This window comes from Choloepus didactylus, chromosome 26 (genome assembly GCF_015220235.1).
Source record: "Choloepus didactylus isolate mChoDid1 chromosome 26, mChoDid1.pri, whole genome shotgun sequence".
In the NCBI taxonomy this organism is placed as follows: domain Eukaryota; kingdom Metazoa; phylum Chordata; class Mammalia; order Pilosa; family Megalonychidae; genus Choloepus; species Choloepus didactylus.
The window spans coordinates 10,887,627-10,959,715 of NC_051332.1; the positions used below are offsets into that span (position 1 = coordinate 10,887,627).

The 72,089-nt window shown below is 37.0% G+C and overlaps 1 protein-coding gene and 1 pseudogene across 1 annotated transcript; both read right to left on the minus strand.

Annotated features, from left to right (window-relative positions):
• Positions 1-14,884: 14,884 nt before the first annotated feature.
• LOC119520756 (akirin-1-like) lies at positions 14,885-32,160 on the minus strand. Its single transcript, XM_037818707.1, has 3 exons — positions 32,142-32,160; positions 18,171-18,597; positions 14,885-15,172 (listed from the first exon to the last, which is right to left on the minus strand). Exons 1-3 carry the CDS (start codon positions 32,158-32,160, stop codon positions 15,028-15,030), a joined length of 591 nt encoding a protein of 196 aa, XP_037674635.1. The 3' UTR covers positions 14,885-15,027.
• A 33,739-nt stretch (positions 32,161-65,899) lies between these two features.
• On the minus strand, positions 65,900-67,940 carry LOC119520757 (annotated as a pseudogene).
• Between the last annotated feature and the right edge of the window lie 4,149 nt (positions 67,941-72,089).

Here is a 72,089-nt window from a genome sequence, read left to right on the forward strand (position 1 = left end):
TAAAAAAGGAAATTTGAAGAAGACTTCCCTGACTGGTCTGATCCCAAATGTGCTGATTCCTCAGAGAGCAGCTCCAGGAGGCACTGAGCTTGACCATTCTTCTCAAATAGAGTGAAGGCAGTTCAGTGTAAGTTCACCCTGATCTGACCATTTGTCTTGATGAGGAGGGCAACCACCTGATCTGAAGCTGATTTGTTTTATTTTATTTTTTTCACCAAGTTAACATTTGCATTCTTTTCTTTTTATAATAACCCTATTTCTTCAACCATTAGAAATTAATGTATAAAAATTTGCTATCTATAAATAGTCTTGAAACATATCATCTAAGGACAAAGACATTTGCTTATGTATTCAGAGAAAGATTACCAGAATCAGAAAATTCACCCTGGTGTGGTACTTGAATTTCACCTATGGGTCTTATCCTTATCTAACCGATTACCCCAATAATGTCCTTTGTAGCAAGCAAAACACAAATAAATATAATAAGGTTAGAAATGAAGAAAGAAAAACAGAAAACATAACAAGGCCCAGTCTCACATCGCACATTGCATTATGTTACTGGGTATATTTATTCTCCTTAATCTGAATATATGCCTTTCTTTCCTTAATCTTGACATATTTGAAGAATGCTGAATATTTTATAGAATGTTCCATGGTTTGCATTTATTCCCTGTTTCTTAATGATTAGGTTAAGATTATGAATTTTGGGCAGAGATGTCAGAAAGATTTTGTGCCCTGAGTGTGATTATTTTTTAGATATCTTTTTTACTTCTAATAATTTTATTTTATTTCATTTTTTAACTTGAAATTGAAAATTATAAACAACACCTGAATAACAAAAAAAGAAAAGAAAAAACACTTTACAAACAAATCCAAGCAAAGGATCAGGGAGTCCACTGATGAAACTGATGAGGAAGTCCACCTGGTGTTTCAGCACAGAATCTTCCTGTTAGAGTAAAAAGCTCACCATCCGTCAGGTGCTCAGCTGATCCTGTGGGCAGCAGAAGCATCCATAAATAGCTACTTCAGCTTGTATATACAGGATTCTTCCACCACTCACCTGCCCACTTTGAGTCCATTTAAATTTTCAGAACACAGGAGGAGCCATTGTGTTTGAGGCCTGATGCTTAGCAACCCAGTGCTAATTTTGAGGTGGGAGGTTGGCTACAAAACATGCACATGCACATTCCAAGGAACTGCCTGAAATCTAGACTGCCTTTGGAACCTGGGCTGAATCCATCCTCTCCATAGATTCCAGCTGAAATGAGGTTTCTTTCCAGAGGTTTCTTTGTGCCAGGATTTCCTGCTGTATATTGGGCACATATTCATACAGGGATTCCTATTTGGAGTCATTGAAAATATTCAGTAATTGTTGGGGTTGTCAGTACCAGATTCTGCACGTAATGTTTAGCAGAGAAGTCTATAGTTGAAAGTGGGTAGGAGGGATATGAAGTAGTTTATATGTAACTAGGAGAAAAATGAGGGAAATAAGAAACATAGGACAGCACAAGAACACACTTGACCCACAAGGATATACATGGCCTGAATTTAGAGTACAGGTTATAATACTTGAAATGTTCTTTCATCATCTGCATTGAAGATACCACATTACTGCAAGAGAGGAACATGATGGAAGCAAAGTAGTCATTTTAGGTTATTTATTTTTCTTAATTGTTTACTTTGTGTTGTTTGCAGGGTGGTGGTGTTTTTGTTACTTGTGAGTTGCTTTTAATTTTTGAAAAAGTTAAAAAATGAAATAAAATAAAATGAAAGGAAGTAAATATAAAAGACAACATTTTAAAAATAATCACAGTGATGGCACAATACTTTTATGCCATTTTTGCCCAAAATTCATAAATTCAACATAATCCTGAAGAAACATTGAATAAACACAAATTGAGCAACAGTCTATAAAATGACTGTTCAACAATCTTCAAATATATCAAGTTGAAGGAAAGAATAGGTACATATTGAGATGAAGGAGACTAAATATACCTGACAACCAAATGCAATGTATGATATGAGCCTGGATCCTGTTATGTTTTTCTTTTACTTTTTTCATTTCTCTCATTATTATTAATGTTCTGCTTGCTATGCAGGACATTATTTTGGTAATTTTTGAGATATACATAAGGTCTATAGATGAGATTCTAGTATTACAGCAAGGTGAATTTCCTGATTGTTATAATCTTTCCATGAATACATGAGCAAATTTAATTTTCTTAGATTAAATGCTACAAGAATATTTAAAGATAGAGACATTTTTATACATTAATTTCCAATGGCTGAGAAGAAAGAGATATTATAAAAAGAAAATAAAGCAAATGTTATCTCTGTGAAAAAAATTAAAAAAATAAATTTCTGATGAGGTGGTTTCACTCTTCATGAAGGCAGATGATCAGATTAGTACAAACTTACATTAATCTTCCTTTCAATGGGTTTGAGAAGAATGATTAAAATCAGTGCCACCTGGAGCTACTCTCTTGGGAATCAGCACATTCTGAATCAGACCTGATTGAGAAGTCTTCTTGGAAATTCCTTTGCTAATAAGATTGATTTCAGAGGCTAAAAAACCAATGTGCCATGTCTGGGATCCTGTCTCCCAAGGTCCAGACCATGCCTAAAGGGAATGGGAGTGGTTTTCAGTTTCCAGGGGAACACACTCAGTGCCATGCCAGGGAATGCTGTCTCCCAGAGCAAGTATATACTTTTGGGCTATGGAATTTCTTGGACACAGAACCAAACAGTATTCACTGGACATCATCATTCCTGCCCTCTGGGAGTCCACTTTCATGTCCCAAATTATGTCTCCTACCCAGTCAACTCTAACACTACTACAGGTTGTCACAATATGGGCACTACATCAGTGGACTCCCTTGGCAGCCACTCATCATTTGGACACAGAGTGACACCTGTGGTGGCACAAATTGGAGGAGCAAATCCAAGTTCTGAGACAGCCCAGGAAACAAACACCACTATATCTTGTTCCTGTGGACAGGGCCATCCCAGGTGCCCAAAGCTTCCTTTGGCAGGTACTTGGACTGTGCATGCACAAGCCTCATCATGAGCCCTGGTCAGAGTGAGCACCAGGAGTGCTAAGCAACCAGCCTCAAATCCATTGGTAACTACTGTGACATTAAAATACATAGGTAGGCCAGTACTCATCCAGGGCCACTTATCTTAAAGCCCCAAATAGGCAACACCTACCAGGAGGTCCCTCTGGGTGTTTTGGCACAGAATCTTCCTGGTAGAGTCAAAAGCTCACCGTCCATCAGGTGCACAGCAGATACTTTGGGCTGCAGAAGCAACCCCATATTTCTACTTCAGCCTGCACTTGCATGAATTCCTCATTATCACCTGCCCACTTGGAGTACCCTTTAAATTTTCAGGCCCCAGAAGGTGCCATTTTATTTGAGGCCTGTTGCTTAAAAACCCAGTGCTCAATGTGAGGCATTCATCTGGTGGCTGAACTTGCACCTGTGCATTCCAAGGGACCATCTGAAACCTATACCAAGATATATTCTGATCAGATTGTCAAATGCTGAAGAGAAAGAGCAAGATATGAAAGCAGCAAGAGAAAAGCAATTCACCACTTACAAGGGAAACAACATAAAACTAAGCAGTGTCTACCCAGTGGCCAGCATGGAGGTGAGAGAGCAGTGGCTTGACATATCTAAACTTCTGAAAGAGAAATATCACCAACCAAGAATTCTTTATCCAGAAAATCTATCCTTCAAATTTGAATAAAAGCTTAAATTTTCACAGACAAGCAAATGCTGAATTTACTATGAGGTCTGTCCTACTTGAGATACTAAAGGGAGCCCTACCAACAGAGAAACAAAGAAAGGAGAGGTGTGGAGAAAGGTTCAGAACTGAAACGATTCAGTATGGATGTTAAAGGACATTAAAAGCAAGAGGGAAAAATATATCTGACAAACATAAGCCAAAGGATAGGATGACTTGTAAGTTTATACCTTTCACCGGGCCATAACTTAATTTTCCTTAGTGTGGTTTGTAGTTAGCTGTTGTCTAGGCATCTGGTTTCCTTGGTTACCCCAATCAGGTTTTCCCAAACCAGAACTGGCTCAGGTCCTGGGAGGAGGGAGTAGTATCTGGATTCCCTGAGGTTGTCTTAGAAGATTGGTACACCCTATGAGGCCTCAAGTCATTATGCTTTTCTGCCCAACAGTTGGTGTGGGTCAGCCTGTAGCTCTAGACTGGTGTAAGGTGTGGCCCATGGCTGTTTTCCCCCAGGCTCTGGGATCTGGTTCTGAATAGAAGGCAGATAGTAGAGCTGGGACCCACCTCTTTCCTCTTAGGGAAGATACCCCCATATGGAAAGGTCATTAGCAATTGAATAGTTTATCTGCCTGTGCTATCTCCACCCTTGTCTGGGTCAGAGTGCTGGGAACTGAAAATGGCTGAGGCTTACTCCACTGAGCCAAACAAAGCACAGAAAGCCCCCTTCAGGGCCAGTTCATTGCCACCCTCTTGGTCTCCAAGGTCAGTCATCACCAAAAGCCTCTGTCTGCTTGTTGGGGATTCACAACTTGTACTGAGCAGTCCACACTTGTTAATTAAAACCAGAGTTGGAGATCAGCTGAGCTATATTTGCTTGCTGGGAGAATGCTTCTCTCTTGCAGTGGGAGGCTTTGCAGTTCAGGCCATGTGAGAGGGGGCTCCCAGCTTGGATCTGCATTTTTTACTTATAGATTTTATGCTGCAATCTCAGGCATTACTCCCAGTTCAGCTTTGTGTATGATGAGTGGACTGTCATGTTTGTCTCCCTGCTGTTATTCCAGATTACTTACTAGTTGTCCCTGGATTTTCATAGTTGTTGTGTCCAGGGGAAGAAACTAGCTTCCACTCTTCTCTATGCTGCCATTTTCCTCCATTTCAAAATGTGGTATCTTAATTGCAGTTGATGAAAGGACATTTCTAATATTATAAAATGCACTGTTTATTCAGGCCATGTACTTTCTTATGGGTCATATGTGTTGCTGCATAGTCCTATCTTTCTTATTTTCCTCTTTTTTCTTCTAGTTTCATTAACACTACTTCACATCCCTCTTAGTCCCTTTGAAATATATACTTCCCTGCTGAACATTATGTGCAGAATCTGCTACAGACAACACTAATTGTTACTGAATCTTTTCATCACTCCAATAAAGCCCAATATCCAGCATGAAATCCTGGCACAAAGAAACCTTAGGAAGAAACCTCATTGCACTAGAACCTGTGGAAATAATCAACTCAGGCCAGATTCCCAAGGTAGCCTAGATTTCAGGTGGTTCCTTGGAAAGCACATGAGCAACTTATGGGGACACCCACCTGCCCCACAATGGGCACCATGTTGGTAAGTGACAGATCTCAAATATATGGCTCCTTCTAGGGTTGTGATATATAAAGGCACTCCAAGTGGGCAGGCAATGTCAGTTGTAATTGGTGCCAGTGCAGGTCCTGTGGTAGCTATATGGGGATGCTTCCTCAGACCACAGGATCAACTGTGCACCTGGTGAACAGTGAGCTTTTGACTTTAGCAGGAATATTCTGTGCCAGAAACCCCAGGGGAACTTCCTGGTTGTTTTTGGCTGCTAGGGACTTTAAGACAACTGCCCCTGGCTGAGTGCTAGCCTGTGTATATTTTTTAATGGTGCATAAGTTACCAATGTATTTGAGGCATGTCACTTAGCACCCCTCATGTTCACTGTTACTGGGGCCTGTGATGGGCCTACACATGCCCATTCTAAGAGCTCACCTGAACTCAATGAAGCTTTGGACACCTGGGATGAGTCCACCCAGTCCACATGTCCTAGCTGAAATGAGGTTTCCCAGGCTGTCTTAGTGCCTGGATTTGTTGCTGTATTTTGTGTCCACCACAGGTCTCACTCTGGGTCCAAATACTGAGCGACTGTCAAAGGAGTCCATTGATAAACTGCCCAAATAGTGACAAGCTTTGTGATTGAGATGACTGGGTTGGAGACATAAATGGAGACATGAAAGGGGACTCACTGAGGGCAGGCATGATGGAGTCCACTGAGTATTATTTGATTCTGGGTCCAGGAAATCACATAACCCTAAGGGACATCCCATTCTAGGAGCCAGCCTCCCCTAGCTTGTCACTATGTTCCCATAGGAACTGTGAAAGCACACCCTGGTTGCCCTTGTACATGCTGTTGGCCTTTGGAGACACTTTCCCCAGATATGGCATATTTGTTTTTCAGCTTCTGAAATCAATGTTATTATCTAAGGAAATTCCAAGAAGACTTCCCTGACAGGTCTGATCCTGAATGTGCTGATTCCCAAGAGAGTAGCTCTAGGTGGCACTGACACTGGACATTCCACTGTAATCCAGAGAAAGACAGATCAGTGTAAGTTTGCCCTGCTCTGACCATCTGCCTTGATGAGGAGGACAGCCACCTCATCTGAAGTAGATTTATTTTATTTTATTTTTTTCACCAAGTTAACATTTGCTTTATTTTCTTTTTATAATAATATGTTTTTTTTCTACCATGGGAAATCTGTATAAAAAGTCTCTATCTTTAAATATTTTTGTAGCATTTCATCTAACAAATACATTCACTTACATATTCACAGAAAGATTATCACAGTCAGAAAATTTACCTTGCTGTCAGTACTGGAATCTCATCTATAGACCTTATCCAAATCTCACAAATTACCCCAAAAATGTCCTTTATAGCAAGCCAAACAATAATAATGATAGAAATGAAGTAAGAAAAAGAGGAAAAACATAACAGAGTCCAGTTTCATATCATATATTGCCTTTTGTTGTCAGATATGTTTAGTCTATTTTATCTGAATATATATCTTGACTTTTGTTCCCTTCATATGTCAAATTTGAAGAATGCTGAACAATCATTTTATAGAATGCTCCTCAATTTGTGTTTATTCAATTTTTCTTCATGAGTAGGTTTAGTTTATGAATTTTGGGCAGGAATTGCAGAAAAGTATTGTTGTCTCAGTGTGAAATTTTTTTAAATGTTATCATTTATATTTACTTCTTTTCATTTTATTTTATTTCATTTTTAACTTTATCAAAAAATTAAAAACAACACACAAATAACAAAAAATAAATACACCACCTTACAAACCAAACAAAGCAAAGGATTTAGGAAAACAAATAATCTAAAATAACTACTTTGCTTCCATGATGTTCCTAGCTGGCAATGTCAATGAAAGAACTTTTCTAATATTAAAAAAAAACACCACCTTACAAAAACAAAAAAAAAAACAAACAGATTTAGAAAAATAACATAACATAACTGTTTGCTTCCATGATATGCCTAGCTGACAATTCAGTTAATGAAAGAACATTTCTAATATTATAAATGGTACTGTTAATTCAGGTCATGTATTTTCTTATGGGTCATGTGTGTTGCTGCAGAGTCCTTTGTTCCTTATTTTCCTCTCTTTTCTTCTAGTTACATATACACTACTTCATGTCCCTCTTGCCCACTTGTGAATATAGACTTCCTTGCTTTAAATTCTGTGCAGAATATGTTACAGAGAACACAACAGTTACTGAATATTTTCTGTCACCCCCTATAGGAATCCATGTGCCAAAAGGTGCTCAATATACAGCAGGAAATCCCAGCACCAGAAATCTCAGGAAAGATACCTCATTTCAGCTAGAATCTGTGGAGAGGATGGATTCAGCCCAGGTTCCCATGATGACATAGATTTCAGGTGGTCCCTTGGAATGCACAGGCACAAGTTTGGCTGCCAGATGAATGTCTTACATTGAGCACTGGGTTTCTAAGCAAAAGGCCTCAAATACAATGGCTTCTTCTGGGGTCTGAAAATTTAAAGGACACTCCAAGTGGGTAGGTGATACAAGGAGGAATTGGTGCTGGCAAAGGCTGAAGCAGAAATATGGAGATGCTTCTGCAGCTCACATTATCTGCTGTGCACCTGAAGGATGGTGAGCTTTATACTCTTCCAGGAAGATTCTGTGCCAAAACCTCCAAGGGGACTTCCTGGTAGGATTTAACTTCTTGGGGTTATAAGATAAGTGCCACTGGTTGAGTACTGGCCTGCTGATATATTTCAATGGCATGGAAGTTACCAATGGACTTGAGGTGTGTTACTTAGCACTCCTGGTGCTCACCTTGACCAGTACTTGCGATGGCACATGCAAGTGTACAGTCCAAGTACCTGCTTTAGGCACCTGGGATGGCCCTGTCCACAGGTTCTATCTGTAATGTTGTTTGTTTCCCAGGCTACCTCAGCAATGGGATTTGCTGCTCTATTTTGTGCCCACCACAGGTTTCAATCTGGGTCCAAATGCTGAGTGGCTGTCAAGGGAGTCCACTGATGCAGTGCCCACATGGTGACAACCTGTTGTGGTGTTTGAGTTGACTGGGTGGGAGACATAATTTGGGACATGACAGTGGACTCCCAGAAAGCAGACATGATGTGTCCACTGAAAAGTGTTTTGTTCTGGGTCCAGGAATTCCTATAGCCCTAAGGGAATCCCCTGCTCTGGGAGCCAGCCTTCCCTGCCTTGACATTGAGAGTGTTCCTTTGGAAACTAAAACTACACTCCATTCCCCTTATGCATGATCTTGGCCTTGGGAGGCAGTATTCCCAGATGTTGCACATTTGTTTTTCAGCCTCTGAATTTTTTATCTAAGAAAATTCCTAGAAGATTCCCTGACAGGTCTGATCCTTAATATGCTGATTCCCAAGAGAGTAGCTCCAGGTGGCAATGACACTGACAATTCCTCTGAAATCCAGTGAAAGACAGGTCAGTGTACGATTGCCCTGTTCTGACCATCTGCCTTGATGAGGGCAATCACCTCATTTGAAGTTGATTTATTTTATTTTATTTTTTTCACTGAGTTAAAATTTACTTTATTTTCTTTTCATAATAACGTTTTTAACAACAATGGTAAATCAATGTACAAAAAATCTCTATCTTTAAATATTCTTGTAGCATTTCATCTAAAAACAAATGTATTCACTTATGTATTTACAGAAAAATCATCACAGTCAGAAAATTCACCTTAGTGTGGTACTAGAATCTCATCTATAGGCCTTATCCATATCTCACAAATTACCCCAAAAATGTCCTTTATAGTAAGCCAAACATTAATAATAAAAATAGTGATAGAAATTTTGTAAGGAAAGGAAAAATGTAACAGGGTCCTGTCTCAGCATAGATTGCATTTTTGTTGGGTATATTTAGTCTCCTTAATCTGAAGGTATACTTCCTTTCCTTAAGCTTGATGTATTTGAAGAATGCTGAACAATCATTTTATAGAATGTTCCAAAATGTGCATTTATTCATTGTTTCTTAATGACCAGTTTGAATTTATGAATTTTGGGCAGGAATGGCAGAAAGGTGTGATTATCTTTTGAATGTTATCTTTTATTTTTACTTCCCTTCATTTCATTTTATTTCACTTATTAACTTGAAATTGAAAAATTGAAAGCAACACACAACCAAAAAAAATACCAGTTTACAAACAAATCCAAGCAAAGGATTAAGAAAAACTAATACCATGAAATAACTCCTTTGCTTCTGTCATGTTTCTTGCTGGCAATAAAGTAGTATCTTCAATGCAGTTAATGAAAGAGCATTTCTAATGTTATAAACAGTATTGTTAATTCAGGCCATGTATTTTCTTATGGGTCATATGTGCTGCTGCACAATCCTATGTTAATTATTTTATTCTCTTTTCTTCTAGTAACATATGCACTCCTTCATGTCCCTCTTACCCACTTGCAAATGTAGACTTCTCTGCTGAATATTATTTGCAGAATCTGCTACAGACAACACCAACAGTTACTGCATCTTTTTGATTACTCCAAATAGGAATCTCTGTACCATAGGTGTACAATATAAAGCAGGAAATCCTGGCACAAAGATACCTCAGGAAAGAAACATCATTTCAGCTAGAAACTGTGTAGAAGACAGATTCATCCCAGGTTCCCAATGTGACCTAGAGTTGAGGCCATCCCTTGGAATGTGCGTGTGCAAGTTCTGGGGCCACCTGCCCCCCCCTCACAGTGAGCACCAGGTTGCTAACCAACAGGCCTCAAATACAGTGGCTTCTCTTGGGTTCTGGAAATTTTATGGTTGCTCCAAGTAGGCAGCCAATGGGAGGAGTATTTGGTGCCCATGTACTGTGAAATAGCTAAATGGGGATACTTCTGCAGTCAACAGGATCAGCTGCACACCTGATGGATGTTGAGCTATTGACTCCACCAGGAAGATACTGTGCCAAAACCCCCATGGAGACTTCCTGTTGGGTTTTGGCTGCTTGGAGTTTTAAGATAAGTGCCCGTGGTCTAGGACTGGTCTGTCTATATTTTTCAAGGGCATAGAAGTTACCAATGTATTTGAGGTATGTTGATTAGCACCCCTTGTGTCCTCTGTTACCTGGGCCTGTGATGGAGCTCATGCATGTTCAGTCCAAGGACCCATCTGAATTCAAGGAATATTTGAGCTCCTGGGATGAGTCTGCTCTGTCCACAGGTACTAGCTTTAATGAGGTTTGTTTCCAGTCTGTTTTAGCACCAGGATTTGCTGCTATATTTTGTGCATGCCACAGGTCTCACACTGGGTCCAAATGCTGAGTCAATTGACTGTCAAGGGATTCCTTTGATTTAGTGCCCAAACAGTGAAAACTTCTGTTATTAGAGTTGACTGGATTGGAGGCATTATTGGGGACAAGAAAGGTGACTCCCTTAGGGGAGGCATTTTTGTGTCCACTGAGTATTGTTTGGTTATGAGTCCAGGAAATACCATAGTCTTAAGGGCTACCCCTTCTCTGGGAGGCAGCTTCCCCTGGCATGACACTGAGAGTGTTCCACTGGATACTGTGAAAGCCCACCCCATTCCCTTTATACATAGTGTTGGCCTTGGGTGACAGTAACCCCAGATATGGCACATCGGTTGTTCAGCCTCTGAAATCCATGTTATCAGCAAAGGAAATTCAGAAGACTTCCATGACTGTTCTGATCCCAAATGTGTTGATCCCCAGGGGGGTAGCCCCAGGTGGCACTGACTCTGGCCATTCTTCTCAAATCCAGTGAAAGGCAGATCAATGTAATTTTCCCCTGATGTGACTGTCTGCCTTGATGAGGAGAGCAACCACCTCATCCGAAGTTGATTTATTTTATTTTTTCACCAAGTTATTTGCATTATTTTCTTTTTATAATAACTCTTTCTCTCAACCATTGGAAATTAATACATAAAAATGTCTCTATCTTTAAGCATTCCTGTAGCATTTCATTTAAGAACAAATACAGGAGAAGACTACAGGATGGCAGCATAGAGAGGAGTGGAAGCTAAGTTGTCCCCCTGGAACAACTACAAAAAACCAGAAACAACTAGTAAATAATCCAGAATAAGTGCAGGGGTACAAATGAGACCATCCACTCATCATATACGAACCTGAATTGGGAGGAATGCCTGAGAACACAGCATAAAATCTGTAAGTAAAACCTGCAGATCCAAGTCGTGAAACCCCCCACCCCCAAAGCCCGAGCTGCAAAGCCTCATGGTGCCAGAGAGAAGCTCTCTCCCAGCAAGCAAATATAGCTCAGCTGAGCTCCAACTGGGGTTTTAAGTAGCTAGTATGAACTGCTCACTACAGGTATGCATCCCCAAAAAACAGACAGAGGCTATGGGTGATGACTGACCTGGGAGAGCCAGAGGGTCGCCTTGGACTGGGTTAGAAGGGGACTATCTGTTTCTTTTTTGGCTCAGTGAAGAAAGCCCCAGTCATTTTCAGTTTCCAGGGCTGTGAAGCAGAGAAGGGTAGAGATAGCACAAGCAGAGAGTGAGACCATTGAAATGCTAATGACCTCCACCTGGGGGCTCTGTCTTCTCTAGGAGGAAAGGGGTGGGACCCTTTCCATTCAGAACCAGACCCCAGAGCCTGGGGGAACACGGCCATACTTCCTCACACCAGTCAAGAATTATAGGCTAACAGGCATCACCTACTGGGCAGAAAAGCACAGTGACCTGAGGCATCAAAGGGTGGAGCAATTTTCTAAGACACACCCTCAGGGAAACCAGATATTGAATAGTTCTTCCCTCTGGGACCTGAGCCTGTTCTGGTCTGGGAAAACCTGAGTTGGATAACCAAGGAAACCATGCCTAGACAACAGAAAATTACGACCTACACTAAGAAAAACAAAGTTATGGCCCAGTCAAAGGAACAAAAGAACACTTCAACTGAGATACAGGAATTTAAGCAACTAATGCTAAATCAATTCAAAAAATTAAGAGAAGATATTGCAAAAGAGATAGATGCTGTAAAGGAAGCACTGGACATGTATAAGGCAGAAATCAAAAGTTCAAAAAAACAACTAGTAGAATCTATGGAAATGAAAGGCACGACACAAGAGATGAAAGACACAATGGAAACATACAACAGCAGATCTCAAGAGGCAGAAGAAAACACTCAGGAACTGGAGAACAAAACACCTGAAAGCCTACATGCAAAGGAGCAGATGGAGAAAAGAATGAAAAAATATGAGCAACGTCTCTGGGAAATCAAGGATGAAACAAAGTACAATAATGTATGTATCATTGGTGTCCCAGAAGGAGAAGAGAAGGGAAAGGGGGCAGAAGCAATAATAGAGGAAATAATTAATGAAAATTTCCCATCTCTTATGAAAGACATAAAATTAAAGATCCAAGAAGCGCAGCGCAGCGTACTCCAAACAGAAGAGATATGAATAGACCTACGCCAAGACACTTAATAATCAGATTATCAAATGTCAAAGACAAAGAGAGAATCCTGAAAGCAGCAAGAGAAAAGCGATCCATTACATACAAAGGAAGCTTAGTAAGACTATGTGTGGATCTCTCAGCAGAAACCATGGAGGCAAGAAGGAAGTGGTGTGATATATTTAAGATACTGAAAGAGAAAAACTGCCAACCAAGAATCCTGTATCCAGCAAAGCTGTCCTTCAAATATGAGGGAGAGCTCAAAATATTTTCTGACAAACAATGAGAGACTTTGTGAAGAAGACACCTGCCCTACAGGAAATACTAAAGGGAACACTACACGGTGAAAGAAGACAGGAGTGTGTGGTTTGAAACACAATTTGGGGAAATGGTAGCACAACAATGTAAGTACACTGAACAAAGGTAACTATGAATACGGTTGAGAGAGGAAGATGGGGAGCATGTGAGACACCACAAGAAAGGAGGAAAGATAGAGACTGGGACTGTGTAACTTGGTGAAATCTAGAGTATCCAACAATTGTGATAAAATGTACAAGTATGTTGTTTTATGAGGGAAAACAAGCAAATGTCAACCTTGCAAGGTGTTAAAAATGGGGAGGCATTGGGGGAGGGATGCAGTCAGCATAAACTAGAGACTGTAACTAATAGAATCATTGTATTATGCTTCCTTTAATGTAACAAAGGTGATATACCAAGGTGAATGCAGATAAGAGGGAGGATAGGGGAGGCATGTAAGACACTTGACATTGGTGGTATTGTCTGATTCTTTATTCTACTTTGATTTAAGGTTATTTTTCCTTTTGCTGCTTCCTAGCTGTCTTTTTTTTTTTAGCTTAAGTATTTTATTTGTTTGCAACTAAGCTTCTTAACACTATATAATGAAAATTTACAAAGAATAATGTTGCAGTTTTTGGTTAGATTTATGTCAAAGACATTCATTAATAAGGAATCTTTGAATGTGAATATTCCAGAAATTTCTCTAAGCCATCTGATCTGAACAACTGTCTGTGAATATTACCTTACTTTGGAAGGTTTTGGCATACATTTGAATTAAATTCAGAATTTTTCAAAATAAGCCCTAATTAAAAAAAACTATTCTATGTTAAACTAAAACAATTTTAATAGAACTTTCATTTCCAGAAACAATAATGAAACAAGGCATTTTGTAAAATGTGGTCCTGAACAAGTCACAGTAAAAAATAAATGTATACTCAACTTCCACCTCCTCAAAACAGAGGCTACTTTCTGTTCCTCAGCCTTGGAAACCAAGTGAAGAACAGCCCATAAGCAAACTCAGGCAGGAGGTTACCAAAACAAAACTCAAGCAGTTGAACATGGATGCCTCTTAAAAGAATTTGGGAAAACCCAACTAAAGGATCCAAATTCTGCCCAAGTGGCAGTGCCACTGGGGCTGGCCCAGCCCCATGCTCACCTATGCTATGCTATGGAACAAACCCTGATGTTCCTGCTCTAGGAGAGATCTTTTCCCTGGAGAGGTTTAGTGTCCAGGGAGCTCTCTGATTGTGTGAATGAGGTGAGCACAGACTGCATGTGGGTATTTTAAGGCTTGGAGTCAAAGTATTTTTGTAACACTGCTAGGCAGAGTCCATGTGTTGAATGGCCTATCCTCCAATTTGTTCTAATTCCTCACCATGCATTTGCAGGCCTAGACTGCAGACCTTTGCTATGTCATCATAATCATATCTAATGTCCATCCTAACTTATGATTCATATTCTGTGCCTGGAAACAGTCCTTGTATTTAACAATAATACCTACACATAAAATAATCCACTGTGACAACTTATATGGTCACAAAACATTAATGATCTTCTGTAGACCAAGCAAATATTTTTAACCATAATTGTCATGCATCAAATTCACAGCCAGAATTCCCAAGATCAAAAAATTTGCACAATACAAATAATAACTTAAAATGCACATACACACATATACATACACTCTCACACACACACTTCTTACAGAACTGTGCTTGGGGAAACGCCATTTGTTGAGTGCCACTGAAGGCATATTTTGCTAAACTGCTGCTCCAGGTTTTTTGTTTGGAAAATATATCACAGTAGGGCACAGCTGTTTATTCGATGAGCAGGAAAGAAAGATATGCTTGTGGCAACCAGAAAGTTTCAACATCTTTCCAGTTGTATAAAACGGACCTGCAGAAACAATTAAGTGTTCTCAGAATGCAAAGTTGGAGCTGAAATGTGATATCAAACCAGTTGCAAAAAGTGTACAGCAGCCATCTCTTGAGGTCAAACCTGGTACTCAGATATGCAAGAAACCTTCAGGACACGTAGCTTGTTGGCCTTGTCCCATAACGTCGCATAATCTGATCATGTGTGAATTTCACAAAAGATTCATATTGTTCTGCTAGTTTGGTATTGAGGATTTGCTCATACTCCTCCTGAATTTTATCTTCATAGTCTTTTTTTTTCATTTTTATTGAGATTGTTCAGATACCATACAATTATCCAAAGATCCAAACTGTACAATCACTTGCCCCTGGGTACCCTCATACAGTTGTGCATCCATCACACTTAATTTTTGTTCAATTTTTAGAAACTTTTCATTACTCCAGACAAGAAATAAAGTGAAAGATGAAAAAAGAAAAAAAAAAGAAAAGGAAACTCTAAACCTATCCCTAACCAACCCCCCTCAATTGTTGACTCATAGTATTGATATAGTACGTTTGTTACTGTTTATGAAAAAATGTTGAAATACTACTAACTGTAGTATATAGTTTGTAATAGGTATATAGTTCTTCCCTATATGCCCCTCTATTATTAACTTCTAATTGTATTGTCATACATTTGTTCTGGTTCATGAAGTGATTTCTAATATTTGTACAGTTGATCATGGACATTGCCCACCATAGGATTCAGTTTTATACATTTCCATCTTTTGACCTCCAACTTTCCTTCTGGTGACATATATGACTCTGAGCTTCCCCTTTCCACCTCACTCACACACCATTCTGTGCTGTTAGTTATTCTCACATCTTGCTACCAACACCCCTGTTCATTTCCAAACATTTAAGTTCATCCTAATTGAACATTCTGCTCATACTAAGCAAGAGCATCTACATTTCTTCCACAAGGCAGGAGGGAGAGTCAAAGAAGGTAGAGAGGCAAAAGAAAGAGGAAACAAAAAAATGACAGCTAGGAATCAGCAAAAGGGAAAATAACCTTAAATCAAAGTAGAATAAAGAATCAGACAATACCACCAATGGCAAGTGTCTAACATGCCTCCCCTATCCCCCCTCTTATCTGCATTCACCTTGGTATATCACCTTTGTTACATTAAAGGAAGCATAATACAATGATTCTATTAGTTACAGTCTCTAACTAATGATTGCATCCCTCCCCCAATGACTCCCCATTTTTAACACCTTGCAAGGTTGACATTTGCTTGTTCTCCCTCGTAAAAGAACATATTTGTACATTTTATCACAATTGTTGAATACTCTAGATTTCACCAAGTTACACAGTCCCAGTCATTATCTTTCCTCCTTTCTTGTGTCTCACATGCTCCCCATCTTCCTCTCTCAACCGTATTCTTAGTTACCTTTGTTCAGTGTACTTACATTGTTGTGCTACCATTTCCCCAAATTGTGTTCCAAACCACACACTCCTGTCTTCTATCACCGTGTAGTGCTCCCTTTAGTATTTCCTGTAGGGCAGGTGTCTTGTTCACAAAGTCTCTCATTGTCTGTTTGTCAGAAAATATTTTGAGTTCTCCCTCATATTTGAAGGATAGCTTTGCTGGATACAGGATTCTTGGTTGGTGGTTTTTCTCTTTCAGTATCTTACATATATCACACCACTTCCTTCTTGCCTCCATGGTTTCTGCTGAGAGATCCGCACATAGTCTTGTTAAGCTTCCTTTGTATGTAATGGATCGCTTTTCTCTTGCTGCTTTCAGGATTCTCTCTTTGTCTTTGACATTTGATAATCTGATTATTAAGTGTCTTGGTGTAGGCCTATTCATATCTCTTCTGTTTGGAGTACGCTGCACTTCTTGGATCTTTAATTTTATGTCTGTCATAAGAGATGGGAAATTTTCATTAATTATTTCCTCTATTATTGCTTCTTCCCCCTTTCCCTTCTTTTCTCCTTCTGGGACACCAATGATACATACATTATTGTACTTTGTTTCATCCTTGATTTCCCGGAGACGTTGCTCATATTTTTTCATTCTTTTCTCCATCTGCTCCTTTGCGTGTAGGCTTTCAGGTGTTTTGTTCTCCAGTTCCTGAGTGTTTTCTTCTGCCTCTTGAGATCTGCTGTTGTTTGTTTCCATTGTGTCTTTCATCTCTTGTGTCGTACCTTTCATTTTCATAGATTCTACTAGTAGGTTTTTTGAACTTTTGATTTCTGCCGTATACATGTCCAGTGCTTCCTTTACAGCCTCTATCTCTTTTGCAATATCTTCTCTTAATTTTTTGAATTGATTTAGCATTAGTTGCTTAAATTCCTGTATCTCAGCTGAAATGTACGTTTGTTCCTTTGACTGGGCCATAACTTTGTTTTTCTTAGTGTAGTTTGTAATTTTCTGTTGTCTAGGCATGGTTTCCTTGGTTATCCAACTCAGGTTTTCCCAGACCAGAACAGGCTCAGGTCCCAGAGGGAAGAAATATTCAGTATCTGGTTTCCCTGTGGGTGTGTCTTAGAAAATTGCTCCACCCTTTGATGCCTCAGGTCTCTGTGCTTTTCTGCCCAGCAGGTGATGCCTGTTAGCCTATAATTCTTGACTGGTGTGAGGAGGTATGGCCATGTTCCCCCAGGCTCTGGGGTCTGGTTCTGAATGGAATGGGCCCCACCCCTTTCCTCCTAGAGAAGACAGACCCCTCAGGTGGAGGTCATTAGCATTTCAATGGTCTTGCTCTCTGCTTGTGGTGTCTCCACCCTTCCCAGAGTCACAGCCCTGGAAACTGAAAATGACCGGGGCTTTCTCCACTGAGCCAAAAATGAAACAGATAGTCCCCTTCAGACCCAGTCCAAGGCAACCCGCCGGCTCTCCCAGGTCAGCTGTCACCCAAAGCCTCTGTCTGTTTTTTGGGGATGCATACCTGTAGTGAGCAGTTCACACTCACTACTTAAAACCCCAGCTGGAGCTCAGCTGAGCTATATTCGCTTGCTGGGAGAGAGCTTCTCTCTGGCACCATGAGGCTCTGCAGCTCGGGCTATGGGGGAGGGGGTCTCCCGACCTGGTTCCGCAGGTTTTACTTACAGATATTATGCTGTGTTCTCGGGCATTCCTCCCAATTCAGGTTGGTGTATGATGAATGGATGGTCTCGTTTGTCCCCCTGCAGTTATTCTGGATTATTTACTAGTTGTTTCTGGTTTTTTGTAGTTGTTCCAGGGGGACTACTTAGCTTCCACTCCTCTCTATGCTGCCATCTTGCCCGAGTCCCTTCATAGTCTTTTAAGAGACGCTCACATATTATTCCAACTTGATGGAGGGTAAAGGTGGGCTGGTCCTTCTTCATCCAGGAGTAACCTGGAGAACTAGGTGCTGTGAATGCTGAGGGGTGAGGATGACTTTCCAAAGTGCAAGCTTCACTCTGATTAAGAACAATTTCTAAATGTCTCCACTTCTGGTAAGGGCTATATTCTTGTTTTATATTCTGAAAAATTTGCTCCGGAGTTGGAAGGCATCGCTCGCTACCGGGCGAGGTATGTTGTTGCAGAGCCGGCGGTGGGATCTGTGTCTGAAGTGGCGGCAGCTCGGCCTCCGGGGTCCTAAGGACAGGAGCCAGGCTGGGCAGAGGGGCACAGCGCCGCCGCTTCGGGGAGCCGGGACTCAGCAGCGCCGCCTCAAACTCCATGGGCCTCTTCAACGTACGCCATACTGCTGAGGGGCCAGGAAACAGGTGTGGATGCGGCGGTAAATGTGGCCTGATCTCCAGCTCCTCAGTGGGACCCACAAGCCAAGCCGACTCCAATGGCGCCTCCAACACCTAGCTGTCTTTTTTTTCCTCTTTCTTTTGCCTCTCTACCTTCTTTGACTCTCCCTCCTGCCTTGTGGAAGAAATGTAGATGCTCTTATATAGATAATGGTGAAGGTGATGAACACGTAAATGTATGACCATGCAGAAAACCATTGATTATTTGCTTGGGATGGAATGTATGGTGAGTGAACAAAACCATATTAAAAAAAAATAGGTTGATGACAAAATCTCGAGGGCACTATACTGAGTGAAATAAGCCAGACACATTAGCACAATTATTGCAGGGTCTCACTGATAGGAACTAATTATAATATGTAAACTCATAGACATGAAATATAAGGTACCAAGATAGAGGACGAGGCTTAAGAATGGGGAGTGTTTGCTTAGTATGAGCAGAATGTTCAATTAGGATGAACTTAAATGTTTAGAAATGAACAGGGGTTTTGGTAGCAAGATGTGAGAATAACTAACAGCACCGAATGGTGTGTGAATGAGGAGGAAAGCGGAAGCTCAGAGTCATATGTCACCAGAAGGAAAGTTGGAGGTTAAAAGATGGGAATGTATAAAACTGAATCCTATGGTGGGCAATGTCCATGATCAACTGTACAAATACTAGAAATTGCTTCCATGAACCAGAACAAATGTATGACAATACAATTAGAAGTTAATAATAGAGGGGCATATAGGGAAGAACTATATACCTATTACAAACTATATACTACAGTTAGTAGTATTTCAACATTTTTTCATAAACAGTAACAAATATACTATATCAATACTAGGAGTCAACAATTGAGGGGGGTTGGTTAGGGATGGGGAGGATTAAAGTTTCCTTTTCTTTTTTTTTCTTTTTTCATCTTTCACTTTATTTCTTGTCTGGAGTAATGAAAAGTTTCTAAAATTTGAACAAAAATTAAGTGTGATGGATGCACAGCTGTATGAGGGTACCAGGGGCAAGTGATTGTACAGTTTGGATCTTTGGATAATTGTATGGTATCTGAGCAATCTCAATAAAAATGAAAAAAAAATTTTACTAAAAACAAAACAAAACAAAACAAAACAAAGAACAAATACATTCACTTTTGTATACATGAAAAGATTATCACAAATAGGAAATTAACCTTGGTGCAGTGCTAGTATCTCAATAGGCCTGATCCATATCTCACCAATTACACCAATAATGTCCTTTATAGCAAGCAAAATATTAATATAAATAATGATATAAATGAGGTAAAAAACATAGTGTGGTCCAGTCTCAAAGCATATATTGCATTTAGTTGTCAGGTATATTTAATATCCTTAATCTGACTATATATCTTTTTATTTTCCTTCATCCTGACATATTTGATGAATGCTCATCAATGATTTTATAGAATGTTCTTAAGTTTGCATTCATTCAATATTTCTTTGTGCTTAGATTGAGTTTGTGAATTTTTGTCAGGAATGGCAGAAAGGTATTGTGCTTCACTTGTATTATTTTTATGTGTTAATTTTTACTTATCTTTTATTTTATTTCATTTTTTAACTTTATTGAAAAATTTAAAACAAACAAATCACATTACAAATAAATAATAAAGAAAAGCAAATAACCTAACTGCTCTTTTCCATCATGTTCCTAGCTTGCATTAATGAGGTATCATCAATGCAGTTGATTAAAAAAACATTTCTAATATTATAAACTTTACTGTTAATTCAGGCCATGTATTTTCTTACAGGTCATGTGTGTTGATACACAATCCTATGTTTCTTATTTTCCTCTCTTCTAGATACATATACATTACTTCATGTGCCTCTTACCCACTTTCAAATATAGACTTCTCTGCTGAACATCATTTTCAGGATCTGATACAGACAACACCAACAGTTACTGAATTTTTCCATTACTCCAAATAGGAATCCCTGTACCAACAGGTGCCCAACATACAGCAGGAAATCCCAGCATTACAAAATGTCATGAAAGAAACCTCATTTCAGCTAGAACCTGTGGAGAGGACTGACTAAGCTGAAGTTCCCAAAGCAGCCTTGATTTCAGGCAGTTCCTTGGAATGCACATGTACTGTTTCAGCTGTCACTAGCATGCCCCACAATGAATACAGGGCTGCTAAACATCAGGCCTCAAATTCAAAGGCTCCTTCTTGGGTCTGAAAGTTTAAAGGGCACAAGTGGGCAGGTGATGGGAGGAGAAATTGTGGCCCATGCTGGCTGAAGTAGCTATATGAGGATGCTTCTGCAGCCCATAGGATCAGCTGTACACCTGATGGTTGATGAGCTTTGGACTCTCCCAGGAATATTCTGTGCCAAAATCTGCAGGGGGCTTCCTGATAGGTTTTGGCTGTGGGGGCTTTAATATGAGTGCCCCTGTCCAAGTATTGGCTTGCCTATCTTTTTCAGTGGTCCAGAAATTACTGATGGATTTGAGGCAGGTCTTATAGCATCGCTGTTGTTCACTGTGACCAGGGCACTCAATGGTGCATGTGCATGCACAGTCCAAGAACTTGCTTGAAATCAAGGAAACCTTGGGCACCTGTGATGAGTCTGCCCTGTCCTCAGGTTCTATCTGAAATGAAATTTGTTTCCTGGTCTATCTTAGCACCAGGATTTGCTGTGGTATTTTATGCCTGCCAGAGAGCTGTCTCTGGGTCCAAATGCTGAGTGACTCAAGGGAGTCCTCTGATGCAGTGCCCAAATTGTGATGGCCTTTTCTGGTGTTACAGTTGAGTGGGTTAGAGGCATAACTGGGGACAGGTAAGGGGACTTCCAGAGGCATTCACTGAATATTGTTTGGTTCTGTGCCCAGAAATCTCATAGCCCTAATGGATATCCCTGCTCTGGGAGCCATCCTCCCCCGACTTGTCCCTGAGAGTGTTCTCCAAGAAACTGTGAAAGCCCACCTCCCATCCCCCTTTTTCATGGTGTTGGCCTTGGGTGACAGTATCCCCAAACATGGAACATTTTTTGTTCAGCCTCTGAAATTAGTGTTATTAATGAAGGAAATTCTAAGAAGGCTTCACCAATTGGTCTGATCCCCAATGTGCTGATGCCCAAGAGAGTGGCTCCAGGTGGCAGTGACTCTGACCATTCTTCTCAAATCAAATGAAAGGTAGGTCTGTGTACATTTTCCCTGATCTGACCCTCTGCCTTCAGGAGGAAGGCAACCAACTCCTCTGCTTTGATTTACTTTAATTTTTTCACTAAGTTAAACTTTGATTTGTATTCTTTTTATAATAACTTTTTCTAAAGCACTGGAAATTTATGTATAAACAAAATGTCTATATCTTTATTCTTGTAGTATTTCATCTAAGAGCAAAGACATTCTCTTATGTATTCACAGAAAAATTATCTCAATCAGAAATTAAACTTTGTGTAATGTTATTATCTCAGTACAAATATCTACTCCTTGTGCTCTAGTTTGTATGTTTTCTATTTACTGATATTCAGCTCATTATCCTTATCTTCTGCTCTGTCACGAGTTTAGAAATTATATTGTGCATTTCTATGATTAAATTTTCATTATTTCTTTATATTTCAATGAACTTTTAAAATCTTTTCACCAATTTTGACCATCTTTTCCTTAAGTTTTTATAATAGCTGCTTTATAGTCCTTTGCTTATCTCAGCATCTGAATAATCACTGGATCTTCTTTTATCTGATTTTTGCTACAGTCATCAGTTCTATCTCCTCCCTTGTTATCTGTCTCAATTTTTTTCCAAATTTTATTACAGATATTGTGTATGAAAGAGTTTTATTAACTGAAGTTGATATTTTCCCCTAGAATTTTCATGTTTTCTTCTGTAAGGCAAATAGGATGAAAGGATGATCACATCAGTCTAGTTGTCAGTTGAGTTCTGCATGGGCAAGACTTCAATTTAAAAGACTAAATCTTCATTTATTTTTTTCAACCTTATTGAGGCATATTTATATTTCATTAAATTCATTAATTTCAACTGTCCCATTTAATGAATGAATATAAAGATTTATTTCTGGACCTTCAATTTTATTCTTCTGGTCTGTATCTCTATCGTTTTTTTACAGTACCATACTAACTAGATATACTGTAGCTTTACAATAAACTTTGAAATCAGGAAATTTTGTTCTATTTTGTTCTCTTTCAAAATTATTTTGGATATTCTAGGTATTTTGCATCTACATATACATTTCATAATTTGCTTTTCAGTCAGGTAGAGCCTGCTGGTAATTTGATATGAATTGCCTACAGATCAGTTTGGGGAGAAATGCCATCTTAGTAACATTGAGCTTTCCTGTACACAAGTGTGGAATGTCTCTCAATTTATTAAGTTCTTTAATTTCACTCAACAATGTTTTGTAATTTTCAGTGTGTATGGCACTTTTTTCTTTGAATTCTTTTGATGCTGTTCTTAAAGGAATCATATCCTTAATTTTTTACTTGAATTGAACATTTTTCATCTGTAGAAAGGTTGGATTATTAGATTGAGATCTATGCTTATATTCTTATGTATGGATTAAACTATAAATTTTGTTTAAGCACTGATTTAGCTGCATCCCATCAGTTTTAAAAGCTGTGTTTTAATTTTCATTTATTTCAAGATGCTTTCTAATTTCCTCTTATATGTCCTCTTTGACCCATGGATTATTCAGAAATATGTAGTTTAATTTACAGATGTTTGTATAATGCCCACAATTCTGTCTGTTGTTAATCTGTAATTTGATCAATTGTGGTTACAGAAGATACATTATAAAATTTAAATCTTTTCACATTTTTAAGGTTTGTTTTATGGCCTGGCATATAGTCTTTCTTGGAGATTTTTCCATGTTTGTTTAAAAATAATGCATAATCTGCTGTTTCTGAGTGAAGAGTTCTGTTGGGTAAAGTTGGTTGACAGTTCTGCTCAAGTCCCCTATGCCCTTTCTGATTTCTTATCTAGTGGTAATATCTGTTATTGAGTGTGGTGTATTGATGTCTACAGCAATTATTGTCAGTTTCTTCATGTATTTTGTGACAGTTTATTGGGTGAATACATGTTCATAATTACAATATCATCCTACCAATTTGACAGTTTTATCATTACAAAATGTACCTTTTACTCTATAATATTTTTTGTCTTAAAATCTATTTTTTTCTGATATTACAAAAGGCTACTTAAACCATACTCTTTGACAACTATTTGCATGGTATGTATTTCTCCATGCTTCTACTCCCTATACATCTATATCATTGAATCTAATGTGTGTCTTTTGTTAACAGCATGCAGATGAATCTTGTAATTTCTTTTGTTTTGTCTAACAATTTTTGTCTTGATTACAGTACTTAATCCACTTTTATTTAATGTAATTATTTATATGGTAGGAATTATATACATCATTATACTTTCATTATCACTATATTATGTGTGTTTTTGGTTACTGTCTTCCTCCCTTAGTGCTTTCTTTTGCATTAACTGAATAGTTCACTTAATAGTATAATTGATACATAGTGTATTTCACTTAATATGTAGTATTTTAATTCTTTTAATGATTTGTCATTATACAGTTTTTAGCTATTAGTTGTTGATCTATGGTTTACCATATACATATTAGCTTATCAGAATCTACTTGAGATTTGTATAATTTAATTCCAGTGAGATATAGAAATGTTACTCCTGCATAGCTCTATTTTTTCTTCCCCCTTGTGCTACTATTATTTTGCATATTAGATTTGTATATGTTATACAACCATACATTTTATATGTTGTTACAATTAATACTTTATATCAATTTTAATTTTTATTAAATTATATTATTTAATATTAAATTATATTTAAACAATATTCATATATGTTGCAGTATATAATCTTTTAAAGAAGCTGAGTGTAGGAAGGAGAGAAATTATGTTTATATGGTTTGTTATATTAATATTATCTACCATTTTTGTTTCTCTTAATTTCTTACTGTGAATTCTAGTTAGCATCTGGTGTCATTTACTTACTTGAATATAGCTTTGCTTCCTCTCACCTTGTTTGTGATTTTTTTTGTCAAAATATTACATTTCTGTATGTTATACACCCTACAATGCAACTATATAAATGTTTTATATAATTGATTTTAAATAACTTGAGAAGGAAGGTCAATATACAGTTAAATTGTCTTTTGTAATTACATAATTATTTTTACTGGTGCTTTGTGTGTATTTAGGTATGAGTGTGTCTTCTGCTTTCACCCTGAAGAATTTCCTTTAGTATCTGTTCTAAGTTTAGTCTGCTAGCTGAAGATGCTCAGATTTTATTTGTGAATGTTTTTATTGTGCCTTCACTTTTGAAAGTGGATAGAATATTCTCATAGGACAGATTTTTCTTTCAGGGCTTTGAATATGTAAACCCGCTCTTTGTGACTTCTATTGTCTCTGATGTGCATTCAGCTCTTAATCTTATTTATATTCCATTGTATTTGAAAAGTCATCTTTTATTCTGTGACTTTAAAGATTTTCTTAATTTTAGGTTACAGGTGTAAGTGAGACCTTATCATTTCTTTTCCAAATAAGGAAGCATATATCTAGTGACTGAATCTTTTTGATTGAGTGGTTTCTGCCTTTGAAGAGTTTAGCAGTCTTAAGACATAGCTGCAAATTCTTTAAAACTCCTTACCTCATGGCTCCTGCTCTTGAATTTGTTTGGCCTTGTGGATGTACCAAGCAATGGAAATGGTTAGAAGGACACTATGTGACTTCTGAAAGGGAGGGCTTTACTGGAACATTCAGTCATGTAGCCCAAATTCCCAATAAGGAGTCTGTCTATCCTAAACCACCATTCTTTTAGGAAACCCAAGCCACACAAGGCATCTGGTGAACAGTCCCAGTTGCATTCAGCTTTCAAGTCCTCCCAGCCCAGAACCAGACCTACCTTTGAAGAAGCTCCTGGATTAATACAGCCTGCAGCTTTTCAAGTCACTCCTTACCTCTTGAATTTACCACCTGAAGACCTAGATATTTTGGAGCAGCAATTAGCCACTCCCACTGTGCCCTGTCTTAATTTCTGAGCCACAGAATTTGTAAGCCTAAATTGGTTGCTGTTTATGCCTCTAAATTTGAGGTGGGTTGTTATGCAGCAATATCAAACTGGAAAAAAATTTTTTTTTTAATTATCTGATTGGCTCCAGAAAAGTTGTGGTAAGACTCAGATTACTAAATTAGGATCATTTCTGGTGCTTCTTCTGTGAGATAATGCCAGGTAACCTGGATTAGAATTGGGGCTTTTCCAAAATTATCTAATTAATTTTATAGATAATCTTCTGCTCTACTTGAAAAGATCACAAATAGTATCAATTTCATAGGTGATATAAAGTTTTTCTTTCATTTTTTTGTGTACTTAAGCTATACCTTTTTCTGACTCAGATTCCCAAAAGCCAGAAGAATCAAAAGGAGATGATAATTATCTGGAAAAATTTTCAACTCAAGGAATTGCTTCTGAAAACCAACAACAGTAAAGACAAAACTTGTACCTTATATGACCAGTCTGCTTTATTTTAGATTTTATCTCTGTGATATCTTTTTGAAAAGCATTTACACATTTTTTGCAGTTTATTTCATATAACATAAAATGCATCTATTTAAAAGGTAAAAGTCAGTGATTCATAGAATTGTGCAACCATCATGAATCTTCATTTTTAGAAATTTTTGAGCTAAGAACACTCCTTACATATCAGCTGTACTTCCCCATTCTTGAAATTCCCCGTTCATCTCTACCCTCCACCACCCCATGCCCAGACATTGATAATCTACTTTATGTTTCTGAGGATTCAGATTATAGGCATTTCATGTAAATGGAATCATGTAATATGTGATTTTTTGCAACTGACTTCTTTCACTTACCATGTTTTCAATGTTCAGCAATGTTGTAGCATGCATCAGTGTTTCATTCTTTTATTGTCACATAATATTTAATTATATGGACATACCACATTTTGATTATCCATTCATCAGCCAGAAATAGTGACTCTAGTATCCATTTTGCCTTAAATTGTAGTTTGTATGATGTTAATATAGTCACTCCATTTTTCTTTTGGTTATCCTTGTATAGTGTATCTTTTTCTATCCTTTTTCTTTCCACTTATTAGTGACGTTGATTCTAATGTATGTCTGTTGAAAACAGCATATATGTAGATCATGGTTTTTATACATTCTTCTAAACTCTGTCTTGTGATCAGAGTTTTTAACCTACTTATATTGATATAAATTACATAAAGCAAGATTATATCTACCATTTTTCTATTTGTTTTTGATATGTCCAAGTCTGTTTTTATTCCTTGATTACTCTTCTCTTTTTTCTTAAATAGATATTTTCTAGTGTGTCTTTCAAATTCCCTCATTGTTTCTTTAACTATTTTTTTTAAATTTATTCTTAGTTATTGCCCTGGGGATTATATTTACCATCTTAGTTTACATAAATCATATTCTGATTAATAATACTTAATTTAAAATTTACACTGAAACTGCTCCATGAAACCTCAATTCCTTCCCTTCTTTTCTACCATTATTTTTATATATCTATATCTATATATCTATATCCATATCTAAATCTATATCTATATATTTTTTAGATTGTTCACATACCATACAACTATCCAAAGATCCAAAGTGTACAATCAATTGCCCCAGATACCATCATACAGCTGTGCATCCATCACCAAAATTAATATTTTTTTCAAATTTTAGAACATTTTCAGTACTTCAGAAAAGTAATAAAAAAAAACAAAAGGAAACCCAAATCCTCCCATACACTTAACCATCCCCCTCTATTATTGATTCATAGTTTGGGTGTAGTACATCTATTACTGTTGAAAGAATGTTAAAATACCACTAAGTATAGTACATAGTTTGCAATAGGTATATATATTTCCTATATGCCTCTATATTATTGACTTCTAGTTATAATGTCATGCATTTGTTCTAGTTTGTGAGAGAGATTTCTAACATTCCTATAGTTAATAACAGACTTTGTCTACCACAAGAATCACTGTTTATACTTTCCCATCTTTAAACCTCCAACTTTCCTTCTGGTGATATATGTGACTCTGAGCTTACCCTTTCCACCAACTTCGCCCCTTTTAACACTGTTAGTTATTCTCGCAACATGCTATCATCATCCCTGTCCATTTGCAAATGTTTAAGTTCACCCTAGTTGAACATTCTGCTCATAATAAGCAAACATTCCCCATTCTTTAGCCTCATTCTGTATCCTGGTAATATATTTTATGTCTGTGAGTTTACATATTTTAACCAGTTCATATCAGTGAGACCCTGCAATATTTTCCTTTATGTGTCTGTCTTATTTCACTCAATATAGTGACCTCATGGTTTCTTCATTAACCCTTTTCTTTCAATATGGTTTTGTTCACACACCATATATTCCATCCTAAGTAAGCAATCATTGTTCCCTCTATAGTTACATATTTATGTATTCAGTACCATCACCACTATCTATTTAAGGATATCTCCATTTCTTCCACAAAGGAGGAAGAGTCAAAGAAGACAGAGAAAAGAAAGAAAAAGAGGGGGAGAAAAAAAACAACAAAAACAAAAGACCATGACAGCTGGAAAGCAACAAAAGGAAAGTTTGCATTAACCTAAAGTAGAATAAACAGACAACATCACCAAAGCTTGGAGTCCCATATCCTTCCCCCATCTCCCCATAAGCATTTAGCTTTGGTCTATTGCCTCTGTTATATTAAAGGAAGCATAATACAATGTTTCCATTATAGTCTTAGTTTGCATTGATTGTGTTTTCCCCCAATCCCACCCTTTTTTAACACCTTGCAATGTTGACATTCATTTGTTCTACCTCATGTAAAAATATATTTACACCTTTTATTACAATCATTGAGCACTCTAGGTTTCCTTGAGTTACTCAGTCCAGTCTTTATCCTTCATCTTTTGTTCTGGTGTCCCACATGTTCCCAACCTTCCTCTTTCAACCATATTCACACTCATCTTTGTTCAGTGTACATACATTGCTGTGCTGTCTCCTAAAATTGTTTTCCAAACCTCTCACTCCTGTTTTTCCCTTTCTGTCTACAGTGTTTCCTTTACTGTTTCCTGTAGAACAGGTATCTTGTCCACAAACTCTGTCATTGTTTGAGAATATTTTAAACTCTCCCACATTTTTGAAGGATAGTATTGTCAGATATAGGATTCTTGGGTGGTGGCTTTTCTCTTTCAGTATGTTAAATATATCAACCCACATTCTTCTTGCCTCCATGGTTTCTATTGAGAAATCTGCAATAGTCTTATCAAGCTTTCTTTGTATGTGATGGATTGCTTTTCTCTAGCTACTTTCAGGATTCTCTCTTTATCTTTGATGTTTGATAATCTGATGATTAACTGCCTTTGCATAGGCCTATTCATATTTATTTTTTTGGGGGTATGCTGCATTTCCTGGATCCAAAATTTTATGTCTTTCTTAAGAGATGGGATATTTTCATTGATTATTTCCTTTATTATTGCTTCTGCCCCTTTTCCCTTGTCTTCTCCTTCTGGGACACCAATGAGAAGAACATTCCTGATTTTCATTTTGTCCTTAAGTTCTCAGAGATGTTGCTCATATTTTTCATTCTTTTCTCTATCTGTTCTTTTCTGTTTAGGCTTTCAGATGCCTTCTTCTCCAGTTCCTGAGTGTTTTCTTTTGCCCCTTGAGATCTGTTGTTTTGTGTTTCCATTGTATCTTTCATCTCTTGTGTTGTGCCTTTCATTTCTGTAGATTCTGCCAGATGTTTTTTCAAAATTTCAATTTCTACCTTATGTATTCCCAGTGTTTCCCTTGTATGGGACAAGTCTTTTGCAATATTTTCCCTAAACTTTTTGAATTGACTTCTTAATAGTTGTTTAAATTCCTGTATCTTGGCTGAAGTGTAGGTTTGTTCCTTTGACTGAGCCATAACTTCATTTTTCTTAGTGTAGGTTGTAGTTTTCTGTTGTCTAGGCATGGAATCCTTGGTTACCCCATTCAGGTTTTCCCAGACCAAAATGGCCTCTGTTCCTAAAGGAAGAAATATTCAGTATCTAGTTTCCCTGTGGGTGTATCTTAGAAAGTTGGTACACCCCATGAGGCCTCAGATCACTGTGCTTTTCTGCCCAGCAGGTGGTACCTGTCAGCCTGCAACTCCAAATTGGTGTAAGGAGGTGTGGTCCATGGCTGTTTTCCCCCAGGCTCTGGGGTCTGTTTCTGAATGGAAGGTGGATAGTAGAGCTGGGTCCCACACCTTTCTTCTTAGGGAAGATAGACCCCCTAGGGAGAGGTCATTAACATTTCAATAGTCAGTCTCTGCCTGTGCTATCTCCACCCTTGTCTGGGTCAGAGTGCTAGGAACAGAAAATGGCTGAGGCTTTCTCCACTGAGCCAAAAAAGGGACAGAAATCCCCCTTCAGGGCCAGTCTATGGTCACCATCCAGCACTCTAAGATCAGTCTTCACTGAAAGCATCTGTCTGCTTGTTGGGGATTTGTAACAAGCAGTCCAAGCTTGTTAATTAAAACCCCATTTGGAGTTCAGCTGAGCTGTATTTGCTTGCTTGGTGAGAGCTTCTCTCTAGCACCATGAGACTTTGCAGCTCAGGACATGGGAGGTGTGTACTCCTGGCTTGGATCTGCAGCTTTTACTTACAGATATTATGCTGCCATCTCAGGCATTCTTCCCAATTCATGTTGGTGTATGATAAGCGGATGGTCATGATCATCCCCCCAGAGATATTCCAGATTATTTACTAGTTGTTCCTGGTTGTTTGTTAGTTGTTCCAGAGTGACTAATTAGCTTCCACTCCTCTCTTTGTAGCCATCTTAGATCTCCCTCTACCATTATTTTTAAACAAACTACATCTATATATATTATAAGCCTGTCAACACAGTTTAGAGTTATTTTTTTGTGTAGTTGTCTTTTAAAAATGATAGGAAACAATTGTTACAAACAGAAACACATTTATAGCTTTTTTATAATACCTATGTAGTTATCTTTCCCCGTTATCTTTATTTTCTCAGGTAACTCCAAGTAATCATCTAGTTTCCATTCATTTGAGTCTGAAAGACTTCTTTCAGTATTTCTTGTAAGTCAAGCCCATAGTAACAAATTCGGTTTTTGTTTATTGGGAAATGTCTCCAATTCTCATTTCTTGTTGAATGATGGTTTAGAAGATATAAAGTTTCTACTTGAAGTCTTTTGCTTTCAATATTATGAAGATTCCATCCATTATCTTCCTGCATCCAAGTTTTAAAGTGATAATCAGCTGTTAACTTATTGAGGAGCCTTTGTGAATGATAATTATAGAGAATCTTTTTTATTTTTCTGATGCTTTTTTAAGAAATTTATTTCATATTCAGTTTTATTGAGATATATTCACATACAATACAATCATCCATGATGTACAATCAAATGTTCACAGTACCACCATATAGTGGTGCACTCATCACCCCAAATTAAACATTTTCCTTATACCAGAAATAACCAGAATAAGAATAAAAAACACCCAAGTCATCCCTGCATCCTACCCTATTTTTCATTTAGTGTTTGTCCCCATTTATCTACTCATCCATCCATACATTGGATAAAGGGGGTGCCATTAACAAGGTTTTCACAATAACACTGTCACACCTTGTAATCTACATTGTTATACAGTCATCTTCAAGAGTCAAGGCTACTAGGTTGGACTTTGGTAGTTTCAGGTATTTACTTCTTGTCAGATTCCAGAAAAAGAATCTAGCATACAGAAGGAATTTATGACCTAGGGACCCCACAGCTTATCTCAAAAAACAGATGCACCAGAAACTAAAGGATAAAGGCTGTTCAAAGCTGTTCTGGCCATGGTGGTGCCTTGATCCCCAGGGGGAGATAAGTCAAGATCAGATATGCCCAAAAGATGAAGAACCAGAAAGTCCTGCTCTCCCTAGATAGATAACACAGCTACATTTCAAAGAAGAATTATGTATCAGAACCCTAGCAACCAATCAGCCCAGAAATAGATAGGCACTCACCCAATCAAGGCACAGGACACACTCAGCAGGAACCCTTCCCCCCAACACCCTCCCATCCCAATATTAGTTTTTCCTTTAAAAAATGCTGCTCTCAGATAGAGAGCTGGAGCCATTTTCTTTCTTTCTTTTCACTGGCTCCCACCTGCTTTCTTCCTCTAATAAACCTTAAATTCTCTACTTAAAGTATGACTCACTGTGTTGTGTGGATTCCTGAATGACTCCAACCTAACATTGGTGTTGAAAACCTGGAATGGAGGTTTGACTGAAGCTTGAGTCTCCAGCCCCTTAGGGGCAATGGGACAGCCTCTCAGTCAATCCCATTGAGAGGACCAACTGAGGTTTGGGTTTCCTGGCCCCTCAGGGCAGTGAGGCAGCCTTCCAGTCAACTCCATTCACCAAACTACAGCCATTCAGGTTTCCATGCATTCAATGGCTTAAGCCCATCAACTCAGTCCACCTTCACATGACACTGGCTTACCTGCATGGCTCTCAAACATCTACAACTAATTCAGCCCTAGGTAAGTGATGTCTTTCTGCCCAGATCCTCCCCTCGAGAGTTTTGTTCAGTGTCCTGTGGACACCCCAGCCCACTTCAGGGTAGTGCCTTGGCCTGCTTTAATATGGTGTCTGGCTTCATAAGCCTAGGAAAACCTGAGTGCTCAGTCAAAACTCTCTGATGCTCTGGGAGCATCTTTCCCCATTGCAGCAGTCAAAGTAACTAAGGGGATGTCTTCAGGGAAAGACTGCATGCAATTTCCTGACCCCCAACAACAAACTCAGATGCCTGCTTTGTTGTTGCAATGGGTCATGCATATCTTGACTGTTAGTCTCACTTGACCAATGTTTTGGGTGGCCTCTGTAAGCCTCTAAAGGAGCAGGCGAGCTGTGGACTTCTCACAGGTGATCTCCTTAAGCCTCTGAGAAGCACGGTCCCAATTCATGTCAGCCTCATCCAGGGAGACTGTAAGCCTCTAAAGGAGCAGGAGACCACGGTTCTCTCATGAGCAATCTCCGTAAGCCTCTGATGAGAAAATTTCCCTAACAAACCACAAGTCTCTCAAATTTCTTAAATAATCATGAGTAATATACAGTCACTTTTCAGTGGCTCCAAAACTGGATTTCCTCCTAAATCTACCGACCTCAGATGTTTACTCCACAATCTTAATCAACTTCAATTTAAAGGGGAAGTAGAACCAATACAATTTGTCTGCAATATCCTTTACAGCAACAAAAAATGTTAGCCGGAAAATGGCACTTTCAATTGGCATATTCTCGCTGAACATAATAATTTTATTCAGTGCAATGACAAGTGGTCTGAAGCTCCTAATCTCAAGCTTTCTAAACTGTTTGGTCCTGGGTATCTCTATGCCACTCTTTCACCTCCTACCAAATCCTCCTCCTTCACAAAAAAAACCTTCTAGGTCTTCCACTTTCCTCTCTACAAGTTAACCCTGAAAAGCCTTTAAGCAGCTTCTGCTTCTTTAACCCTGCAAACCATCCCCCTCATAACTATACTCCCCCTCCCCATTCTTCTCCAACCTCTTCTGCTCCCTCTCATCCTCAACCCCTTCCTTTCCCAAACCTACCCACATCCCTAGCAATGTTTACCTTCTGATTTACAAACACTAAATTTACATCCCAGTAAGCTGCTTCAATATGTAGATGACCTCATACTGTGCAGTCCTTCTGAAGTCTTATCACAAAAACAATCACTCTCAGTAACTACCTCCAACAGAAAGGATATAAAGTGTCCAAAGATAAAAAAAAAATTTTCTAGGTCACAACTCACTCACTTAGAAATTTCCCTCTCCCCTAACAAAGAGAAAACTTATTTCTCTATTTGTTGCAAGATTAGGTGGCCCTAACTATTTAAAACTGTGTTTTCAAACAGTAACAATTAGCAACCACAAAGGGACACTTGCTGCCTTTACTGCAGCCCTGATCAATGTCTCATCAGCTGTGGGGCTCCCCTGGACACTCAGCTCTGTGCCTACCAGCTGCCCAGAAATTTTTCCTAGAGTACCAGGACTGGGAAGTCCAGGTGGAAGCACCACAAACAAACACCAAATGCATCTGAGTTAAGGTAACTTTGCAATTGAGACTTTCCTTGTGCTGGGTAAGTGTGTAATCTTTTGTTTGTTGTGCTCACTTTGCTTCCTTTTGTTTCAGTTTCTCAAAATTTAATAAAAATAACAGATAAGCTGTATCTGCATTCAGCTAGCCTTTATGTGTGGTATGGCTAACTATAGCAAACTATCTCAAGAAAGGCAAAAATTCTGTAAGTTAAAGGAAAAGTTACAGTTTAAAAAATATGTAGACTTCCACCTCTGCTTTAATATCAAGGCTTCCAAAGCTAAACAGTTAAAAGCAGTAACTATTTTCAAAAAAAAAAAAACAAACAAAAGATTGTGTATTACTGCTTCAAACTGCATTAAAGTGTTTTAAATATTTAACATTATTCTAACAAGTTTAATTTTAATGGTAATACCATGTTGTATAGAAGGTATAAACAATGTTTTCCTAATTAAGGGAAAAGGAAAGTGTCTTTGTCCTAAATGACTGATTGTTTGGGAATGTGAAATGAGGCCTAGATTGATACAGAAAGTTGCAGAAAGTTTATGGAGTAGGAAATTTATTTGTTGTCAAAGTTAAAAATAGATACAGAAAGCTATAAATGTTTGTAGAAAAATTTATTTCTGTAGTCAAAGTTAAAAAATGGTAAATAACATTAAATATTGTAACCACCACCCAAAGCAGTAATTAATATTCAATGTTGTGAGTATGTGTCTAATAATTCACAAAATGTAAACATTTCTCACTGTACTGCAAGCTCCTCACATTACTGTCTCCTGCTGTTTTATATCAACCTAGCCACTCTCTTCCTGCTCCTCCTATCTACTTTTCAGAATGGTAATTATATGTTGTAAAATGTTTGCTTAAAAACAATTTCAAAAATCATTTTAATAACTTTTAAAATGAAATATAAAAAAAATGTGTTCTTTTGTTAAAAAAGATTCCTTAAATTACTAAGGTGCAATTTCTTAATAAAAGGTTGTAGAAGTGTTTTTCTACATAATCAGTATAGGAAGCAAAAAGTCTGTTTTATCAAAATAACTTCTTGTACTTCATGTTAACTTTATTATGTACTTGATTGTTTAAAAAATAGTCTTCTCATTTTTAAAAGTGTGTATTTTTTCAAACCTGAAAAATTTTAACATTTTGCTTTCTTAAGGTCAAGCCCTAAAAAAATCTCTTTCTTCCCAAATTACAAAAAATTTGTTCATTCACCTTGAGAAAATGAAGTGCTAAAAATGATTAAATTTATGTAATATGTTATAAGTTGCAGAAGAAATGTTTAAACAGTGTTATAAAAATTAAAAACTTCTTTTGGTTACTGATGTGCATAACATCAAACAACAATGTAGTATTACTAGTTGTAATTTCAGTTATTTTTAAGTGTTATCTGTCACAAAAACAGACAAGTTTCCTTGTAAGTTACATTGTTTTACTCTGATACTTCTCTAAAAGTGCTTGCAGTTAGCTACAAGTCAAAGCTTCATCTTCAACAACAACAAAGAAACACTTTTAAAAAGAAGCAAGGTAAGTATATAAATTATGTTCTACCCATTATCTAACATAACCCTAGTAAAAATGTAAAAAACTTAGACCTCTATTTTAATTGAAGTGCTTGTATGTTTAAACCAAACTCCTATTACTGTGCCTGCATGCTCTCTCCCCATTTGAGTTATTGGTAAAACCCATTTCTGTAGTCAGTAAAACTATAAACGTTTCAACCACATCACATGGACATGCTCCAGAAGTAGATGGGAACCTGCTGTTACTGCAAACACCTTTTACTATGGACACCTTTGCCTCTGCCTGCCAAAAAAGACTCAATCACTTTATCTTTTCAATGAACATTGCCTCCAGGCTGGCTTTGCTTCATAGTGCCAGAGGGTGCTGTAAAACAGTCCAACAGAACTTTGGGGACCACCATCCTGTTTCCCAGAGGACCAATGATGCTATGCTACAACTGTACAAAGAAGATACCTCCCAAAGCTATAAGTGCCAGTGTGATGTGATTGAAACCTAAAAACATAATGAACACTAAGTCCTACTCCCATGAGGGGACAACATGTATGGTATTGTAAGCTTATAACCCAATGCAACTCAGGAAAAACTTGAGCATTCATTAGCATTCAGTGCTATACATATATACCAAATAAATATAACAATGTCTCTTGAATATTAAATCATATGCAAAATAATAATCATATTAAAATTATAGTAAACTGAATGTGTTTTCTAAGTGGTTAATGAATTTATCATGAAATAGAAAATAGCCCTTATTATCATGATTTTTATTCTGCTTGTCATTTGTCTTGTTGCCTGTATTGTATCTGTAAGTTTATGTCCAGAGCATCTTCCAGATTAACATAAAAACTTCTTCACCCTTGCTCAACAAAAGCAGTTACAAAGAAAAGACACCACTTCCCCCTTTCCCTTTTATGGAAGATGCTCACAAGATACCACTTCTTAAAAATATGAAAATTTCTCATAAAAAGGAGGGATTTAATTGCTGAGTAAGCCTAACTAAGAAATATTCAATAAAACTTTCTCTCAAATTTTCTTTCATTCTTTTCTATGCAATATTCAACAAAACCTTATCTCAAATTTTCTTTCATTCTTTTCTATGCCTCTACAAGCTATTCTACTCCCCCTATGGGGCCAGTAATTATCCTTATATTAATTTTTCTTTTTGTTCCTTGCCTCTTACAATGTCTAATTAAATTTATCAATAGGTCAATAGCAGCCATGACTCACCAGCAAAATTCCAAAAACATGCTCCTGTCACAACAAAAATTTAAGAATTTGCTCCTGCCACAGCAAAGGCATCACTATCAGCTGGTTCCAGCAAAAAATATCCAAACATCAATCTAATGCTAAAACTTAGTTCAAAGCAACTCTTCCCCAACTCTGTGCACACCCTGCTGTAAGTAGCTAAGAGAAGAGTGTGGCACCCCTATTCCCTACAAAAGTTGCTTCAAGCTCACTTAAAGCATTAACCCAAAAATTCAACCCAAACCCATACCAATTATTTTATTAAAAATAAAAGGCAGGAATATCAGATTCCAGAAAAATAATCCAGTATACAGAAGGAATTTATGACCTAGGGATCCCACAGATTATCTCAGAAAAGCCAGGTGTGCCATAAGCTAAAGTATAAAGTCTGTTCAAGGCTGTTCGAGCCATGGTGGTGCCTTGAACCCCAGGGTCAGATAAGGCAAAATTAGATATGCCCATAAGATGAACAACCAGAAAGTCCTGCTCTCCCTAGATAGATAACACAGCTACATTTCAAAGAATAATTATGTGTCAGAACCCTAGCATCCATTCAGCCCAGAAATTGATAGGCACTCACCCAATTGAGGCACAGGAACACTCAGCAGACACCCTTCCCCCAACACTCTCCAATCCTAATGTGAGTTTTTCCTTTAAAAAATGCTTCTCTCAGAGAGAGAGCTGGAGCCATTTTCTTTCCTTCTTTTCATTGTCTCCTACCTGCTTTCTTCCTCTAATAAACCTTAAATTCTCTGCTTAAACTATGACTCACTGAATTGTGTGGATTCCTGAATGACCCCAACCTAACACTTCTAGCTATTACAATACAATAAAACCTAAAAAGTTTTATCTATATACTGTTTAAGAATGTCCACCAGAGTAACCTGTTGACACTATTTGAAATCTCTCAGCCACTGAATCTTTATTTTGTTTCATTTCATATCTCCCCTTTGCTCAAGAAGATGTTCTCAATCCCATGATGCTGGTCCAGATTCATCCCCAGGAGTCATATCCTGAATTTCCAGGGAGATTTACACACCTGGGAGTCAGGTCACATGGAGAGGGGAGGGCAGTAAGATCACCTGCCAAGGTGGCTTAGCTAGAAAGGGCCACATCTGAGTAACAAAGAGGCACTCGGGGGATACTCTTAAGCACAATTAAAAGTAGGTTTAGGAGAACCTAAAATGGCCACTAGCTGAGACAAGGCAAAAAAAAAACCCACCTCCATGAAAAATACTAGATAGAAACCAGAAAGTGACCCAAAACACCACTTCCAGCATAGCACAAGCCAGACAAGGTCTGCTAAAACCACAGGGAGCATGCATTTGGTGAAACCAGGAGTCTGCATTCTGAAATGAGTAAGTAAGCCAGCTGAAAGTCCAGCAGCTCTGCTGCAGTGTGGGGAAGTGGTGGGCTGACATTTGGAAACAGACTAGTTCTTTAAAAAAGAAAAGCCCTGGAGCAGCTGCAGATATGATGGGGAGAGCCATGCATTGAAGCATGGTGGGAGTGGGCTAGGCTAATGCCTCAGTGTCTCACATGGAGGATACCCCTTCCCACACCTGCTGCTGATTCTCTCAAGACCAGGGGAGCAGAGGGGAGCCAAAAGGAGAAAAAACTGCATTCCTTGCAGGCATCACCCCAGCAGGTAAGGGACACTCTGGCCTGGGCTGGAACCACAGCCTAGAGTCATGCCAAGAAACTCAGTGTGATGGGGAGTCTTTCCCACAGCACTGCACACATGTCACAATATTGGCTATGTACAGTGGCCTTAATGAAACCACAGCTGATTGTCCCAGAGCTGGGAGAGTGGAGCTGTGTGCAAAGGGGGAAGTTAATGCATCCCATTCAACCATCTTTGAAGTGGGCTAGAAATGTCCCTGCATGGCTTGGTGACCCAGGGCTTCCCTGGAGGCCAGTGTGCACTTATGATGTGGCATAGACCTCCTTCAGCAGAGGCCCTGTAAGAACACAGTTGGGCAGAGACAATCTGTGGAAAGATTGAAATGAAGGCTTAGGTTCCTGCAACAGCCTTAAATCTCTGGGGACACCTGAGAGGTTTGCTTATTAAAGCTGCCCTGTCTCTCTAACCACCCAGCAACATGCCCCACATTCAGGGCAGACACACTCAAATGTTCACCAATTGGACCCTACAAGAATCAGACCCCCACACACCACAAAGACAAAGTTGGGGAGAACTGACTTGAGGGGAATAGGTGACTCACAGATGCCATCTGCTGGTTAGTTAAAGTGTATGCCACAAAGCTGAAGTTCTGATAAATTAGGAATCAAGTAAAGCAAATGCTGAGAGGCCAAAAACAGAAAATTTTAAAGTATATGATAAAACCAGATGATATGGAGAACCCAAACCCAAACACCCGAATTAAAAGATCAGAAGACACACAGTATTTGGCACAATTAATCAAAGAACTACAGAGGGGCAAAAAGATCATGGCACAGGATATAAAGGACATGAAGAAGAGCATGGCACAGGATATAAAGGGCATAAAGAAGACCCTAGAAGAGCACAAAGAAGAAATTGCAAGAGTAAATAAAAAAAATGGAAGATCTTATGGAAATAAAAGAAACTGTAGGCCAAATTAAAAAGACCTTGGATACTCATAATACAAGATTAGAGGAAGTTGAACAACTCAGCTTCCTCAAGGACCACAGAACAGAAAAGGAAAGAACAAAAGAAAGAATGGGGAAAAAATTGAAAATATCAAAATGGATTTCAGGGATATGATAGATAAAATAAAACATCCAAATTTAAGACTCATTGGTGTCTCAGAAGGGGAAGAGAAGGTTTAAGTTCTAGAAAGGGTATTCAAAGAAATTGTTGGGGAAAACTTCCCAAACCTTCTACACAATATAAATACACAAAGCATAAATGCCCAGTGAACTCCAAATAGAATAAATCCAAATAAACCCACTCCAAGACATATTCTGGTGAGAGTGTCAAATACTGAAGAAAAGGAGCAAGTTCTGAAAGCAGCAAGAGAAAAACAATTCCCCACATACAAAGGAAACAACATAAGACTAAGCAGTGACTACTCAGTGACCACCATGGAGGTCAGAAGGCAGTGGCATGACATATTTAAAATTTTGAGAGAGAAAAATTTCCAGTCAATAATACTTTATCCAGCAAAACTCTCCTTCAAATTTGAGGGAGAGCTTAAATTTTTCACAGACAAACAAATGCTGATAGATTTTGCTAATAAAAGACCTGTCCTACTGGAGATACTAAAGGGAGCCCTACAGACAGGGGAACAAAGAAAGGAGAGAGAGAGATAGAGAATTTTAACAGACATATGTAGAACAATACATCCCAGGTCACTGGGACACACATTCTTCTCTAGTGATCACAGATCTTTCTCCAGAATGGACCATATTCTGGGACATAAAAACAAGCCTCAATAAATTAAAAAAAAAAGCAAATTATTTCAAAGTACATTCTCTGACCACAATGGAATACAAATAGAAGTCAATAACCATCAGAGACTTGGATAAATCACAAATACCTGGAGGGTAAAAATGAGGGGGAGATGAAAACATTCAGAGATAATCAAAAGCTGAGGGACTTCACCACCAGTAGATCAGTCATATAGGGAAAGCTAAAGGGAGTTGAGCAGACTGAAAGGAAGGGACACTAAACAATTGACTGAAACTAAATGAAGAAATAAAGAATACCAGTAAAGATCACATGGTAAATATACATACCAATACTGTGGTATTTTTGATTTGTAACTCCACTATTTATTTCCTACAGAATCTAAAATACATAAACTGTAATGATTTATCAGTGGATTTGGACTCAATGTAAAATATGTAATTTTTGACAAGAACTACATAATGGTGTGGGAATGAGAGAGTAAAGGAACATGGTTTATGTGTCATGTTGAAGTTAAGTTGGTATCAAAGAAAAACAAGATTGTTATAGATTTAAGATGTTCAATTTAAGCCCCATGGTAAACACAAAGAAAGTATCAGAGAATATGACCATAGAGATGAAAAGTAGAGTAGGGGTTCCAAGAAGTGGGGGAAGGGGCAATGGGGAATTAAAAAATGAGTGTAGGGTTTCTGTTTGGGGTGAAGGGAAACTTCTAGAAATGGATGGTGGGAATGTGATAACACTGCAACATTCTAAATGTGTTTAATCCCACTAACAGAATGCAAGGGAGGGGGTGGAATGGCAAGATTTAGGCTATGTGTGTGTTTCCACAATTGAAAAAAAAGAAAAAAATATACAAATATATACATATATAGTAGATTAAAATGGAACAATAAAAATATATATTAGTCCAAAAGAAGTTAAGAAAATAAAGAAATATATATATATTATATATAAGAAATAACATAATATATAATACATAATAAATAACAGAAGCATTAATGGACTAGTCTATTAAATTTCTATGATTAGAATAGATGGGAATATCAAACTCTATCATTTGCTTCAAACAAGAGACATAAATATAAAGAAACAGAATTTTAGTCTATATTGATATAAAAAGTGGGCTCGAAGCCAAATTGAGCATGTCATAACAATAATAGATGTCAACCCATAAAAAAAGGGAGCATAGTTCTAAATCTGTATGGGCCTGATAATTTATCTTCAAAATATGTCAAGGAAAATTGACAGAGCTAAAAAGAGAACAAGAATATTCACATCTACAATCAAAATGCAAGAAAATATTCTATTAATAATATGACCAAATAAGCAGATAACCAATCAGTAAGAATAGACAAGGTCAGTACTACAGTGAAAAAAATAGATTTAAATGACACATGTGGAACACTGTAACCAATAAGGACAAATGACATGTAAAATTGACCATATGTAGGCCCTGAAAGCATACCTCAGCAAATTCTAAAGGGTAAAATACTTGAGTACACTATCTGACAAAAATTGAATTTAGCAAGAAATTAGAGAAATGCAACCAATTTTTTTTTAAAATTACCCACTGGAAATTTAGCAAGATATTGTTAAATAGTCATTAGGCCAAAAAAATTAGGAATTTTTTTCTTTATTTGAGTAAGACAGGTGCAGGACATCTAACTTGGGAGATAACAATGAAAGCTAGAAAAAGAATAGCAAACCAAATGTAAAGAATGGTGAATTATGTACATAAGAAAGAGTGAATCTATTATTTAAAGGAGGAAAACATCTGGCCAATTCTTTCATGCATTTTCCCAAATGTTAAGGAAGAAAAAATACTAATCTTGCATACAAACAGGCAGGCAAAATAGAAAGTGGAAAAATCTTCATTTTTAAATTGGTCAATAAAAACTTGATATTAGATTTAACAAGGTTATTTAAGCAAAATTATATCCCTATATCCAAGGGCATACAAGAAAAACTGAATTTCCATTCCTCAGCAAAATATTATAGTGAAATCTTCCCAGTATAATAAAAAGTATCTTCAAAAATATAACAGCAAATATATATATAATGGTGAAATACTTCAGCATTTCTCCAGAATTTGAAAAAGAAACAAGCATACCCATGATCTCTGTTTCTATGCAATACCATGCTGGAGATTAAAATATAGTAAAGCAAGAATGAAATTGAAGGGCTAAAGATGAAAAAGAATGAAAAAATCATAATTCTTTATAAGCGACATAATTCTTAGGTAGAAATTCTAAAGGATTCCACAGAACTCTGAGAATTGTCAGTAAATTTAGCAAGGATGTTGTCTACAAATAAAATAAATTATATTTCTATGTGTAAAGAAAAATAAAAAAGAAAATAAATTTAGATAAAAATGATACCATTTATAGATGCATCAATTAGTCAAATTCCTGTAAGAAATCCAACAAATGATATGTAAAAAACCTCTATAATTAAAACTTCAAATATAATTGAGAGAAATTTAAGAATGCCTTGGTAAATAAAGAACTGCACCATGTTTATGGAATAAATGATTTAATATTTCTAAGATCACAATTGTCCATGTATAAATTATCTGTGTATTCAATCCAATCCCAACCAAAATTCTAGGAATTTATTTTAATTGAGAAGCTTATTTTCAAAGGAAATCAAAGATCTGTGAGTAGTTAAGGCAATTTTGAAGGGCTAAGCTTGTGGACATTGTGAATCAAATATTCAGTTCTCTTATAAACTCATAGTGATTAAGACAATTTGGCATTTGTTGCTATATGGACAAATTAAGCAATGGAACAGATCAGAGTCCAGAATATAGAAGCAGAAAAAAAAATACACACACACACACACACACACACACACACACACACACACACACATATATGCTGATGAGTTGAAGCTGTCCTTTCAGGATGGCTAAGTCATTTGTATTTAAAAATGGGAAAAAAATAAACTTGACTCTTAGTTCACGGTATGCACAAAGTTAAATTACAGATGGATGCAAATCTAAATGTGAAAGTTAAAAGTTTTCAGAGAAAACATAGGAGGTTGTCTGCATGACCTTACTGAAATGGATACACATGTCATTAACTGTAAAGAAAAAAATGAATTATTTCAAGGTTAATAATTTTTATTCATCAGCAAGCATTATTAAGAGAGTGCAAAGACATTCCAAAGGGTTTGAAGATATTTGGAATATAAAAATCCAACAATAAATGCATTTCCACAATATATAATAAATTCCTACTAATCAAAAATATAAGAGACAGTCATTCCAATAAAAACATGGACAAAATCCTTGAATATGTACATCACAGAGCTATCCAAATAGTCAATATTAAAAGTTACTTAACTTTGTTAGGACTCATGAAAATGCAAATTACCTTTGTATATGGTAATAACATCTCATACCACACAGACTATCTAATGGAAATAATTATGATTTGTGGAGCAAAGGAATTCTCATTAATTCTGGTCAGAATGTAAATGACTATGAGTAATATAGGGAGGGTTTCTCTGCATCTCAAAACTGAGTGATGATAAAGGAAAATATCAATTTATTTGATTACATAAAAATAAAGTAATCTGCATGAAAAACACCCTGATGAAGGGAAAACATTCAAATTGTAATTTTTATTATTTTATTTTTACACCAGTTTTGTTATAATAAAAGGAAACCTTAAAAACTTACTTTTTATTATTTTTAATTAACTTCTATTCATAACCCTAACAAAAACAATATAGAAACAAGAATAAAAATTCCAATAAATCAGTAAAAAAATAGGAGAAGGAAGCAGAGGGAGATTATCAAAAAATAGAGAAAATGTGTCTCAAACCTCTGAAAAATATGCTCAATATCATTCATAGTAAAAATGTGCTCATTGAAAATGCTGTGAGATTTGCAATAGTGCAACATTTTGTAAAATGTTCTGATCATAATTTTGTCAGCAAGCAAGGCTGAGGAGAGTACAAAACTGTATAGCTCTATGGAGAGTATATTTTTTCATATACAGGAAAATGTGAAAATTATAAATGCATTTCCAATTTTTCAGTTACAGCTCTAGAATTTTACACTTCAGATATGCCTGCTCATACCCAATTGATGTACACACAAGTCTACTGAATGCAAAATAAATAAAGGACTGATTAAAACCAAGGAGAAAACATGGTATGAAGCAAAAATAAAAATTAGGTAGATAGGAGTTATAGAATATATTAACTTCCATTTAAGAATAGGAGGTTAAATATAAACATTTTATCTGCTTATAGCCATTTGCTTAGATATAATTAAGTATTAGAAAACGTGGAATTATATTTGAACAATATCTGGGAAACATTGAAATTAAGGCTAATACATAACACATGACACCAAATATTAACTTAATATAAGGCAATATCAATTAAATAAAAATATTACGGCTATAGAAAATTTCAGTCAAAACAATTGTAGAGTTTGCCAAACTTCAATATATGAAAATTGCCTGTCTTACAAATAAAGCATTTTTAAAAAAATAAGGGATGGTGTGATATTTAAATCTTGGCACATATGCTCCCACTCCACTTTCCTGAGGCCACTACAAATTACAGTGTTCTATCTGTCTGTCCTGGTGAGTCATAAATTTCCTTAGGGTCCTGAGAAATATACCACCAAATAACTTCTGTTACATATGAGCCATATATTTTCCATGAAACTCATAATATTTAAGGGAGAAGAAAACAGGATTTGTAGTTTGGATTCATTTCAAAATAAATTACATTCAAACCCAGGATTTTAATGTAGAAATTAAGGCCATAAAAGAAATAAAATATAAAAATGTTGATAGTTATAAAACAGCAGATGTAGGGAAGATTTTTTAAATGTCATCTATTGATATTAAAACTTGAACTATCATAATTAATATTTTTATTAATAATGGAGCTAGATAAGAAAAGAAAAGATTGGAGTTTCTTCTTGGAGAAAACTGGATAAAGCAGCATAGGAATGCACCCAAGGAACACAGAGATAAAACTGAAAGGATTTGAATAGCTTTTATTGTTAATAATTTTTGCATTGATGACATTGTTTTCAGTGAGTGAACAGACCACTGTTAACCAAGTTCAGTCCTTCAGGCTTGTGCTTTGCTAAGGAATTGAAAATATACATTTTTTGTCCTTTTAAGAATTTCTACCCAAACAATATGTTCTCATTAATGATATTGGATAATGATATGATTGTCTTTTGACCAATCAGAGTCAAGTTTGCAGAATACAGCATTTTATTAGGGACACCAAAGTTATGCTGCAGGAAAGGAGGACAAATCACTTGCAAGGGTTATAGGGATGCAAAAGGATATTTATAGATATAAAAAATAATTTAGCTTGATTTCTCCTGATTAGACAAGGGTTTGTCTTCATTAAGGTTGGGATTAGGACAGATGGGCTTTATTTTGTATTGAGTCAAACAAAATGACCATGAGCTTGATTGGTTATCTGGGTCAGCTGCTTGGTGGGGATTTCAAATTTCAAAAGCTCTCAAGAGGGAGTCAAAGAGGAAGCAGGGTGCAGGATTTGGGGCCATGAGGGGTGGTCCAAGGCTTTCTCTATATAATCTTATCAGTATCTATATTCCACATCTTTTCTTTGTTTCTTCTCCATTTTGAATCTCTAATGTGTGAACACATTATATCTTCACTAAAATGCTTGAGAATGTATTTTCCATGAGATTAATAATTTCCTGATGGTAGTCAAATATGATTCCTTCACTCATTGGAAAGTGTGAAGACAATTCTGCTTGAGGCCATGGTGACTATGTGGTTACCTGAGATTATATAATTTATTGAACCATCAGGTTTTCAGCAATTTGCTTACTCTTGTCACTTTTCCACTGGTACCTGGGCTCTTCCCCACATTCATGTGCACTCAGCCAGGACTGCAATGGTGTTTTCTGGGGTTCCAGTTGGATTCATCCTCAGCAGGAATAGGCCTATAGAGGAAAATACCCCAATCAACAGATTCTGCCCAGTATCACTGACCATATTCTGTTAAATTTATATTCCAGAATATCTTATCCTGAATTTATATCAAAATGTGTTAGGTGATAAAGGGCCTTTGGCCTCTGTATCTCTTTTCATAATGGCTATTTTTACATTGATGCTTCTTACTACTGTTTACCAATGTAGCATCTTTATGTAATGTCTTAAAGCAGGTAGAGAAAAGCAAACAGTGTGGTTAGCAGAAACAATATCACATCTTATAAGTAACAAATGGATTGGAATATGTTATGGAAAGCAGATTACAGAACTGCATTTGCTGATATACATTTAAAAGAAGAAAAAAGTAAGATGTGAAATAACAGTTCACAACACAGAAACACTATGCACTAAAGCTATGTAAATAGAGAATGGTTTCCCTTCTGATTTTGACTGTGTAAATGTGAAGAAAACACTTTTGAAAGAAAAATATAGGGACAAAATTGAAGACGGGAACAACAACAACAAACAGTGGAAATGCAGAAACCTCTAGATGAAGATTTCAATATCCTCAAAGGAAATTTTTTTTGTGATTGTGATGTTTAAAAGCTTATGTGTGATAAATATAACAAATGGAGACTAATTGTATAAGAATAAAGCATATCTAGGGAAGTTCTATGTCCACCAGGTGCTGTACCTAACTTTAAAGTCAACAAAATCTTAAAAGAGAAAAAAGGAATTTTACAGTAGCAAACAAATATTTTTATGGGTTTGCATTCATCCTGTATAATGTTCCTTTGTTCTTGCAGATCTCATTCCCATGTGTGGATTGGAAGCTTCCCCAGTTGTTAACCACTCGAATAGACTCATCTAAATACTTTCTTGTCCAAAATTTTCATTTATCACATATAACATTTTATCATGTGCACTGATTGGCCATTTTTTAAATCCCTGCTCTATTATGATCCAATTAGTAATCAGTCATTTATTTTAGCCTACCATCTAGTAACCAGGCTTTTTTGGTTTGCTTATTTTGGGTTAATGGGTAAAAGAGGATACGCAATGGGGCAGTGGAATATGAACCACTGAATTAGATTATAAAACCAAAAAAGATTTTCTAGTGGTGGTTAGATCAATATATATTAATATCTTTTCTCATGAAACCTCTATTGATGGGGGAACACCATTGTATTCTGTTGTATTTCAGTAAGGTAACTTATGGTTCAAATAAGAAAAAGCAACAATGACAACAAAGAACTTTGGTTTGAGAACAAAGAAAAAACATCATAATTAACCAATGCTTTGATTTCAGAGTGATTGCTTTCTTCTGATCAGAAAGGTCCCACAGAGACATTCCATTGAGATGGTAGGAGTTTGGTTTTCCTAAATTAAGAATCCCTTGGCCTCCCAGTGAGAGTTTTTAAATTAAAATACGTGCAAATTAAAAGTCTAGGGTCTAGACTCAGGCAAGATGGTGGTATAGAGAGGAGTGGAAGCTAAGTAGTCCCCCTGGAACAACTACAAAAAACCAGAAACAACTAGTAAATAATCCAGAGTAACTGCGGGGGGACAAATGAGACCATCCACTCATCATACACCAACCTGAATTGGGAGGAATGCTCGAGAGCACAGCATAAAATCTGTAAGTAAAACCTGCGGAACCAAGCTGTGAGACCCCCTTCCCCATAGCCTGAGCTGCAAAGCCTCATGGTGCCAGAGAGAAGCTCTCTCCCAGCAAGTGAATACAGCTCAGCTGAGCTCCAACTGGGGTTTTAAGTAGTGAGTGTGAACTGCTCACTACAGGTATGCATCCCCAAAAAACAGACAGAGGCTTTGGGTGATGACTGACCTGGGAGAGCTGGAGGGTCACCTTGGACTGGGTCTGAAGGGGACTATCTGTTTGTTCTTTGGTTCAGTGGAGAAAGCCCCAGTCATTTTCAGTTTCCAGGGCTGTGACTCCGGGAAGGGTGGAGACAGCACAAGCAGAGAGCAAGACCATTGAAATGCTAATGACCTCCACCTGAGGGGTCTGTCTTCTCTAGGAGGAAAGGGATGGGGCCCTTTCCATTCAGAACCAGACCCCAGAGTGTGGGGGAACATGGCCATACCTCCTCACACCAGTCAAGAATTATAGGCTAACAGGCATCACCTACTGGGCAGAAAAGCACAGTGACCTGAGGCATCAAAGGGTGGAGCAATTTTCTAAGACACACCCTCAGGGAAACCAGATATCGAATAGTTCTTCCCTCTGGGACCTGAGCCTATTCTGGTCTGGGAAAACCTGAGTTGGAAACCAAGGAAACCATGCCTAGACAACAGAAAATTATGACCTACACTAAGAAAAACAAAGTTATGGCCCAGTCAAAGGACCAAACGTACACTTCAACTGAGATACAGGAATTTAAACAACTAATGCTAAATCAATTCAAAAAGTTTAGAGAGGATATTGCAAAAGAGATAGAGGCTGAAGAGGAAGCACTTGGCATGTATATGGCAGAAATCAAAAGTTCAAAAAAACAACTAGTAGAATCTATGGAAATGAAAGGCAAAACACAAGAGATGAAAGACACAATGGAAACATACAACAGCAGATCTCAAGAGGCAGAAGAAAACACTCAGGAACTGGAGAACAAAACACCTGAAAGCCTACACACAAAGGAGCAGATGGAGAAAAGAATGAAAAAATATGAGCAACATCTCCGGGAACTCAAGGATGAAACAAAGTACAATAATGTACATATCATTGGTGTCCCAGAAGGAGAAGAGAAGGGAAAGGGGGCAGAAGCAATAATAGAGGAAATAATTAATGAAAATTTCCCATCTTTTATGAAAGACATAAAATTACAAATCCAAGAAGTGCAGCATACTCCAAACAGAAGAGATATGAATAGGCCTACACCAAGACACTTAATAATCAGATTATCAAATGTCAAAGACAAAGAGAGAACCCTGAAAGCAGCAAGAGAAAAGCGATCCATTACATACAAAGGAAGCTTAATAAGACTATGTGCGGATCCCTCAGCAGAAACCATGGAGGCAAGAAGGAAATGGTGTGATATATTTAAGATACTGAAAGAGAAAAACCACCAACCAAGAATCCTGTATCCAGCAAAGCTGTCCTTCAAATATGAGGGAGAGCTCAAAATATTTTCTGACAAACAGACAATGAGAGACTTTGTGAACAAGACACCTGTCCTACAGGAAATACTAAAGGGAGCACTACAGGGTGATAGAAGGCAGGAGCGTGTGGTTTGGAACACAATTTAGGGAGATGGTAGCATAACAATGTAAGTACACTGAACAAAGGTAACTATGAATACGGTTGAGAGAGGAAGGTGGGGAGCATGTGAGACACCACAAGAAAGGAGGAAAGATAAAGAGTGGGACTGTGTAACTTGGTGAAATCTAGAGTATTCAACAATTGTGATAAAATGTACAAATATGTTTTTTTACGAGGGAGAACAAGCAAATGTCAAACTTGCAAGGTGTTAAAAATGGGGAGGCATTGGGGGAGGGATGCAATCAGCATAAACCAGAGACTGTAACTAATAGAATCATTGTATTATACTTCCTTTAATGTAACAAAGGTGATATACCAAGGTGAATGCACATAAGAGGGGGGATAGGGGAGGCATGTTAGACACTTGACATTGGTGATATTGTCTGATTCTTTTCTACTTTGATTTAAGGTTATTTTTCCTTTTGCTGCTTCCTAGCTGTCATTTTTTTTCCTCTTTCTTTTGCCTCTCTACCTTCTTTGACTCTCCCTCCTGCCTTGTGGAAGAAATGTAGATGCTCTTATATAGATACTGGTGAAGGTGGTGAACACATAAATGTATGACCATGCAGAAAACCATCGATTATTTACTTGGGATGGAATGTATGGTGAGTGAACAAAACCATATTAAAAAGAAATGGGTTGATGACAAAACCTTGAGGGCAATATACTGAGTGAAATAAGCCAGACACATTAGCACAATTATTGCAGGGTCTCACTAATAGGAACTAATTATAATATGTAAACTCATAGACATGAAATATAAAGTACCAAGATAGAGGACAAGGCTTAAGAATGGGGAGTGGTTGCTTAGTATGAGCAGAATGTTCAATTAGGATGAACTTAAATGTTTGAAAATGAACAGGGGTGTTGGTAGCAAGATGTGAGAATAACTAACAGCACTGAATGGTGTGGGAATGTGGTGGAAAGGGGAAGCTCAGAGTCATATGTCGCCAGAAGGAAAGTTGGAGGTCAAAAGATGGGAATGTATAAAACTGAATCCTATGGTGGGCAATATCCATGATCAACTGTACAAATACTAGAAATCGCTTCTATGAACCAGAACAAATGTATGAAATACAATTAGAAGTTAATAATAGAGGGGCATATAGGGAAGAACTATATACCTATTACAAAATATATACTACAGTTAGTAGTATTTCAACATTTTTTCATAAACAGTAACAAATATACTATATCAATACTATGAGTCAACAATTGAGGGGGGTTGGTTAGGGATAGGGGAGGATTAGAGTTTCCTTTTCTTTTTTTCTTTTTTCATCTTTAACTTTATTTCTTGTCTGGGGCAATGAAAAGTTTCTAAAAATTGAACAAAAATTAAGTGTGATGGATGCACAGCTGTATGAGGGTACCCAGGGGCAAGTGATTGTACACTTTGGATCTTTGGATAATTGTATGGTACCTGAACAATCTCAATAAAAATAAAAATAAAAAAGGCTAGGATCTGAGGAAAGATTTAAATTGTCTCATGCAGAGTATTTTTTAAAAAGCCTTGGAAAGCATGTTTGTTTTCTTCATTTATCAACTTCCTGGAGCTGAAAATTACTACCTAGTGAAGTACAAAGGAAGCCCTCCTTGCCTATTAAACCTGAGCTCTGGGCATGCAGGGAGACTTGTTTGACTGCTGCAATATAATAATTATAAGTTATAACTAAAAGTAATTATAAGAACTTGTATCTGCACTTTGGTTCTCAGGAGGAGAAGAGCTTGTTAAAGCATCTCTTGGGTTTCCAACTTGGGTCTCCATGGCATTCTGAACAGTAATGAAGCCCCATGTTCACATAAAGGGAATTTTGCAATGGTGAGATCAAGAGAAACTTTGAGAAAAATTTTATTTCTCTTAGAATTAGATACAGTTGTCATACACAATGCACAGCCAATTTGCTTATTAGAAGCTTTCTGTGTTTGCAAGTGTATTGAAAGTGAGAGAATAATAATGTAGTCATTAATTTGAAGATAAAGAATAGCAAAAGGAGCTCCCTCAATGCCATTGGACTCATTTTAACTCCTGTATTTATTTTCCACTGGACTTGTCTCCACATGATTGACCAACAAACTAAATTGTTCAGTTCAAATAATGAGCTCATTTCTGTGACGTGACAACTTATTTCCATACCTTGAAGGCATAATTCTAGATTCACAATTCAACATTAAAAATATTGTAAATAAATCACATTTATAGTAAAATTTTCATTACAATAAAATTATAATTGGATATTTTTCTTGGTGTAGAAGCACACATTCAATTGTCATACTCAGCATGAAGCTATTTTAATGTTTAAAGTTTGCTTATAAGTTCCACTTACTCATAAATCCTTAATAGCTGAGGCTAGAATTTTTACAAGCAAAACAAATCAATGCCATAAATTTTATAAACATTCAATCAAGACAGTGAAAACCATAAAATTCCCATGATATAGTGAATGGACTTATTACAGTCAAAGTACATCAATTTTAGCCATTTTATAAGGAACATTTATCATTACATAGAGAACTTGCAGGATAAGCCAAACTCTGATTTCTACTAGTTATCTCTCATTCCTGCTGTTTCGTGACTATACCCCTGCTAAAAATTATTTTAATCATTTTCAAATTAATATTTCATATTCCCACCTGCTATACATATCTATTGAATTTAAACATGGCTTAGGTGTCCCATAATCTTCCTACACCTTTTTTTTTCTTGTGCAGATTTAAAACAGTATAAAAATTCCATAAACATTTTAATAAAATATAACTATAAATATTACATTATTATAGTAACATGTTTATAGCAATTTCAATTAATTATAATTTGGAAAATTGTGAAATTTTCTAACAATCTATTAGTCTTTCTGTAGCTTATTAAACACTTCCACAGTCATAGCCCTTTTACTCTCAATTACTTACATCCTCTTATCATCCTCCCCATCTCCTATCTTTTCATATTTCTTATCTTGTTATCTATTTTAAATTCTGGGGAAATTTCTCATTATTGTTATATAATTAATTAAATTTTCTTTGGCATAAAGTCTAGAAGGCATTTCATTTTTAAAATATTTTACTTCATTTTGAATGAATGAAAAAAGAATATATTTTGTTTCCAAGACTTCTGTTTTTATTTATTTTATATCCACTTTTCTTCATTCTTCCTGATTTGTTTCATAATTTCTTGTTTTAAAATTAAAATTATGCTTTCATTTCACTGTTTAAAGTGTGTGTGTATGAGCACATGGATATACAAAGGCGTGTGTATGTGTATTTGTTTCTTATGACTCCTCTGATTCATAAAATTAGTTCTGCTTTTAGCAATAGTTTTGGGTTAATTTTCTTATCATTAAATTTGACCATGTGTATTATAACCTGGTTTTATAGGTTCTTTTCCATGTATGTCTGCTGGGAAGTCATGGGCAGCCTAGAAATCATCTGTCATCCCTTGCCTAAAAACCTCCGTTCTTTTCTAATTTATGCAGATGTTTCCACATGTTTCCATTCTGAAACTCCAGTCTAATGGAGTAGCCTGATTATACCTTAAACCCAAAACCAAGAACAAGTAGTTTTAGTTGCTTATCAGGGCAGAAACTCTCAGAGTCAGGGCCCACTCATGGTTGGTTGTACTAGTACTCTGCCCTTGAACAGCACAGATTTTTCTCTCCAATCTGAAGTGTGGTGTGTCAGCAGCTGGCCTCCCTTCATGACTGGCCATAATGGAATCTCCTTCCCTGTTCTTTTAAACCCTATGTGCTATGTAAATAAATCAATCATTTGATGAAAGTTTCTGTTTTGCTTAACCCTGTGTTCCTATGATGCACCATACAACTTGCTCCACAATCTTTCTCCCTCTCACATGCACAAACTTATACATACACACACACATACACATGCATGCATATAAGTCACACATTAAATTCTGGCTGTCTCCATCTGTAATTAACCTTTCTTTCTATCAACTTTATAACTTTCTGCAAGTAGACAGTTGGGATTCCAGTTGGAAACCAATTCCTATGATTCATTACTTGATTCTTGTTCCCCATAGGGATACTGAGAATATGTTAGATCTACAGAGACAGGGACCACTTTGCCTCACTTTCTAGCAGTGATATTTAGACCTTTGCCCTCTAGTTTCTTAAACTCAAAGCTTCAGGTAAAAGTAAAAGTACACAACAGCAGCTTTACTTGATTTATTAGCCCCTTTTAAATGGGGGCAAAATCCTATGAATCCTCTAGCTTCCTGTGAAGGGACTTACTCCAATTGTTAATCTTGTGCATGACCTTGTTATTCACCTTTATCTCTAAGAAGCTGCTACATCTTGCATCTCATGGCAAGTCAGCAGTCCAGTATTACAACCCATTCCCTCAGCAAACAACCCCCACCCCAACTGCAGAGATATTAACCTGGGCTTTTCTGTCTGAATACTGCTTGCCTTAATATGTAAAAGCTTATGTATTTCATATGTATATTTTTTAATTAGTATGTGTCTCATCAGGTGTTTTTTGTTCATATTTTCTGTTACATTGACAATTATCTTTCCTCTATTAATTTTGTTTTGGATCTCACAAGCATGGCACTAAATTTATCATAATTCTGATGGGAATAAAGTTATATATCATAGTTGTTTTAAATGGTTGTATATGTATTATGTATGGAAGTCAACATTTTTTTTCATGTATTTCTCAACAATTGGAACACCAAATTCTGTGAATTTTCTAAGAAGCTCATTTCTAGTCTGCTTTCCTATAAACCAAAATTTAGTGTTTGACACGTCCTTGACACTTTTAAGATTATTTTAGTTCTCATTATGAAATATATGATACATGCAAAACTTTATAAATAATAGATATTTACAAATTAAAGCTTAAAAATTAATAACCTGTAATCACCACACATATAGAAAATCTGCATCTATAACTCACTCAAACTGCTGCTGGGCTCCTCTGGCTTTCCCCAGAGATCTACAACATCCTAAATTTTGTTTTGATGCTTCCTTTTTGTTTCTTCATCCACTCACCTAATTCAGGTGTTTTTTTTTTCAAACTTCTGCTATTAAAAACAAGAGTTTAATTACTTTATTTGGACAGGTCTCTCTGTGAAAACTAATAGTTTTAGGGTGAATGATAGGGCAGAAATAAATGGCTCATAAAATATTTGCTAGTTATTTCCTAAATGTTTTTTAAACCAATTGTACAAATTTATATGCCTACCACCAGGGTATCAGAGTTTATTTGGCTCCAAATTCTCATCCAAATCTCATATGTTTGTTCTTTAAGCTATTTGCCAAAATTACAAGTATGGAATACTATCTAATGGTTTGAGTTTAGTTTCCTCAATTAATTGTACAGAATATCACTTGATATGTTTATTGCTCATCCATATTTTCTATTAGCTGCCTGTCCATGCCTTTTGCACATTTTCCCTACATTTGGTTTTGCATCTTTACCAATTCCAAAATGATATATATATATATATATATATATATATATATATATATATATACACTTATATATGGATATATTATCTATCTGTGTATATTATTTATATACATATAGATAAAATACATATGTGTACATATATACATATTCAATTGCCCAAATGATCTTTCCACTTGAATGGCTCTTAGATGTCTCAGATGTATCAAGTCTAAGGTTGTATTCTAATCCCTCAGGCCCAAACTTTTGGCATAACCCATGACTGCTCTCTCCCTCACCCACTCTACAACTGGTCCTCCAAGATTACTATTGGCTCTACCTCAAAACACAACCCAAATCTGGCCACCATTCACCACATCCACTGCTACTCATTCTGAGCCAACTACACATGCCCCTGACCTTGATATCTAGTATGTTTTATCTCCATGTTGCCACCCTTGACTACAGTAGCCTTTTCTCAACCCAGGAGCCAGAATCATACGTGTAAATCAAATCACATCACTCCTCTGCTCAAAGCCCTGCACTGACTTACTATGTAACTCAGTGCAAAGTCAAAGAGCTCATCTCTCACTATTCTCACTTTCTTATTCTCCATGTTAACAACACTGACACTCTTGCTATTTCTAAAATACAGTGGCCACAGTTGTTATAGCTATCAAAATCTTTTGTGGGTTGCCTCAATAGCCCTCTTACTTTGACTAAGCCACTTGCCTTGAAACTGAACTTTGATCTAATCATCAAACGGCTTTCTAGCCCTAGGGCATGAACTCCCCCAGAGCCTATACCCACATCTGCGGCCATGACCCACACAATCCTTGTACCACACCCAAGAACCCAAGATGGTCCCAAATGATAAGCTAACCTTCCTCACAGCCTTTGGACCCCAGTTCCTTTCCCTTTTCACATGCATTTTCTCTAACCTAACCCATCACTAACTCCCACAGGACATTTACTAACCTCCAGCCCTGGACCACAATAAAGGGACAAACCTGTGGGTCTCTCACACTTTCACTGTGTTCTCCCCACCTGCTGGTTGAGCCTCCCAAATTAATCAAATTCCTGACAAACATGGCATCCCTTTCTTTCTGGGACACCTGAATAACAGAGTATCTTTTGTCATGACTTGTGGCCTCAGTTTCCCATTTTTGTTGCACCTGACCTACACCCAGGCCCAAATTTCAAATTTAACTTACTCAACTCAGACAGCAGTGCATTGAAGCCTGGTGCACTACTAATTTCCTATTACAAGATTGAACTTCCCCAAATTATCTATGGTACAAATTACCTCATTTCTTTCCAGTCTGCCTTCAAGTGTTACTTACTTAATGAAACCTAGCATGAGCTGCCTACTATAAACTTCCTCATCACTAGCACCACTCATGATCCTGCTTGCTTTTGTTTTTTACCATAATACCTCTTACTTCTAACATAATATATAATTTGCTTCTTTATTGTTTATATTTTGTGTCTTCACCAAACCAATCCCCTACACACATGCTCACCCTAATATATGTCTCCACTTATTTAGGTTCTCTGTGATTTCTTTTAGAAAAATTTTGTAATTTTCTGTGACATCTTTTACATCTTTGGTTAAGTTTCTTCCTAGATATTTAACATTTTTTTGTTGTTATTGTAAAAGAATTTTTTCTTGATTACTTCTTCAATTTGATCATTACCAGTGTATAGAAACATTACTGAATTTGCACATTGCTGAATTTGTTTATTTGTTTGAGATATTTTGTCATTGATTTTAGGGTTGTCAAAATATAGGATCATATCTGCAAATAATAGTAGTTTTACTTTTTCCTCTCCAATTTGGATTTTTTTATTTCTTTATCTTGTCTAATTGCTCTGGCTAGTATATCTACCACAATGTTGAATAATAGTGATGACAGTGGGCATCCTTGGGTTTTTCCTGATCTAAGAGGAAGTCTTTCTCTATCTAACTATTGAATATGATGCTGGCTGTGGGATTTTCATATATGCCCTTTATCATATTGAGGAAGTTTCCTTCAATTCATACCTTTTGAACTGTTTTTATCAAATGGATGCTGAATTTTGTTGAATACTTTTCCAGCATCTATTGAGATGATCATGTGACTTTCCCTTTTAATTTGTTAATGTGTTCTATTACATTGATTGATTTTCTTATTTTGAACTATCTGTGCATGCCTGGAATGTACCACACTTGGTCCTGATGTATAATTTTTAATATGCCTTTGGATCCTAGTAGCAACTATTTTCTTGAGAAATTTTGCATTTATTATATTCATCAGGGAGATTGGTCTGTAGTTTTCCTTTCTTGTATTATCCTTATCTGGTTTTGGTATTAGAGTGATGATAGCTTCATACAATGAGTTAGGTAGTGTTATTTTCCTTCAATTTTTTGAAAGAGTTTGAGCAGGAAATGTTTTAGTTCTTTTTGGAATGTTTTAAAAAATTCCCCCTGTGAAGCCACCTGGACATGGGCTTTTCTTGGCAGGAAGATTTTTGATGACTGATTGGATCTCTTTAATTGTGGTTGGTTTGTTTTGGTCTTCTATTTCTTCTCAAGTCAGTCTAAGTTGTTCATATGCTTCCAGGAAAATTTCTATTTTCTCTAAGTTGTTGGGTTGGTGCACCGTTGTTCATAGTGTCCTCTTATGATTATTTTTAATTAATTTTTATTGAGATATATTCACATATCATGTAGTCATACAAAGCATACATTCAATTGGTTACAGTACCATTATATCATTGTGCATTCATCACCAAAATTAATTTTTGACACTTTCATTACCACACAACACAAATAATAAGAAAAAAATTAAAGTAAAAAAGAACACTGTGTGCCTTTTCCCTCTCCCATTTTTCCACACATTCATCCATAAACTGGACAAACAGCAGTGTGGTCCATATGGCTTTCCCAATCACATTGTCACCCCTCACAAACTACATTTTTATTCAATCATCAAGATTCATGGGTTCTGGGTTGTAGTTTGATAGTTTCAAGTATTTACTGCTAGCTATTCCAATTCATTAGAACCTAAAAATAGTTGCCTATTTTGTACATAAGAGTGCCCACCAGAGTGACCTCTCAGCTCCTTTTGGAATCTCTCTGCCACTGAAGCTTATTACATTTCCTTTCACATCCCCCTTTTGGTCAAGAAGATGTTCTCCATCCCATGATGCCTGGTCTAGATTTCTCCCTGGGAGTCATATTCCATGTTTCCAGAAAGATTTACTCCCCTGGGTGTCAGATCTCATGTAGATGGGAGGGCAGTGATTTCACCTGCCAAGTTGGCTTAGCTAGAGAGTGAGGGCCACATCTGAGCAACAAAGAGGCATTCAGGAGGGAACCCTTAGGCCCAATTATAAGCGGGCCTAACCTCTCCTTCATGGCAACAGGCATCCCCAGGGCAAAACCCATGATAGAGGCTCAGCCCATCAAACCACCAGTCCCCTATGTTTGAGAGCACATCAGCAGCCATCCAGATGGGAAAGCATAACATCCCAGCATTCTCCATCAGCTCCACAAGGGGGCTCTGCATACCTCTGCATATTTTTACATTTTTTTTAAATTAACTCTTTTTAAATCAACTATATCAAAGTTTTTTTTTAAAAAAATACAATAAAAAAAACATTTCAAACAAACTGTAATGGAGTAAGAAAAAGACAATTAACCTAAGATAACTACTTTACTTCCAACATATTCCTACTCTAACTCAAGAATATAACCTAATATAGGAACATTTCTGTGAACTTGTTCCTAACACACCCATCAGAAATTAACGGACCATAGTCATTCCTGGGCATTCCCAGAACATTCAGTTTACCCACAATAGCTTTTCTGTTCTTATTGGGTTATCATTTTCCTTTCCTTAATTGTTCTCTATTGCTAGTTCCCCTACCTTCTATAGTATAAACCATTTGTTTTACATTTTTCAATGTTCACATTAGTGGTAGCATATAATATTTCTCTTTTTGTGCCTGGCTAATTTCACTCAGCATTATGTCTTCAATGTTCATCCATGTTGTCATATGTTTCACAACATCATTCCTTCTAACAGCTGTGTAGTATTCCATCGTGTGCATATACCACATTTTATTTATCCACTCATCTGTTGAAGGACATTTGGGTTGTTTCCATCTCTTGGCAATTGTGGATAATGCCACTATGAACATTGGTGTGCAGATATCTGTGTCACTGCTTTCAGGTCTTCTGGGTATATACTGAGAAGCACAATCACTGGATTGAGGGGTAAATCTATATCTAGTTTTCTAAGGAAATAGCAGACTGACTTCCAGAGTGCCTGAAATATTATACAGTCTGACCAACAATGAATAAGGGTTCCAATTTCTCCACATCCTCTCCAGTATTTGTAGGTTCCTGATTGTTTAATGGCAACAATTCTAATTGGTGTGAGATGGTGTCTCATTGTGGTCTTAATTTGCATCTCTCGAATTGCTAGTGAAGATGAACAATTTTTCATGTGTTTCTTGGCCGTTTGTATTTCCTCTTCAGAGAACTGTCTTTTCATATCTTTTGCCCAATTTATACTTGGGCTATCTTTACTATTGTCATTGAGTTGTAGGATATCTTTATATATGCAAGATATCAGTCTTCTGTCAGATACATGATTTCCAAAAATTTTCCCATTGAGTTGTCTGCCTCTTCAGCTTTTTGAGAAATTCCTTTGAGGTATGGAAACTTCTAAGCTTGAGGTGTTCCCATTTATCTACTTTTTTAATTTTGTTGCTTGTGCTTTGGGTGTAAAGTCTAAGAAGTGGCCACCTTATAAAAGGTATTGAAGATGTTTCCATACATTACCTTCTAGGAGTTTTATGGTTAATGTCTTTTATAATGAGATCTTTGATCCATTTTGAGTTAATTTTTGCATAGGGTGTGAGACAGGGGTCCTTTTTCATTCTTTTTGATATGAATATCCAACTCTCCCAGCCCTGTTTATTGAAAAAAACTATGTCCATGTTCAGTGACTTTTGGAACCTTATCAAAGATCAGTCATCTGAAGATCTGGGAGTCTAACTATGAATTCTCAATTCAATTCCATTGATCAATATGTCTATATTTGTGTCAGTACAATGCTGTTTTGACAACTGTGGATTTATAATAAATTTCAAAGTCAGGGAGTATAAGCCCTCCCACTTCATTTTCCTTTTTTAGAGTGTTTTTGGCAGTTCAAGGTATCCTCCCTTCCCAAATAAATTTGATAACTAGCTTTTCCAAGGCTGCAAAGAAGGTTGTTGGAATTTTGATTTGGATTGCATTGAATCTGTAGATGACTTTGGGTAGAATTTACATCTTAATAACATTTAGCCTTCCTATCCATGAACATGTAGTATTTTTCCATCTTTTAAGTTCCACTTGTATTTGTTTTAGTAGAGTTATATAGTTTTCTTTGTATAGGTCTTTACATCTTTGGTTAAGTTTATTCCTAGGTACCTGAATTTTTTATTTGCTATTGAAAAATGGTATCTTTTTCTTGAGTCACTTCAATTTGTTCATTTCTAGCCTATAGAAACATTACTGACATATGCATTAATCTTGTATTCTGCTACTTTGTTAAATTTGTTTATTAGCTCTAGTAGCTGTATCATCAATTTCTCAGGGTTTTCCAGATATGAGATCATATCATCTGCAAATAATGACAGTTGTAATTCTCCCTTTCCAATTTGGATGCATTTTATTTCTTTGTCTTGTCAGATTGCCCTGACCAGCACTTCTAGCAAAATGTTGAATAAGAGTGGTGACAGCAGGCATCCTTGTCTTGTTAGTGATCTTAGAGGGAAGGCTTTCAGTCTCTCACCATTGAGTACTGTGCTGGCTGTGGGTTTTTTCATATATGCCCTTTTTCATAATGAGGAAATATCCTTCAATTCCTATCTTTTGAAGTGTTTTTTATCAAAAAGGGACGTTGGATTTTATTGAATGGTTTTTCAGCATCTATTGAGATGATCATTTGATTTTTCTCTATTAATTTGTTAATGTGTTGTAATACATTGATTGATTTTCTTATGTTGAACCATCCTTGCATGCCTGGATTGAAGCTGACTTGGTCACAGTGTATGATTTTTTAAGTGTGTCTTTGGATTCAATTTGCAAGTATTTTTTTGAGGATTTTTGCGTCTATATTCATTAGGGAGATTGGCCTATTGTTTTCCTTTATTGTGACATCTTGGTCAGCTTTTTGTATTAGATTGACGTCAGCTTCATAAAATATGTTTGGTAGTTTTCAGTTTTCTTCAATGTTTTGAAAGGGTTTAAGTAATATTCATATCAGTTATTTTTGGAATATTTGGTAAAATTCCCCTGTGAAGCCAGCTGGCTTATGGCATTTATTTGTGGAAAGTTTTTGATGTCTGATTGGAACTATTTGCTTGTGATTGGTTGGTTGAGGTCTTCTATTTCTTCTCTGGTCAGTCTACATTCTTTCTATGTTTCCAGGATATTGTCCATTTCCTCTATATTATCCAGTTTATTGGCATACAGTTGTTCATAGTATCCTCTTATTTTTTTTATTTCTTTGTGATCCACAGTAATGTCACCTCTCTCATTCATTATTTTTTTATATGAGTCTTGTCTCTTTTTGATTTTTTCAGTCTAGCTAGGGGCTCATCAATCTTGTTCCTCTTCTCAAAGAACAAATTTTTGGTGTTATTTATTTTCTCTATTTTTTTTTGTTCTTTATGTTATTTATTTCTGCTTTAATCCTTGTTATTTCTTTTCTTCTACTTGGTTTAAGGTTGGTTTGCTCTTCATTTTCTTGCTTCTTCAGTTGCTCAATTTTTTCTTTGACATTAGCTCATTCTTCCTTTTAAATGTATGTGTTCAGTGCTATAAATTTCCCCCTCAGTACCACTTTCACTGCTTCCCATAGGTTTTGATATGTTGTGCTCTCATTTTCATTCATCTCTATATATTTAGCAATTTCTTTGCTATTTCTTCTTTAACCCACTTATTGTTTAGGGGTGTGTTGTTTAACATCCAGGTATTTGTGAATTTTCTAAGTCTTTGATTGTTATTGAATTCTAATTGTATTCCATTGTCATCAGAGAATGTGCGTTAAATAATTTCATTTTTTTTCAAATTTATTGAGGCTTGTTTTATGTCCCAGAATATGATCTATTCTGGAGAAAATTCCGTGAACACTAGAGAAGAATATGTTTCCTGGTGATCTGGGATGTAATGGTCTATATATTTCTGTTAAATCAAATGAATTTATCAGATTGTTAAGGTTTTCAATTTCCTTATTGGTTTTCTTTCTGGTTGATTTATCTATAGTAGAGAGTGATCTGTTGAAGTCTCCCACAATTATTGTGAAAACATCAATTGCTTCCTTTAACTTTGCCAGTGTTTGTCTCATGTATTTTGTGACACCCTGATTGGGTGCATAAACATTTATGATGGTTATTTCTTCTTGTTGAATTGCCCCTTTTATTAGTATGTAGTGGCCTTCTGTGTCTCTCATTTAAAGTCTATTCTATCTGCATTTAAAACCTATTCTATCTGAGATTAATATAGCTACCCCTGCTTTCTTTGGGCTGTAGCTTGCATGAAATATTTTTTCCATCCTTTCACTTTCACTTTCATGAAAGACACTTCCTTTCATCCCTGTGTCTAAGACGAGTCTCTTGTGTGCAGCATATTGGTGGTTCATTTTTTTATCCATACTGCCAATCTATACCTTAAATTGGGAAGTTTAATCAATGTTATTTCTGTGAAGGCATTTCTTGAATCAGCCATCTTATCCTTTGATTTATATTTGTCAGATATATTTTTCCCTCTTTCTTAATGTCCTTTAATGTACCCATACTGAATCTCTTTAGCACTGAACCTTTCTCCACATCTCTCTCTCCTTTTTTTATCTTTTAGTAGGGCTCCCTTTAGTATCTCAAGTAGGGCATGTCTCTCTTTTGGAAAGTCTCTCAGCATTTTTCTGTCTGTGAAAAAATTATGCTCTCCCTCAAATTTGAAGGAGAGCTTTGCTGGATAAAGAATTCTTTCTGGCAATTTTTCTCTCTCAGAATTTTAAACATGTCATGCACTGCCTTCTTGCCTCCATGGTAGCTGCTGAGTATTCACTACATAACATTATGCTTTTTCCTTTGTTAATGGTGAATTGCTTTTCTCTTAATGCTTTCAGATCTTACTCCTTCTCTTCAATATTAGACAATCTGATCAGAATATGTCTCAGAGTGGGTTTATTTTGATTTATTCTATTCGGAGTTTGTTGGGCATTTATGATTTGTGTATCATGGTGTTTAGAAGAATTCAGAAGTTTTCCACAATAATTTATTTGAATAGTCTTCCTAGATCTTTACCCCTTTCTTCCCCTTCGGGAAAACCAATAAGTCTTATATATGGATATTTTATATTATCTATCTTATCCCTCAGGTCCATTTTAATTTTTTTGATTTTTTTCTCCATTCTTCCTTTGGTTCTTTCATTTTCCATTCTGTTGTCTCACTGGTTCACTGTTCAGCTTCCTCTAGTCTTGTATTATGAGTATCCAGAGTCTTTTAAATTTGGTCAACAGTTTCTTTTATTTCCATAAGTTTGTCTATTTTTTATTTACTCTTTCAATGTCTTCTTTATGCTCTTCTAGGGTCTTCTTCATGTCCTTTTTATCCTATGCCATACTTTCATTTTTTGTCATTAGTTCTTTGATTAATTTCTCCAAGTACTGTGTCTCCTCAGATATTTTGATTTCAGTGTTTAAGTTTGGGTTATCCATATCATCTGGTTCATTCATATTCTTTAAATTTTTGTTGTTTTTGGACTCCTGGAATTTCCTTAGCTTGATAGGGTTCTTTTAGAATATGTAGACTGATTTAAACACTTATCTCTAATTTGTCAGATCTACAGCTTAGTGGAGTACACTTTCTCTAACTAACTAGCAGATGGCATCTGTGAGCCACCTACTCCCCTCAAGCCAGTTCTCCCCAAATTATTATTAGTTTTGATTGGGGGTATGAGTCTTGTGGGGTGCAATTGGCCCACCAAGTTTGCATGTGTTATTGGTGTTTCCCACCCTGAATGTGTGGTGTGTGTCTGAGCAGTTAGGGTAGGTGTCAGCTTTAATAATCAAATCTCCCTGGTATTCCTGGAGATTTAAAGCTGTTGCAATAGTCTAATCCTTCAGTTTTGTCTCACCACAGTTTGTCTCTGCCACTGACCCACAAGTCCTGGGTATTGGGGTTTGGGCCCAGGGAATTGTAAGTGGGTCCCTCTTCCAAGCCATGCCCTCCTAGGTCCTCTGCTGAGGGAAGACTGTGCTACATCACAAGTGAGCCCTATCTCCCAAGGGAAGTTCTGGGCCACAGGGCTGTGTAGGGGCATTCCCAGTCTGCTGAAAGGATGCCTGAATGGGGCTTGTTAATTTCCCCCCTTTCACACAGCTCCACCTTCCCAACTCTGGAACAATTGGCTGCAGGTGCATGAAAGGCTGTTGTCCATGCCTGATATTGTGGTGTGTGTCTGTGCTTTTGGAAACACTTCCCATGACACTGAGTAGTATGGGCAGCTCTGGGTGGTGGTGCTGGTGCTGGGTTAGAGCTTTCCCAGCCCAACAGGAAGATGAATGTAAGGGGACAACCAACTTTTCCTGGGAATTTGTGGTGTTCAGTGTATTTTTTCAGCCATGTACTTATTGCTTTTTGTCTCAGAGCTATCTTAGCTCTGCTCTTGCTTGGGTCCAAATAGCATGTCTTTGAGGCTTTCTGTAATGGGCTTCATAGAGTAATTGTTCTAGAAAAAGAGAAAAAGATAGAAAAAGAAAAAGTAAAAGAAAAGAAAAAGAAGGGCCCTCCTTGCAGATCTAATGGGCTACTGAAATGCTAAGAGACAAAGAGATTAGGGCCGTTAAGGAACAATCAAGATAGCAGAGAAACTGGCTCTTCAGACAAGGAAACTTGCCCCCTGGATTTGCATATGAGCCTGATTCTCTTTGAGCCCTGCCCTTCTCTATTTTATGTTGATCAGAACTCCAAAAATTCTCTGTATTTATTTTTGTGTTTTTTTTTTTTTTTTTTTTTTTTTGCTGTTTTTGTTAGCCCTATCTCCTCTCTGCTGGACTGACTGCTCTTGTATTCTCTGGTGTCTGGTCTCAGTCTATCTATGTTTGGAGTTTGGACCAGCAGTCTGAGTTTTTAGTAAGAGCAATAATTGCAGTTTTCCCTCCTCATTCCCTGCACCAATGGCCCCTCCTACCACATAACTGAGACTGGCAGGGAAAAGCATGCATCCCCTGGATACAAGAACATACATATTTTGCTGATCTCAGCTGTCCCATGCATTTGTAAGTGTGGTATGAAGTATGCCCAAAGTCAAATTTCTCTGCAGTGTCTGGTCCATGCAGTTCCTGGCTTTCTACTTACTGCCCTAGAGTAGTAACCAAAATCTACACCTTGCCACTCTGTATTCTTGCCCCACTTCCTTCTTATGATTTTTTTTTCAATGTCTTCAGGAAATATAGTAATGACACTGCTCTCATTTCTGGTTTTATTTTGATCATTTTTCTCTTTTAGTTTCACAGTCTAGCTAAAGTTTGTCAATTTTGTTGATCTTCTCAAACTACCAGTTTTGGTTTCATTTATTCTCTATATTGTTTTTTAATTCACCAGATCATTTATTTCTGCTTCAGTCTGTGTTATATCTTTTCTTCTACTTGCTTTAATGTTAGTTTCCTGTTCCTTCCCTTGCTTCTTCAGTTGTTCAGTGAGGCCTTTGTTATTAGCTCTTTTTTTCCTTCTGAATGTATTTACAGTTATGTATTTCCCTCTCAGCACCACCTTCCCTGCATACCCAGTTTTTATGTTGTGTTTTTGTTTCTATTCGTCTCCAGATATTTAACAACTTCTCTTGCAACTTCTTCTTTGACCCACTTATTGTTTAAGAGTGTGTTGTTTCACCTCCAGATATTTTTAAGAATTATGGCTTTTTGGTAGTTAATGATTTGCATATGAGCCTGATTCAGAGAATGTGCTTTGAATAATTTCAATCATTTAAAATTTATTGAGACTTATCTTTCCCCACTTTATGAACTATCCTGGAGAACACTCCATGAGAACTAGAGAATAATGTTTATCTTTGTATTTTAGGGTGCAATGCTCTTTAAATGTCTGTAGTCTGGAAAGCCATAAGTTGTCCCCTTATCAACAGCTGGTACTTTAAGCATGAGGTTAAAATATTGATGCTTACAGGATCCTCCCTTGACTACCATTAGTATGATTCCTCAGTTGTACCCAAATGGCTGATTTTCAAGTGATACCATTTATTTATTCTATCTCCTGACTGTATGTGGATTATTTTGCTTTATAAAAATACTTAAGATTAATTGGGAAATATTCTACTCATTCTATGAAAACTCTCCATTGAGTAATTTTTCATTTTTACAACCACTTCTTGCATTGCTGTTGCATTTTTCTTGTATCACCTTCTTCACATAGTTAGGTGGTCTTATCCTTCAAAAGATGCAGGATTTTTGAACAAGCCTCCAATTCTCTCCCACAGTGTGAAACACTGTCCATAGTTATAATCAAAGAATATGTAGTGGTCTGTATGATAAGCTGAGCCATTAATAAATGGCTTTAGGATTTGGGGGACATGAAAATCACCAAGAATTGAAAATGAACAGATATTGATAAAAATGTATAAACCCAAATAAACCATGGTTCTAGTTTGCTAATGCTGCCAGAATGCAAAACACCAGAGATAGATTCACTTTTATAGAAGGGGGTTGATTTGGTTACACAGTTACAGTCTTCAGGACATAAAGCGTCCAAGGTAATGTATCAACAATTGGGTACCTTCATTGGAGGATGGCCAATGGTGTCTGGAAAAGCTCTGTTAGCTGGGAAAGCATGTGGCCAGTGTCTGCTCCAAGCTCTTGTTTCAAATGGCTTTCTCCCAGGACATTCCTCTCTAGGCTTCAGCTCCTCACAATGTCACTCTTAGTTGCTCTTGGGGCTTTTGTCATCTCTTAGCTTCTCTGGAGCAAAAGTCTTGTTTCCAAGGTCATCTCCAAAATGTCTCTGTAAGCTGAGCTCCTCTCTCAGTTCTACAGCATTCTTCAAAGTGTCCCTCTTGGCTGTAGCAAGCTTGCTCTTTCTATCTGAGCTTATACACTGCTCCAGCAATCAAGGTCCATGCTGAATGGGTGCAGCCACACCACCATGGAAATTATCTCATAAGAGTTACCACCAACAGTTGGGTGGGTCAAATTTCCATGGAAACACTCAAAGGATTCAAATCTAATCAGCACCAAAACATCTACCCCACAGGATTGCATCAAAGAATATGGCTTTTTCTGGGGGCATAATACATTCAAACTGGCAAAACCACCTTATCTAAAGGAAAGATAAAAGGGTATACATGGTAAGGTAGATGTATTAGTTAGGCTTCTCTAGGGAAACAGAATCAATGAGAGGTCTCTCTTATTATTAAATTGTAAAAGTGGCTCACACAACTGTGGGTATGCATGAGTCCAAATTCTGTAGAGCTGTCAACAAACCGTCAACTCCAAGGAATATGTCCGATGAGCTCCTCAGGAAATGAACTGGGATCTTTGATGAATGTGTTTGATGAACTCCTCAGGAAATGAACTGGCAACTTTGATGAACTCCTCAGGAAATGCTTCACTGGGCAGCCAAAGGAAAAGAAAAAGGTCCTCTATCTTTCTTGCTTATAAGTCTTCAACTGATTAATTGGATCAAATCCAGCCAATTGCATTCTCTCATTGTGGAAGGCAAGCCCTTTGGTGAGTCATCAGTCACAGCTGCAGTCAATTGACTGATGATTTAATAAACCAGTCTGTTGGTTTATTAACCAGCCTCAAACATCCTCACAGCAATTTTTAGGCCAGTGTTTGCTTGAACAGACAGCTGGGTCACCTGGCAAATTTGACACATGAACCTAACCATCACAGTAGGCTTTGAAGGAAACCATGCAAAGGGTAAAAACCATGACTTGCAAATGGAGTGAGAAACTTCCAAATATGATGAGGTTTATGTATGCACTTATAAAAAGCCTATGATGAAGGCCTCTGTGAACACAGTGAATCAGCATGTCAGTGAAGTAAAGGAAAGGCATTACACTAATGAGTCAAAACCAACCAAATGGAAAAACTCCTGTCTTCATATAATTTACTGTAACCTTTCACTAAATGGGAACAATGTAACAGTGGGAATACTCATCCATGACAATGACTTTACAGTATACTTAACTCTCAAAAAACTTGATCCTTTAAAAATTGTGGGTGTTTCAACAATGAATGTTCATAGACAAAATAATAGCTCTGTGTTGCAAAGAAGAAATAAAAGATATAAGCACTAATATTTGTTATAATCAGGAGACTAACAGTTTTTTTGGAAAATTTCATCACCTGGCTTGATATGCATAGTGCACAAGAAATAATAATCTACAGCATTGACTACAATATCTTTTTAGCACCTAGTGAGGGTCCAATGCCCTTCTTGTTGCTGTCATTTCCAGGATTCTGTGGCTGGTCTGCTACCTCAGACAGCCACCACAGCTTAGAAAGGAGGAAACAGGGCCTATATGTGGAGCAGCAGGAGGCACAAGCCAGTCAGGGGTTGGAAGCAGAATATGATATGATGGTGGATAGCATGACCTCTAATATTTCTGTTAAATCTAATTCATTTATCACATTGTTTAGGTTATCATTTTCCTTTTGGTTCCTCTGTTTAGTTCTATCATTGTTCCAAGTTCTGTGTCTCCCCCTGGCTTTTTAATATGGCCATTTGGCTTGTCCTTATATTCTTGGATCATCCCATGCTTTGTGATTTTTCCATTGATTTCATGGCATTTGCTTCTCTTGATAAGGTTATTTGGGGAAATGCAGGGCTATTTGGACATCTATATAAAATTTGGCAAGACTGCAACTTGATGGAGTCCCTTTCCCTCTTCTCTTCCCCACAGATGGTGCTCTTGGGCCATCTCTTTCTCTCAAGCCCACTTTTCCCTAACTACTTGTATGCACTAAGCAGGGTCCAAAACAGCTGGAAACCCAGTTAGCACAGCAGTTCTCCTTGTGCACTGGAGACTGCCAGCCCTGGATGTGGGAGTTGTGCACTGTGCAGTTCATTGGAGATTGGAGAATCCTCTTAGAGTCACAGTGTTTCTGGTGATTCCCAGTCCTCTGGGTAGATTAATCTCAGGCTGTGGGCTGCAAGTTTCACCTTCTCCAACCCTCAGGCAGCTCATAGGAGTTCATAGGTTTTAGTCAGCCCCCAAGTCCCTGGCTGCTGTGCATCTGTGAACCTTTGGGGTGGGCTCCTGGTGCTTTCTTGTGGAACTCTCCCTTATCCACATCTTTCTGCCCATGCACACCATGAGCTTCCATTGTGGAACAGTAAGGGAAATGGAACACAGACTCTCTCTTGTCTGTTAATTGTTGGGTTGCCTCTGCTCAACTCTGTGTCACCACTCCTCCTTAGGGGAGGGACATCCCCCAGTTTTCCCCAGAGCCAGTTGTCCACAGCCACCCAACTCAGGTCTGAGAGGCTTGGCAATGCATACCACACCAGGTTTTCTGTGTGTGTCCAAAACAATTCTGCTGGTTCCTGAATCTCCCTCATGGGAACTCCTGGATGAAGGTCTGAGAGGATTATATCTCCAGCTGATTGCTGAAATGAGAGTGAAGATATTCAGAGTTCCTCTCTTTCTGCTTCTGGCCTGCCAGCTCAGCTTCCAGCCCTGGTTATAGTCACCATTTAATAACCTCACCCAGTCCTTTTGGATGTAATTTCTCTGATTTTCCATCCAGGTATGGAATATATTCTAGAGGTCTTTCTCTGACTGCTCACTGCCTGGAACTTCTGTCCCAGTTGTTTTCTGAGTTTTCTTCAATTAGTCCATGGAGGATAAGTTTGCTCTGCCTCTCCTATTCCACCATCTTCCTGGAAGTTCCAACCATTACATTTTGCATCCAGTGTTTCCCATTGGAGAGAGAAAGAGAAAACAGAGAGAGAGAGGGAGGGAGGGAGGGAAAGAGAGGAGTAAAGGAAGAGGGAGAGGGAGAGGGAGAGATCCTTCTCCATCTTACATATAAAATACTCCTTCTTAAATTGACATTATATTTATTTTAAATTTTAATATATGAGGATTAGATCTTTTTCATCTGACAACAGATTTTCATTTTGTTTGTTTTGTTTTATGTTACTTTTACAGTTTCTTCTTCTCATGTGGCTTACATTTCCCTAGATAAATTACCAACCTTTCTTTCAAATGTATTTGTGTGCTTATTAAAACTCAGTCCTAATTTTTGTCCCTTTCATGTATATGTCTTTTGCCAAATCTTACAATTTTGAAATTTATTTCCCTCATTTTCATTTATTTGTAAATATCTTGAAATCTCTTTTTTATTTCCTCCTAATTTCTGAGCAATTAAGAAAACCACTTCACAGCTTTTAAATGCTTAATTCTTGATTTAGTTCAGCCATCTTGGAAAATGTTCAATTTGTTTCAATTTTTATAGTGACATTATAGATGATCAGTTAATAATCTGTATTTGAAAAGAATATGAGCATTTAAACATATTTGAATTATTTAAACCCCTTAAACTTTCACTTTTGTTTACTTGAACTGATTTATTGTTTGTTTTTCCCCAACATTGTATGATGAACAATGTTATGAAGGGAAAAGTTGAGGAACAATGAACACCTGTATAACCACAACCTATGTTCTGTCATTAAATTTTTGCTGTATTTGCTTAATCAGCTAATCAACACATTCATCAATGCCTTTAACTAACCATCATTTTATCATGATTTTCATTTATTTCATAATGAGTTTCAGACATTGGGACAAATCATACATTAAACACAAGCATGAATATGTAGCATTAAATGCAGTGTTTGTTAATTGTGTTTATAATCTTGCTTTTATTCTTCTTAGAGTATGCAAAATTAAGTGTACTATTTTTGGTTGGATACAGAAATTTAAGGGTACCACTCAATGAGTTTTGACAAATGTATATGACTCTTGTAAGATGTTGAAATCATCATCTCTGCAGAAAATTCCTTCCCTTCACCCTCATTCCAGCTAATTCCTGCCCTAAGCTCCACAAAGTCTAAACACTGTTCTGAATTTTTGTACCTTGGATTAATTATCTACTATAGATATTAAATAGTGAAATCCAAAAGTATATACCATTTTGTATAGGGTTTCTTTTGCTCAGAATAATGTTTGTGAGATTCATCCATGTTGTTGCATATATTAGTAGTTGTTCCTTATTTTTAGTCAAACTTTATGTGTCAACTGTTGATTCATATGCAGTTGAAAATTATAAGAAATCCTGTGTACCCTTTGCCCATGTTCTCTCAATGACAATACCCTGAAAAACTATATTATATCAACAGTTAAATTATAATATCATAAGTGTATAAAGACATTGATAATGTTTCACAAAACTTGGTCAAATTTCCTCATTTTTTCTTGTCTGCTTTGGTAGAGAACCTGTATGTTCCCCCAGAAAAACATGTTATCAAATTTATTCCATTCCTGTAGGTGTGAAGCCATTGTAAGTAGGATGTTCTGATGAGGCTACTTCAGTTAAGGTGCGAGCTACCTAATTCAGGATGGGACTTAATCCTATTACTGGAGCCCTTTTAAATGGAATGAATAAACAAAAATGCACACACACACACACACACACACACACACACACAGACAGAGGGAGAGAGAGAGAGAGAGAGAGAGAGAGAGAGAGAGAGAGAGAGAGAATCTAGAAGCAAGAAGCTGAAATCAGCAAAACTCTGAAGAGAAGGGAGACACCAGGAGCCACCACCATGCATCTTTCCATGTGGCAAAGGAGGCAATTATTGCCATCAGCCAGTCTTCAGGAAGAAATCATCTCCTTAATGATAACTTGGTTTGGACATTTTTCCAGACCATAACCATAAGTAAACTAATTCCCATTGCTTAAGATAAACCATTTCATAGCATTTCTTTGAGAAGCATGGGAAACTAAAAATCTCCTATATAAGTGCATGTGTGTATGTTTAGTTTTGTGTAATTTTATTGTAAGTAAAGTCAAGATACAGAGCTGTTCCATCCTCACAAGGATAACTTGTGTTGCCCTTTTATAACCACATCCAAATCCCCAATCTTCCAATTCCTGGCAATCACTGATTTCCTCCTAGGTCTATAACTTCATCATTACAAGACTGTTACATGAATTATATACAAAATATAATCTTCCTAGATTGGCTTTGCTCACTTAGTATAATTTGCTTTATATATGCCTGAATTATTACATGCAACAATAGTTGGATTTTTTTCTTGTTGAGCAATTTCCATGTAATGGATTTGTCACAGTTTATTTGAATAACAATAATGAAAGCATATCCTTGCTTTGTTCCTGATCTTTTGAGAAAAGCAGTTTTAAGCAGTGTCGCCATTAAATATGCGTTTAAGTGTAAGTTTTTTATAGATACTTTTAAACAATTTGAAAATGTTTACTAATATTCCTGATTTGTTAAATTTCTTTTAATCATGAATAGATGTTAGAATTTATCAACTAATTT

Coding starts and splice junctions, on each gene's coding strand:
- LOC119520756 (XM_037818707.1), bottom strand. Junction 15,173..18,170: donor ATAATATGTGAGCGTCTCTT/AAAAGACTATGA, acceptor AAAAATGAAAAA/AAAAGACTATGAAGATAAAA.